The sequence below is a fragment of the Mytilus californianus genome, unplaced genomic scaffold (genome assembly GCF_021869535.1).
Source record: "Mytilus californianus isolate M0D057914Y unplaced genomic scaffold, xbMytCali1.0.p SCAF_3, whole genome shotgun sequence".
NCBI lineage: Eukaryota > Metazoa > Mollusca > Bivalvia > Mytilida > Mytilidae > Mytilus > Mytilus californianus.
In genome coordinates this window covers 16,050,277-16,111,465 of record NW_026262679.1, presented here as the reverse complement: position 1 = coordinate 16,111,465, position 61,189 = coordinate 16,050,277, and the positions used below count along the sequence as shown (strand labels likewise).

The 61,189-nt window shown below is 32.7% G+C and overlaps 1 long non-coding RNA gene across 1 annotated transcript; it reads right to left on the bottom strand.

The window, feature by feature from the left end:
- Positions 1 to 20,893: 20,893 nt before the first annotated feature.
- Positions 20,894 to 39,827, bottom strand: LOC127734006 (uncharacterized). The gene is made up of 4 exons (XR_007997341.1): positions 39,717 to 39,827; positions 32,779 to 32,904; positions 32,438 to 32,532; positions 20,894 to 21,008 (listed from the first exon to the last, which is right to left on the bottom strand). It is a non-coding gene; the product is annotated as an uncharacterized LOC127734006 (long non-coding RNA).
- Between the last annotated feature and the right edge of the window lie 21,362 nt (positions 39,828 to 61,189).

The window sequence follows — 61,189 nt, the reverse complement described above, 5'->3', positions numbered from 1 at the left end:
TTTCTCAAACGCTAAAAACATAGTTTATACAAGGAACATCATATAAACAAGAGTGCACACACTGAAATGCCTCGCCTTCTTTACTAACCATTGATTTTATGTTGATAGTCCTAAATATAAAGCTTTACTACAAGTAACACATAGACTAACATGATCCAAGAAAATGAGGTCAGATAAACCAAACGAGAAATACATGTACACCTTACAATCATTCAAAAAACCAAACATAGTTGACCTATTACTTATAGTTTCTAAGAAACAGTCGTAACCAAGAAAACTTAACATTGACCAATGAACCATGAAAATGAGGTCAAGGTCAGATGAACCATGCCAGACAGACATGTACACCTTACAATCAATTTATGCATTAAATATAGTTGACCTATTGCTTATAGTATCTATAAAGAAACAAACTTAACCATGAAAACTTAACATTGACCAATGAACCATGAAAATGAGGTCAAGGTCAGATGATACCTTCCAGACAGACATATACACCTTACAATCCTTCCATACAACAAATATAGTTGATTTACTGCTTATAGTAAGTTGAAGAAAACAGACCAAAACACAAAAATGTAACACTGAGAAATGAACCGTGAAAATGAGGTCAAGGTCAAATAAAACCTGTGAGACTGACATATACATCATAAAATATTTCCATACACCATATATAGTTGACCTATTGCATATAGTATTAGAAAAAAAGACCAAAACTCAAAAACTTAACTTTGACCACTGAACCATGAAAATTAGGTCAAAGGTAAGATGACACCTACCAGTTGGACATGTACACCTTGCAATCATTCCATATACCAAATATAGTAGACCTACTGCTTATAGTATCTGATATATGGACTTGACCACAAAAACTTAACCTTGTTCACTGATCCATAAAATGAGGTCGAGGTCAAATAAAAATTGTCTGACGGGCATGAGGACTTTGCAAGGTATGCACATACTAGATATAATTATCCTATTACTCATAATAAGAAAGAAATTAACATTTCAAAAAATGTTGACTTTTTTTTCAAGTAGTCACTGAACCATGAAAATGAGGTCAAGGACAATGGACATATGACAGACAGAAACTTCGTAACATAAGTACAAAAGTACAAAAGTCGCAGGCTCGACGAAAATCTTATAAAGATTAAACAGAGAGTTGGGGTAAATGCCAAATAAGAGACTGCAACTATTTTCAATAGACGAATAAGGAAAAATAACAAGTGAAACTGCAAGCTACTGCTCACTGATGATACCCCTGCCCAAATATGCAAATGATGTAAGTGTTCAGTAAACAGGAAGTTGTTGAGTGATGAATCTGAAAACGCATCACACAGTGTAGCTGACTCATATAAACCCTGAAACCAAATTTCAGAAATCCTTGTAATGTAGTTCCTGAGATAAATGTGATGAAAATTTTCAACTACTTGGATGTCATGTGTAAAATGATGTAAGTGTTCGGTAAACAGGAAGTTGCTGAGTGATGAATCTGAAAACGCATCATAAGGTATAGCTGACTGATATAAATTATAAACCCTGAAACCAAATTTCAGAAATCCTTATGATGTAGTTCCCGAGAAAAATGCGACGAAAAATATTCATGGGACGGACTGACAGACAGTGGTAAAACAGTATACCCCCACTTTTTTAAAGCGGGGGTATAAATATCATAATAAAATCTGGTCACAACACAGATTGCAAAGATTTAAAAGCACACATAAAGTAAATTGAGAGATCATCACCAAAGACACAAAATAAAGTTATGTCATTACAATGATTTTACCTCCCCGTTGAAGTGGGTTTGAATTGTTTGGTTGCTTAATAAAATACAGACATGAAAAAATGGCAGAGTCGAGACTGACAAAAGTACTTTTACTCTGCCACACAGTTGAATTCAGGGGGACTGAGACTTGTGTTATACATATGCATGGGACCCTCAGGGTTCAAAGAAAATTGAAATTGAAAAAAATATTAGAGCTCTGAAAAATGTATAAAATACAAATAGTAAATAGCACCTAATGCTTTGGATAAAAAATTTAGTATAATAGCCATGTGAAAACAAAATATGGCTTGCATAAATTATTTGCTGTAAATTAACTTGGTTAAATTTCTAAAGATGCCACATTCAAATCAATATAAATTTTGATTTACAGATTAATAAATCTTAAAAGATTTAGTAACATATCTAGAAATAATATATGCAATTGCTAAGTTTGAATTTGTTCCCCTATTTAATTAATCCTATGAATTAATGCTCTATCTGGTATAAAAAAAGATTTTTTTTTTTAAATTAGAGTTACTTCCCCTACAACGCATATGTAATTTTATTTGAGATCAATAAAATATTATGCCTACAAAATATTTCTTGAATATCTCACTTGAACTCAAACAATCTAATCATTAAAGTCATTATAAATTATGTATGAGGTGCATTATTTAAATTTATCATAGAAACCTAACAATAATAATATGCAATATATCAGAATAGAGATAATTAAAGTGTTCTTATTGTCAGCATAGACTATTGAATCTGCCATTTGTTAATTTGTTATTATATAAGGCATTTAAGGATCGAAACATTTATTTTATTTCAATTTTAGCACATCTTTTCTGATATCCCTAATTATTCACCTTCCAAAGGTTATCCAAATGCCCTTGCCTTACTAAATGTTTTGATATTTCATGTAAATGAGATAGGAATATACCCTGCTTTGTACAAGACAGATGCACAGTCAGATTTTGAATGTGCTAGCTCACAAGGTAACTGTTCTCAGGAGGACTTATTACTCTACTCTACCCTGACACATTTTACTGACTCTGAACTAACCATATATTGCTCTTGCTCATAGAAAGGGCATAGTTGGAAAAGAAACAGCAATTATCATTTTTGAAGTATTTGGTTCTACCCATCCATGATTAAACCAACAACCTCCATCCATGGAGGCAAGGACAATACCACAATACCAGTGAAGTAGTGTCTGATCCAAAGTAAGAAAAGTCCTTTAAAATCTATGTACAACAACAATCTAGAACAACTTGTATATATACGGCAGAGTAGATGTATTGTGTTGAGATTACATGGTCAAAGTTTATTTCTTTCAATCAAACATAACTCAAGAAATAATAATAGCAATCAAATATGATTTATCTGGCAATGGCTAAATTATAGAGGAATATCATAACATTATTTCAACATAATGAGAAAAAAAAATGTGAAGCATTACACATCGGAAATTCAGAAATTGGTGTGACATTTTTATTATTGTGAAAATTGCAGTCGGAGAAGTTTCGCAAAAATATAAAACTCAAATTTTCAATTTTCATAGCATTTCTGTGGGCAGCGATTCCTAAAACAACAACTATTGATCTCACATTTTTGTCTATTGTTCAACAATTCGTGCGCTAAACAAGTTTCTTTTATTTCCGTGTAACACTGTCAGTAACCCACAATTGTAAATGCTATATCCCTCACTCCAAGCATGTAGGATGTACATCTATGCTCTAGGTTAACAAATTGATGGAAAGAGAGACACACAAAATAATTACCAAGTAGCTATTGTTTTTAATTTTCATCCATAGAGTTTTTCAATATGGTAATCTGTCCAAATTGTCAAAGGCATTTCCCAAAAAATCCAACAATGCACTCTGAGTTAATTGTATCTCATGTCTAAATTTTCAAAAAAAAACATTTTGCAAGTGTCAGCTGTTTTGGTCTATGATCAACGAATGGCCATGTCATGTGTTATTTCTTCCTTATTTTTCTACTGAGCTAAACATCTGTGACTTAATGAAGGTTCCTGCTACATAATAAACCATGTGATCACTACAAAAGTCCAGGATGTTAGTACAAAAGTTATGTTGGTGGAGTTCTGGTCTATTCAAAACTTCAAAAAATAGTTACTAATAAATTGCCAGCACTAAACTGTTAGCCTATAAACATTTATCAATATGTATGTCAATCTCAAGGCAGACCCTGACAGCAGTCAAAATAGGAAAATAATTTTACTTATTTTGGAAACACTTAAACTAAGTGTTAAATAAATATAAATATTCATGTTAATTCTCATAAATTAAACAGAAAAATACTATACTCACAGTACTAATAGGAGTTAATCTGATTTTAAGTCTCTAAAATTGGTCCTTCCTGCTTCTACTTCTTCCTATGTTTACTCATCACACATCTCAACATATTATAAGTCTTGAAAGACCTTTTTTATTTACTTTTCAAATTAAAATTTATCAGAAAATTTAAATGATTCTTTGCATATCTTTGAAACATTGTTCAATCATTGAGAAGTTTGTAATATATTAACAAACATATATTAATCAATATTTACATGTGACTTGGTGCTTATGGTAAACATGTAAATTAGAATATAGATTGTTGGCCCACAATATCTTTACAATGTCAATCACATAGGTCTACCCCAAAGTTTCAAAAAGGACAACTCTGAATATCAATTAGCTCTTGCGTAATAATAAATGCTTCTTCTTGAGTATGGAATTAACTTGCATGGCCCACTTGAATTGAAGATTTTATTATATAAAGAGTATACAAATGTCATACAATTTGCTTCCAAAGCAAATCTAACCATAAATTTATCTACTGACAAGAAAACTTTATTATACCACCACTGTCAATACCTTTACAAATCAAATATCATTCATCCTTAGTAATCAATCTGGTTAAAAAGAAAGGTAACTAAATCAAAGAGGCAGCAATTCTTCACAAGTCAATAATCTTAGAGGTCATTAAATCCCCAACAATTATACACAAACATCCAATTGGTATGACACACTCTTGTTCATGTTGTAGATCAGGAATTCAACAGAGATGAGTCAAGATCTTAAGCAAGAGTCCTTAAAAGAAAAACAACTAAAAAGCTTCGATATCTAATCATGATGGTCTTGATATGGGACAAGAAAGTAAACTTTTGTAATGGGTATCACTAGGTAAGAGAGTAATCTCCCCTTTAATCACAGTCAGTGGAAGCAGAAAGTACAAGGTGTCATACTAAAATATGATCACTTCATTTATGTTATTTAAAAGTTAAGATGATGCAAAACTAATGAAAGAACCTTAGTGAGTGCGCTCACATACCCCACGTCCCCACATTGTCATTGGAGAAATAAAATAAGTGTAAGAAAAAAAAATTGTATTAGAAAAAAAAATTGAATCGTAATTTCCTGTCAATATGCACATCTACATAGTATGTCCTTATTATCTACACAGTTTCATGAAATTCTGTTGTTCGGTTTGAGAGGAGTTGCGATGACAAAAGGTTGCAGTAGTATATTGGGCAAATAAGTTCAAAGGGGCGTAACTCCTGGAAAAAAAATTGAATCGTATTTCCTGTCGATATGCACATCTACGTAGTATGTCCTTATTATCTGAAAAGGTTTCATGAAATTCTGTTGTGTGGTTTGAGAGGAGTTGCGATGACAAAAGGTTGCAGTAGTATATTGGGCAAATAAGTTCAAAGGGGCGTAACTCCTGGAAAAAAAATTGAATCGTAATTTCCTGTCGATATGCACATCTACGTAGTATGTCCTTATTATCTGAAAAGGTTTCATGAAATTCTGTTGTGTGGTTTGAGAGGAGTTGTGATGACAAACTATTGCAGTAGTACATTAAAGTAAATAAGTTCAAAGGGGCGTAACTCCTAGAAAAATAATTGAATCGTAATTTCCTGTCGATATGCATAACTACATAGTATGTCCTTATTATCTAAAAAGGTTTCGTGAAATTCTGTTGTGTGGTTTGAGAGGAGTTGCGATGACAAGAAACAGGACTGACGGACTGAGGGATGGACGGACAGACAGACAGACGGACGGACAGACGGACGGGTCAAAAACATTATACCCTCCGCAACTCGTTGCGTGGGGTATAACAAGAATATGTGTTCATTCAACATCAAACCCTGTTCATGTCATGGAAAAAAAGTATAACAGAAATACCCAACTCCAAGGCAAATTCAAAAAGGGGGAAAACATATAACTGATAAAATCAAACGTTCTCAACCAATGGAAAGAGTGGAAAACAACTGTCACATTCCTGACTTGGTTCAGGCATTTTCCGAGTAAGATGATGTAACATACAGGAGCAGGAAACGATTAAACCTTTAAGAAATCAAAGAGGAATAGAAGTTCCTTTATACTATAAGTTTCAAATGGAAGAGATATTACAGTATTTAGGCCCAACATTATGACGGGTAATATTTGTTCAAACTGGAACAGGTATTATAGAATTGTTTATAACAAAGATTAAAGAGGAACTTCTGTTAGGTGGAAGAAATATATCTTAACACTCATACAGGCACTATCCAATTTCCATGTTCTAGGAACTGCAAAATCTGCATAAAATCCTATTTTGGCATAACAAATTTTTAAATACCGTAGTAAAGATGAATGTCTGAATAAAAATAAGTTATGATAAGGTCACTTTTTGGCCCTTGAAATTGAAAATGAAAAATTATTATAAAACTATTAAATAACATCCTGAAATCAGATGTCCACAAGACATTAGTCTGTCAGATTATGATATCAGTATTAATACTTCATATTTATATTGAACATATAGTGTCTTACGTATACTTGTGTCAGGGCTTCACATCTAACAAAAATAGCCTCAATTTAAGATCTTGTTATTAAAATTTAGATAAGAGCCAGGTAAAATATCTTTTTTGGTCCTTGGTTCATAACTAGTTTTACCAAAAACTTATGTGTAAAGTGGCTCCTTTAAACTTTAAACTAATATATAAGCCAATATAGAGCTAAAATATATTACTTGTAGATTTTTCAATGTCTTATATTTCCATTTTTATGTCAGACAATATGAAGTTGTAAACAATATTCCTAGTTTGTATCATATACAAATGCCTAAATTTATGTTCACAGGGTATAACATTGATTTACAAATAAGGTGCAGTTTTACTTAAGAATATTATGCCTAAATTCTGGTTGACTAGGCGTAATCATTTGCATATTGCGCTATGCTTTTCTGTTCGCCAGGCATATGCATTGAAATATTATGCCTAATTTTATGATTGGTTTATGACTAAGTTACGCTTGGTTCATGCCTTCTTTACGCTTGGACATGCATTCCCTTCAGGGCAATAGCCTACTGGAGGCAAATAAGGCAAATGCCTCACTTTAGAAATGACGATCTGACATGAGAAACATCATTTTTCTGCCAAATTTGGTTAACATTAACATGGTTTGATAACATTTCCATGTAACATGAGTAAAAACTAGGTATAATAGACAGTCCTGGGGAAAAGAGACAGTATCAATATTGGATGTAGGAATCTTCACAAAACAATAATGCTTGCCTACAAATATTTATAGCCTAAATTTTTTCTTATATCAAAACTTTTTCTTTCTCTGTCAGTGACCGGTGATCAGTCTGTTGTGAGATATCTTATTGTTTAAAGGAATCTAAAAACATTAGACTGTATTTGATGATAGACTTTGTGGACTAGCTATACTCTATGAAAATAGAAATGACTTTGAAATTGAAAGGGAAATGAGCGTGTCACCGTAGAATCAACAGGCTTTTGATGAATAGAGATTTACTTCCAGAGTGACAATCATCTATTTGTTGTAACTAAAAGATAGTAGTTGATAATCACATCATTTCTGTTATTTTTTTTTTTATTATTTTTTTTTAAATTCACAAACAATTCCCTTAGTGTCCTGTCAGGAAAATGCAAGTTTACAGTTCAGTATAACGGAAAAAAATTCCCCCAGACCCCCTTTACCTCAATTCCGCTCAGTGCGCTACAGCTGCACCCTTAGATATTGCAATGACACCAGGTTAAGATTTTTATTTTAAGCCTGGTTTTATTCCATTTGATTTCCAGGCATCACATTTTGTAAAAGAAACTTATTCCTTCATTGTCCAATCCTCTTGTCATCTTCCATTCACATATTTTTTTTAAAACAACCAACAAATGTACCTGTATATCAAATTGGACGTAAATATTATGCCATGGTAAAGCAAAACTAGCTCTGATAAATATAAACAAACAACTGTATTTCAACATATAGCCTCCAATGATGATCATGACAGAGCTAAACAATACCACCAAGAGAGCCTAAGTAAAACACCTATAAACAAAGCTAAAAATCTATTTAATAATCATGATAATCAATTATCAAAAAACAAGATGTCATTTCAATATCTTCATCAGTTTTCATGCTTGTCTAATTTGAAACTTTTCGGATCCAGATCTTCTTTTCCTTACCTTGAAGGTGTTGACCTATTCAGAACTTTTGAAAATAATTGCCCCATTTCCTATTGATTAAAGTTGCATTAAGTGTTTAATTTGTAAACATAAGTATTGACTTAAAGCCAATAATCACTTGTGTATTTTGTAACCGATTCCTTTTAAATAATCAGAAGATTTGTTATCAATAAAGTAGGTGATAAAATTAGTGCATATGATATGACATTACAGGTATGTATAGGATTTGAATATTTAAGAAATGATCATTGGTAACTTGACCTGACTTCTGAAGAAGAGAATGCCAAAAATATTAAAACAGAACTCTTTGAAAGTTCACCACAATCAAAAACTAAAGAAAAACATAGCAGGAGGTTACTTGAGAGACCCATCTACTTAAGCAATAATGCAAAGAGTTTAATGACATTTAGACCAAGGAAATTGTAAGCTTGATTTTACTTCTGTTAGTTGCTCTTACTTGACCGAGTACCAGAATGTCCTACCACAGAGTAGGTAACCTTTTGAAAATTATATATTCTGGCGTCAAATGTCGGTACATTTTTTATGTCATATGAAAATAGTCTCTTGTAGTTCTGATTTTTAGTTGAGGAGAAAAATGGGACAAATATTTCATACAAGGCCACTATGTATAAGAATATACAAGTATTTGGTTAACAGGAAGTTAATGAGTGCTGAATCTGATAATGCATCACACAGTATAGTATGTTCACATGAAGCTTGATACCATATTTCAGGAAGATCTGATTTGTAGTTCATGAGAAAATGCCACCAACATTTTATTGGACAGAAAAATGTAAACAGGGTATTTCACACCTCCTTGGAGGCATAAAAAGAAACTTTAGTGGGAAGGCTGCATATATTGCAGGATACTCCCAAAATATCATATACCTTATTCATGAAAATCCCCACCTGGTTTCACATAATATCTTACAACTAAAACTGTCAGTGATCATAAGTCATGATCATTTCAGTATCCTTAAGATCAAATTTAATTTAAGAGATTTTGTGAAACAAAGGCTGGGTGACTAAATAATACAAGAGTGCACACGCAGAAATGTCTAGCCTACTTTACTTATGCTTGAATTTATGTTAAAAGTCTGTAATATGAAGGTTTTACTACAAGTATCACATAAACTTAACATTATCAATGATCCATGAAAATGAGGTCTAGGTCAGATGCATAATGCCAGACAGATATGTACACATTACAATCATTCCATACTCTTAATATATATTACTTATAGAACCTGGAAAACAGACAAAGCCACAAAAACTTGACATTGACCAATGAACCATAAAAATGAGGTCAAGGTCATATAAAACCTGCCAGACAGACATGTACACCTTACAAATATTCCATACACAAAATAAAGTAGTCCTATTGCTTACAGTATCTCAGAAATAAACCAAACCACAAAAACTTCACATTGTCCAATAAACCATGAACATGAGGTGAAGGTCAGATGAAACCTGCCAGTCAGACATGTTTACCTTACAATCATTGCATACACTAATTATAGTTTACCTATTACTTATAGTATCTGAGATATGGACTTGACCATGAAAACTTAATCTTTATCACTGATCCATGAAATTAGGTTGAGGACTGACAGACATGTAGACCTTGAAAGGAACCCATATATACCAAACATAGCTATCCTATTCCTCATAATAAGTGAGTATTTTACATGACAAAAAAACTATGTTTTTTTCTCAAGCAATCACTGAACCATGAAAATGAGGTCAAGGACAATGGACATAAGACAGACGGAAACTTTCTAATATAACTGCATACAAGGTATGAACCATGCAGGTCTTCCCTCTGAAATATAATCTTTATACAAATAGTTTACTCCCTCGCCACTGGATTGTAATACCTATGTCTATGTCTTGCATTCTGAGTCAATACAAAAATGACTCTACCTATATAATTTTGAGTTTCCAAGATCTGAATATTAAATTAGGCATTTTTGTCCAAAATTTGGTAATGATTGGATAATATGAACATTATGAGTCCATTGCACCAAGATCTAAAAGGCTAAAAAATACTGTTGCAACCACTCTTCCATTTAATTGAAATTTATCTGTTAAAAATAAACTTTAACCTACATTCTGTCGATACTGTTTACTTATATTTTGTCATTGCACAAGGTCATGCTTTCCTCAGAATGTTTATGATGTCTTTCCACTAAATCTGTTGGATGTGTACTGATTTGATATTCTAGTCTAGGAGAATCATACATGTCCAAGACATACCAAGATGTCGATATCGTCGATATCGACAATGTCGACACAATATCGAATCGATATCGATGAACTTATCCACTCATATCATAACCAGGTCTAGATTTTGATTACGACACAAATGACAAAACCTGATGTCGATATCGTCGATATCGACAATGTCGACTCGATATTGGTGATTACTTACAATAATGAATAAAAATAAGACATTACATGCTGATTAAATTAAGACCTAAGATTGATATAGGGATATATGATGGCTGAATTGTAATATATTTATTTTTTTAAAAGACAATCAGGTGGTCACTTCTCCAAAGTAATGTATCCTTTAAAACACATTAATGTATTCTTCAAAAAAAAAAAACCAAAATTTTTGCTTGTATTACATTGACAATGACTGACATGGTAATTTAGGTGTTAACTAAGTGAGATATGGTTGCATACAAAGATCTAAAAATGCAGATATAGTACAACCATGACTTGCTATGTAAAATTCAAATCCATAAGATGTGAAGTGGTTCCCATTTCAAACAGAGAAAACATGGTTAATCTATTAGTTGAAATTATATTTTAACTTTATTTGAATAGTTTCGAGTACTCGTTTGTTGAATTTTATGTATTGATGCTATACCACCGTCCTAGATTTAAGGGAAATTTTAATGCTCAAGTTTAACCTCCCCACATCCTTACTGTGATTGACTCATCTCGGGAGCTCTTTGATTAAGTGGTTGTCGTCCGTTGCTGTCGGTCATATTTGATTTTTATTTAACATTTATACATAAATCAGGATGTTTGTTTTCCCTTTTTAAATATTTGACATTTTGTCATGCCGGTATTATTGTTAATCTTTGTTGTGAAGACTGTAAGGTGACGTATAGTTGTTAACATCCTCATTCTTTTTGTGTTTAGTGGTCTGTTGTCTCATTGCAAAATCATGCATCATCCCCTTATCTTAATATGTAATTAAGGTGCGTATACTAAACTAAATGAAATAAACAGAGAAACAAATTATGAAGAAAATGTTGATATGGAATTGATATCGTCGACATATTTAAACAGACAAACCAGGAGAAACTAAATTGTCTATATAGATAATTGTAGCAGATAAACATTTGTAACATGTGTTGATATCGACTCGATGTCGTCAATATCGACATCTTAAACAGACGAACCAGGAAAAACTAAATTGTCTTTACAGATAACTGTAGGAGATAAACATTTGTAACATATGTTTTTCGATATCGACACGATGTCGTCGATATCATCGATATCGACATCTTAGATAGGCGATCGGGGAGAAACTATAATTGTTTATATACATAACTGTAAAACAGATAGACATTTGGAACATAATGTGTCGATATCGCCGATATCGACATCTTAAAACAGACGAACCAGGAGAAACTAAATTGTCTATATAGATCATCGTAGTAGATAATCATTTGAAACATAATGCGTCGATTCGACTTGATATCATCGATGTCGTCGATATCGACATCTTTATTAGACGAACCAGGAGAAACTAAATTGTTTATATATAAAAGTGTAGCAGACAAACATTTGGATCATTATTTGTCGATATCGAGACTACATTGTGTCTTGGACATACCTCAGGAGAATATCATTTATTTATTATTTGTAATTGGCTTAGAATTAGCTTTCAGTAACTGCAAGTACTCTTATTTCAGTGCTTTGTGTCTATTGCTTTTATGTTAGTTGTTTTTGTTCCTCGCACAGATCTTTTGAGTAAAGCCAATTACTACTGGTTTTTACAGTTTGTTCTTTAATAAATGTTGTGCTGTTATACCACTGTCCCAGGTTAGGGGAGGGTTTAGCACTCACAAACATGTTAAACCTCGCCACATTCTTTATGTGCCTGTCCCAAGTCAGGAGTCTTCAGTTCAGTGGTTGTAGTTGGTTCACGTCGGTTATATTTGTTTTTTTCATAAATTGTTTTGTTATAAATAAGGCCGTTAGTTTTCTTGTTTCAATTGTTTCACATTTTGGCAATCATTTTTTATACTCAACTGTACTATAATGAACCATTACTTTAAGTCCAAATATATCAGTCAAAATACTAGCTTTATTTCTATACAATTCACAAGTCAACTAACTAAAATTTCATTCATTCATTGAGGACATTAAAAATTTTAATTACCACTGGGTTGTATTAAATTTGTCAAAATGTAAACACCATCCATTAATTTTAACACTGGACTGATTAAATCATTCATTGTATGAACTCAAATGACCTCAAAAAACACCTTCAGACTTTGGTATGCAGACAATATTGTATTGAAAAAATACTTAATTTTAGTATATCATTAAAGAGGAATTAAAGTTGAGAACTACTTAATGTTAGGCTGTATAAACTTTTCTTTAAACGATCAAGATCCTTATAAAGTGTTCAGACCATTTGTTAGAGACAAATTTAACTTTCTGCTTTCAAGTAATTTTATATGTGGTTGCTATTTTAGGTTACATTATCTATGTTGTATTTGCTGCCTTTTAAACTTGTTAAAAACTTGTCACAATGTATCAGGCATGTTCAATCATACCTTGTCAATAATTATGTACAGAAAGCTAAAATTGAATTTTAGAGGCTTATATTTAAGTGATTTTTAAGAGCACATTCAAATATCAATCTTATTTTTGACACACAAAAAGTACAATATTCTTAACAAAGGTAATAAAATGCTCCCCTGGGTGCAGCTTGATGCAACCGCAGAGGTCGAATCCTGAACAGTTGGGGCAAGTATGGACACAACATTCAAGCTTGATACAGCACTGAATTTGGATTGTAATTAAATATTTGACACAGCATAGGTTTCTGACACAGAATGAATGTGGTCTAAGAACTTAAAAAATTTTTAATTTACCTATTCAAACCATATCATTATTATTTGCTTTTATATATAAATCAGAAATAACCAATTTAAAATGGAAAATTCTAAAGAAAAAAAAGCAAAAAAAAATCACCCACCCCAAATTTTTTGAACCCCCTTATGATTCATCACCCCCAAGATCAATCCCAGCCTTCCCTTTGTGGTATAGTACCTTGCAGTACAATTTCAGAGAGATCCATACACTTGAACACAAGTTATTGTCTGGAAACTAGAAAAATGCTTGGTTTTTTACCCCTTTTTGGTCCCAAATTCCTAAACGTTTAGGGCAATTACCCCCAAACTCAAACCCAGCTTTCCCTTTGTGAAAGGGAACCTTGTAGTACAATTTCATATAGACCCATACACTTGCACACAAGTTATTGTCCTGAAACTTGAAAAATGCTTGTTTTTTTTACCCTTTTTGGCCCCTAATTCTTAAAATTTTGAGGCAATTACCCCCAAAATCAATCCCAGCCTTCCCTTTGTGGTATGGTACCTTGCAGTACAATTTCAGAGAGATCCATACACTTGAACACAAGTTATTGTCTGGAAACTAGAAAAATGCTTATTTTTGGCCCCTTTTTGGCCCCTTATTCCTAAACGTTTTGGGCAATTACCCCCAAACTCAATTCCAGCTTTCCCTTTGTGATATGGAACCTTGTAGTACAATTTCATAAAGATCGATACACTTACACACAAGTTATTGTCATGAAACTAGAAAAATGCTTGTTTTTGCCCCTTTTTTGGCCCCTCATTCCTAAAATTTGGAGGCAATTACCCCCAAAATCAATCCCAGCATTCCCTTTGTGATATGGAATCTTGTGGTACAATGTCAGAGAGATCCATACACTAACACACAAGTTATGTCTGGAAGTTACAAAAATGCTTATTTTTGGCCCCTTTTTGGCCCCTTTTTCCTTAACTGTTGGTACCATAACCCCCAAAATCAATCCCAACCTTCCTTTTGTGGTATTAAACCTTATGGTAAAATTTCATAGAGATCCATTCACTTAAACTAAAGTTAGAGTGCGAAAACCAATGTGTCTTCGGACGACGACGACGACGCCAACGTCATACCAATATACGACCGCACAATTTTTTTGTGGTCGTATTAAAATGAAATGAGTATGAAAATGATATATTCCAATGTAGCAAAAATTTTGTGCTGAACATCATGTAGAATTTCTCTATACCACGTCAAATGATGTTTTATTCCCAATTAAAAAAGAAAAACATATATATACATAATTTCTGTAAAACAGAATTTTTCCAATAAACAACTTTGTCATGAACCCATGATAGGCTTGTCTGCCTTTATTTAGTATGACCATTATTCCAGAATGTAAAAAAATGTAAGGGAAGGTCTGTTTTATTTGTTGAACCTGGTACTATTATACTAATATATTATGTCCCAGGTTGAACAATCCTTGTAAATTTTCAAAAGATAAAGTGAAGGTAACCTTTAATTTGTACGAGGTAAATACATATATATGTGCATACTTTTTGATTTGAAAAAAGGCCTAGAAATCATCAATGTCATTTTGGAAAATCAACAAATTTTAAGAAAATTTGTATTGAATTGACTTATTTAATGAAAACATCAATGAAAGAAAATTGATTCATCATTAGAAAAGCAAAAAGTTGCCAGATTTTTATTGAAATAAGGGTGTACGATATATAAGAAATTGTCATTCTCCTTTAAATTTTGACAGAAAGTGTGATCTGCATTCTTAAAACATTTTAAAAACATGAGAATACCTTCATGACAGTATTTTTCATAATGCCAGTCATATATAAACTCCTCTCAGTGAAGAAGTTAGAAATAATTTATTTGCAATGTGCAGAGAGAAAAGCCTTTGCTTTGCCACCAATAATTTTTACCAATGCACAGCCCCTTTAAGCTTAAGTCTGTATAATATTGGGAGACATAATAAACATTGATATATAAAAGCAAACCTTCAGTTTACAGATCTCTCTGCAACAGATCTTGCCTTTCTTCCTTATTTAATGTCTTGTAGTTCACCACAAACAACTTCTACTTCTTCATAACAACTCTGAAACAATGAAATATAGTTACTACTGGATTGTGTGCATGTAATCTTATGGTTATTTTCCCTTGTATTTTATTTGATATCCTCTTAAAATCTAACTTTAAAAATTTATAAGCAATTCATTAAAATATGGCTGTGGCTGGTCTAAAATGAGAAGGAAGAGTTAAGTTTTTCCTCATCAATATTTTTGTATTTCAATAGATCATAAAGGATTTTACCATTCATTAAATTTATATTTCTGTCACCCTTTTATGTCATATGGACATGTATTTGCAAACACAATATTGTTAATTTGGAGTGTTAACTCTTATAAAACAAGAGTGCACATGCTGAAATGTCTCGCCTGCTTTACTGACCATTGATTTTATGTCGAATTTCTTAAAGATAAAGGTTTTACTACAAGTATCACACAAACTTAACATTTTTAAAAATCTATTACAATGAGGTCAAGGTCAGATAAATCCTGTCAGACAGACATGTTCACCTTACAATTATTCGTTACATGAAAAGGAGTTGACCTATTCAGATGCAGATCCAGGATTTTGATAAAGAGGGGACTGCCGGCAAAGTTTGAAGTGGAACAGGTAAAAAGTAAGGATTAACCATAAATGAAGCTCCATAAGGGGCCCTCCTAAATCAACCTCTATTATTGCTTATGGTAATTGAAAAAGCAGACCAAAACACAAAAACTTAACATTCACTAATGAACCATTAAAATGAGGTCAAGGTCAGATTATACCTACCAGACAGACATGTACACCTTACAATCATTCCATACAACAAATATTGTTGACCTACTGCTTATAGTATTTGAACAACAGGCAAAAACCACACATTGACCAATGAACCAAGAAAATGAGGTCAAGGTCACATTATACCTGCCAAACATATATGAACACCTTACAATTATTCAATACACCAAATATAGTTTACCTACTATTTATAGTACTTGAAAAACAGACCAAAACAGAAAAACTTAACATTGACCAATCATGGGGTCAAGGTCAGATGATACCTGCCAGACTGAAATGTACCCTTTACAACCATTCTATACATCACATATAGTTGACCTACTGATTATAGTATCTGAGTTACAGACCTTATCAAGTAACTTTAACCTTGATCACTGATCTATGAAATTAGGTCAAGGTCAGGTGAATCCTGTCTGAAGGACATGTAGAAGTTGCAAGGAACCCATATATACCTAATATAGTTATCCTATTACTCATAATAAGTGAGAAATTCTCATGAAAAAAAAACAATATTTTTTTTCAAACAGTCGCTGAACGATGAAAATGAGGTCAAGGACAATGGACATGTGACAGACAGAAACGTAGTAACATAATGTATCTGCAAACAAGGTATGAAGCATCCACCTGTCTTTTACCTTCTGAAATATAAAGCTTTATACAAATAGTTTACAGCCGCTGCTGGATAGAAATCCTTATGTCTCACATACTGCGACATACGAGACAAAAAACATATCAATAGTCTGTATCCACTGCCCTGCCAACCTTCGTCTATTTCAAGTTTTCAACCCCCTACTTGTGTTTCAAATACAATATGTACTGAGATCACTTGAATTCCCTACCCAATTTACATTTACCCTGCAGAATACAACAGAGTGGTCAAAAGTTTATCTTTATGTACTGCTGCCTAAGACAAGAAATCAAGACATCATTTCTAACTATCCAAGGAAACACAATAATACTGAAGTATGTCTGATATAATTAATGATTTTTACATAATCTGTTTACTATACTTGTTATAATTTCTCAATTTTTAAAAACAAGTTCACAAGATATAACATGGTTAATCAATTGACTATATCTAAAATATTTTATCCTACCCTATGTTGTCCAAATACATTAGTGAGGGACACATAGATTTATCACTCTTTATGTGAAAGCTATATTATTTCAATAGGTATAATATGGTCTTTTCATGAGTGTTTTTCAACTTATTAGATTTTAGTAAGAATTATAATGCAGTAAACCATATATCATTTATAATACTGATCCATTAGTATACTCCTTCATGGATATATTTCAATTAAAGATAAAAAAGAAAGATATACAACCATCAGACAAATTCAAAGATCCTGTATTTTGAAAGTAATAAATTTTAAAACATTTAAATTATAAATCTTAATCATTCTATTAATTCTAACTTTCATTGAAATTGTGGACAAAGTCATTTTAAAGTACTATTCAAACCTGATTTAGCAAAGTGTTATATATATATATATATATATCAATACTAAAAATGTTTGTTAATCTCAATCCATCTTTGCAGCATACTGTGACCTTTTCTCAGAGGTTAATATTCCTTTACTGCATGAGTGTGCATTATATGTAAATGGACAAACTTGAACCTCAATCTATAATATTTATGTGTGGTAAGAATTTCTAATTTCATTCCAAAAGGATAAGGTATAAAGGCCACTTTTTTGGCCCATTTAAAGTAATACGAATCTATCAAATAATATCCTTCAGATATTTTCTCCACATAAAAGTCTGGCAGACATTAGTTGTAATATAATATATTTTTTTTAAGAAAAAATTCCAAAAATCTGTCCAAATAGTTTTTTTTATCTTGGTTAATTTATATGTTTCAGAGTTTAGTGTGGGGCCCATTTCGCTGAACTAGTATACATTATTGTTTAGGGACCAACTGAAGCCCACCTCCGGGTAGGGGATTTTCTCGCCCTATTGGTGGCCTTGGGCTGTTTTCTGCTCTTTTGTCGGGTTGTTGTCTCAATGACACATTCCCTGTTTCCATTCTCTATTCTATCAATAGAAATCTTGACATTAATTTTCAGATATGATCCACAGTCTTACCTAAAAACATATTTTGCTACAAAATGTCTGATACAGAGATGACATAGGTGTAAACTTTGTAAACCTCCAAAGTGGGAGATACCCCTCTGACAAAACCATACCTGTCAACTCAACCGATTTTTGTAGGTCACACCTGGGAATTTAAGGGCTCCCCAAAGAATTTTCAATACCCACCCTTGTCATCAAATAACCTTGGATTTCGGCATGTGACCTGTCATGACCTGCATTTTTCAGAAGTTGACAGGTATGCAAAACTGTTTCTCAGAAGTGATCCACACGTGTAAAGGAGTAGGCCCAGTAAGACCCTTTTTTGGCCCCAAAATATAGCAGTTTTACAAAATTGTTTAAATGTAAATTTTTAGCTATTAATTGGAAAGAAGAAATACTTCTGTTAAATGAATATGGGCAGTTTTTGACAATACAATGCACATGTAACGGGTACTAGCATCATTAAGTCATGCTAAATTATTGAAATCTTCGAAATTTTAGCATTTTGGTTAATTTTTAGACGGTTTCCGCCTGAAATGGAAGTGGCCGCATTTGTGTTCATTCTTAATATTTAAATGTAAGTTGTATTTGATGATAATACATAACATATATAAAGATTGAGAATGAACACGGATGCGGCCACTTTCATTTTTGACAAAAACCATCTGAAAAGTGACATATTATGGCATATTTGATAGATTTTTCATATTTAAGCTTGAATTTGAGCATCTTTAATGACTAAATCAGTTCAAATCTTTCACATAAACTAATTGAATCGACTGAGGTAGACACTTAAGTGTTTAAAAAGTGTCCAAAATCTTTCATCAGATGAATCTGAATTTTGAGGCCAAAATCGGCCCTTACCGGACCTACTCCTTTAGGCAAACGTTATTTTAGCTCTCAGGTATTATTCCAGATCTGATTTATTTGTAAAAACGTGGCATTTGTCATCTATCATGACTCTTATTCTGAGAAAGTTCTGCTTTTACAGGATGAATTCTGAGATATTTTTTTCGCATATATTATACAGCCTATTGAAATGACTGAAATATTAATTTTAATACCGTACTTAAAATAACCCTCACAAAAAAGAAAACATTTCAACATTCTGACTACGGTATCTTTTTTCTCTCTTTTCTGTACCACAATCTTACAATGCAATTCAAGGAATCCTGCCTTTTGGGGAAAATGATAAGAAAGAATTGTCTCTTGCACAGGCATAGCACACAGATCTGGAGAATCTGGAATTAATAACCAAATGAATACATGGATCATCCCATCAAAATCAGGCGAATAAGTGAGTACAATTATCTAGTTGGGTATTCAAGCAGTCACTGTACCATGAAAATGAGGTCAATGACTGTGAATGGATATATGACAGACAGAAACTTCATAACATAATGTATCTGTATACAAGGTATGAAGCATCCAGGTCTTCTACCTTCTGAAATACAAAGCTTTATATAAATAGTTTACACCTTCTTCTTATTGTCATCCCTCATAATGTCTCGTATTCTGTGAATTTCTTAGCAGGCGAGACAAAAACACATAACAGTCACATACAATGCTTACTCGAAGCGTAGTACCCGGATTCAGTTTACAGAGACTTGGACAAAAACTGAATTGTAATAACTTAAACACTGGAATCATTGGTTTGCTGGATAATGATTTTGTTTTATCTAAGAGATCATTCAGCCTAGCTAGATATGTCAGAAAATTACAAAGCATCAAGGCATTGGCATAACAAATTCTTGACTTAAACAAAATATGCCAAATACAGACTTGCATTTATTATACATGTAACATGTATTATTGATTCTCATCAATGGATTTAACAAAACGATAACTCCAATCTATAGTACCTTACACCATTCAAAGACCATAAAACTTATAAATTCCAATATCATATCTAAAACTAATCGATTAATCTACTAGTCCCAGATTTTAAAAAATACTAAAAAAGTAATAAAGGTCAACAATTTGAAATAAAGTTATTCAGCTTTACTACTGAACCAAATCCACTATACATATGACAAAAATAAAATTAGAACCTGAATATTTATATCTTGATGCTTCAACTGAAGAGGGTTACACAAGTTTTATCTTCAATCTTTCTGTTATCAATTATTTTTTTACATTAAGCAAGCTGACATATTTAGATATTACAAAGTACAACAGTTTTCTAATACCAACAAATTAACTTACCTGTTGAGAAAAACAGCTGATCATTAGAAATCAACATCACTGAGAGTTTACCTGTAACCATTTACAAACACATCACCTATAATTCATGGTCACAATGATTTGTAACTATACATTTATTATCAGTTCAGCTACCCAGCAAGTCTTAATATTATCACTATAGTAAACTATCTCACTAAATCTTTATATTATTATCCTTATTATAGACTTTAGTAGAAATCTATATGATATAAATATTGGTGTAATATTATCAATAACCACCTACAAGAAATCATGTTATCCACTATACCGATCGTTGGATTAGAGTATCCATTTAAAAATGGTCATTTACGACCAAGGAGAAAATCTCTACTCGATTAAAAACTGATATTTATGTTGACTATTTATTATAAGACTTATGATCAATAGCAAGCGTTCAGGTGTATAATTTTACCTTTTCTTTCATTCTATCTGTAATTCAATCAAAATTGTCTATATCTAAAATTAACCATTCTCTATTGTAGAAACTTCATTGTTAATTCTTAGTACCCTTTACTACTCAGGAGTAACCTTAACCCAAAAAATAAAAATAAGCAAATTAAAAATAAGCTTTGTAACACAAGAAAACATTCATAATTTGGTAAACAATATATACCTCTTTATTACATTAATAACAATCTATATTTTTAAAATTTTAAATGTACTTCTTTATTGTGATTTCAATCTGGTATTTTGTACAATTTGAATGATTAAACTGAATACTGTTAGATATAGACCAAAACTCTTATTCTGCATGTTTTTATCAAACCTTTGAGGAGTAGGTTTACTAAGTGTTATAATTGGCCCTTAAATTCCATGAAACTTAACATTAGTAACAACAGAAAACATTGTATGAAAAAATCTGTGAAAATATCTGACAAATACAAAATCAACAAGCTCTGAGCATTGCAACAGTAACCTTATAACTTCATAAATGTGCACTTATGCTGAAAATCACAATTTTGACTATTTTTTGGCAAACTTTGATAATTGCTGCTTCAGAAGACATTCATGCCAGGACAACAATAATTATTTGGTAAGATGTTGTATCTCACCCATATACATCCATATACATCTTTTTATAACAAAGTAGTATTAGTTCACGAAGGGTTAAAATTGGTCCTAAGCTTTTGATGATATTGATGATCAGGCCAAAATACTACAAATTTCACATAGAAATAGTTGTGATATTACTATCAATACAAAAAAAACTTCATATTGGCACATCACATTAAAAATGACGAAGTAGTGACTTCATAGGTACTGTAAATTCATAAATTATTGAGTGCATTTATTAATGCGAATTTTGCAGAATGGACAAAAATGCGAGATTAATTATTGCGATTTGTGGAAAAGTTGCATACAGATATAAGAATGCGAGTTGTTATTATTGCGATTCTCACCCAGTCGCATTATTCGCAATATTAAAAACCTCGCAATAATTTCTGAATTCACAGTATGCATTATTTGTGTTGTAACGTCAGTTTTTGTCAAATTTTCAATAATTCTAAACAGTTTTTAGCATAATTTACTTTGGCCTCCACCCATGATCCAGAAAGTTTTTGTGTCTAGGTATCCAATATCATAATAGTCAACTTTTGGTTACAGAACATTTTGGATCCTAAATTGTAGCCAAGAGTTTCCTCAAGCTAATAGTCAGAAAAAAGTGCAAAATCATCGTATTTTCACAATGAATCCTAAAGTGCTGATTTTGAAGCCAAGAATATACTCTTATGAAGAGATTTATTTTAACAAAGAACTAAGGCTTTTGAAATAGATTCATTTAGAACCAAATTATGGCTTTTTAGATCAAATGGAATAGCAATTGTTGTTACGAAGGAAATGATACCTTAAAATGCATTTAAACATGAAATCATGACTAAAACCTATTAAAGTTTCACATTCTCGAAGCTGTTAGCATTGTCTTAAACATACAGTAGACAACAAAATGTGTCTAGTATATCTAAATTAAATTAGACTTAATTTAATTTGCATATATTGAGATTGTAAATAGTGGTTTTTATATCGAATCACAAAGTCTATTTTTGAGGGCCAAAGGAGATGGGATCAGGCCACTTTTTTGGCCCCTTGAATTTGAAAATCAAAATGTATAATAAATCTACAAAGCTATGATGATGAGACATATGTCTGTCAGATTTCAGTATTTTTATTTTTGAATTTTAGTGCAAAATTGCATAAACTGACAAAATAATAGCCTCATTTTGAGATCTTGTCAATAACATTTAGATATGAGCACCAGCTTAACCAAAAAAGATATTTTACTACAAGATTCATTTTACACAGATGCAAACTGTGTAAAATAACTTTTGGGGTAAGGCTGTTGCTCATATTTGGTTTGTCCAAAACTATATGTTCAGTCATCATTTTAGGTCAAATGTCAATTTGAACATGAGTTATGACACATGACAAGAAGAGCTCCAGATTAGAATTTATAATTTGGGGTTTTTACCCACCATTATTTATGAAATTGAGTGAAATATTTTTTTCATATACATCATCAATTCAAATTCACCCCTCAGACAAAGAACAAATTAGGTTTTACACCACCAAGCTCCTTAATATTTTGGGTTTTCACCACCAAGCTCCTTTATATTTTGGGTTTTCACCACCAAGCTCCTTAATATTTTGGGTTTTCACCACCAAGCTCATTAATATTTTGGGTTTTCACCACCAAGCTCCTTAATATTTTGGGTTTTCACCACCAAGCTCCTTAATATTTTGGGTTTTCACCACCAAGCTCCTTAATATTTTGGGTTTTCACCACCAAGCTCCTTAATATTTTGGGTTTTACACCACCAAGCTCCTTAATATTTTGGGTTTTCACCACCAAGCTCCTTAATATTTTGGGTTTTACACCACAACTGGATGTATTGGTTTTATTTATCATTGATTTATTGATAGGAGACATCTTATTAATTATGTCACAAATCAAAATGGTCAACAACTGTTATCTTGAATAAATTTCATACAAGAATATATATATGCTATTTTTTTATTTTATTATTATACTCTGATGAGCAAGTCATTTTATAGTCTGGTTTGTTTAAACATTCATGTCAGTTTTGTATTTGAAAGACCAACTGGTACTATAGATAACATTACATAGTGATTGAAGACCAAAGCAGAAACTGATCCAAAGTGAACAAGGTAAACACAGAAGAAGCGACTGTCATATTCACATGTACATGTACTGAACAAAAAATATATTTCAGGCGACAACAATTAATCTGTTAGGGTAAATTATACACTCAACAGCAGCTAGATGGATTGAGAACACATAGTTTTGACGTGTTATTGGGATCTCCTTTATAAATAAGAAGATGTGGTATGAGCGCCAATGAGACAACTCTCCATCCAAGTCACAATTTGTAAAAGTAAACCATTTTAGGTCAAAGTATGGCCTTCAACACAGAGACTTGGCTCACACCGAACAGCAAGCTATAAAGGGCCCCAAAATGACTAGTGTAAAAAAATTCAAACAGGAAAACCAACAGTCTAATCTATATAAAAAACGAGAAACGAGAAACACCTATGAACCCCACTAACAACCAACAACCACTGAACAACAGGCTCCTGACTTAAGACAGGTGCATAAAAATGCAGCGGGTTTAAACGTTTTAACAAGCGCCAACATTCACTCTAACCTGCAACAGTAGTGTAGCATTACAACACAAAAAGAATTGGGTTTTTCAACACCTTAATTGACAAATGGATTGTTGTTTAGATTGTTTTTATTGCGTAATCACTCAAATGTGCAGCTTATCTGGAGCTCTGAACAAATGGTCGAGGGACGCAGTTATCGTCGTTCGATTTTCGTCGTCTAAAAATAGAGTCCCTAGTCTGGACAGTGTATAACTTGCAAATTTTTTTCATATACCTTCCAAATATATTGCTTCATATTTTATGCAAAAAATAGTAAGTAGGGGGGGAAATAACATTTAAAAAAAAATTGGGGGCATGAATTTTTAGGTAAAGTAGTGATTTGGTCCATTTTGAAAAGGTTAAAAATTAGTATGTCTGAAGCTGTCAAACTGAATTACAGACCCCCTTAGTATAAAATTGTTCATATTCTGAGGTAGAGCTGATAGACTTTTCTATAATTTTGATATAATTTGTCCCAAAAGTAGTTCACTACACTGTAAAAATCTTTTTAGGATAGAGCAGGTGCGATTTTTTTTATTTGTGTTTTTTTTCCAAAAGAAATGAACTACTAATAAACTGTGTTCTCGGGCCAAATGACCTTTCTGCACTGAAGTGTCCAGATTATATTAACCTGTTCATTCATCAATAAAATTAGCATAATTTTGAAAGGCTTGAATGGAGTGTAAACAATTATTTGGATGTTTAAGATAAATTATGTGATTTTGATGGTCCTTTCAATTCAGTTGACAGTTTTGATTTTCCACTCTCTACACTAAATGTACACTTCCAAACAATATTATCAAACAAAAGTTTTCCTATTTATTTAAATAATGGAAAAACAAAGGATATTGGGTATCCATCCAGGACAAAAAATCAGTACATGCACAGCAAAAATCACACAGAAAGCAAAGGAAATGTGCTTTTATCGCTGTTCTTCATATGAAAGTCACAGTGAGGCCTTCAACACGGAGCAAAAAAATTCTCACAACACTGCAAGTTTTAGTCGGCCCCTATATATAGCACCTGTTTGAGTGGAATTCTTTGCAAAATAATTCTGGTAGACTTTGTAAGATGTATCAATACCAAGTCGGCAATAAAGTGTAATGACAGGTTAAGTAAATTAAGAAATTATTGCCTGCATTTATTATTGCAATTTTTAAAGAATGGACACCAATGCCAGAATAATTATTGTGATTTCAGAAAAATCTGCATACATATATATGCACCAGATATCATAATGCGAGTTCTTATTATTGCGATACATACCCAGTCGCATTATTCGCATTAATAAAAACCTCGCAATAATTTCTGAATTTACAGTAGTTAACTTAGTTAAGACCCTTCTTAATTCCATTTAATTGATATTTATTCATCAACACTTAACATTATCTTGATGATTTTTTTTTTCGTTAAAAGATCAAGAATTCTCTAAAAATACTGGCAAAATTTACTCGAAGGAACAGACTTCAAATAAATCAAACATAAACAGCTATAACTGTCTTTTCCTAGATTTGGATATTTCAGTTTTACATGGGAAACTCTACACAAAAATTAATGACTAAAGAGACGATTTTTCATTCCATTCCTGCTTCTGATCTGTACAAGTACAAAAATATAAGGCAAAATATGTCAAAACGAATTCCTGCATAAACCACATGCATGTGTTAACTGAACACTAATATAAACTTATATATATGCTAATTTTTTTAAATTATCAGATCAAATATAACTTATTATAAAAAAACATAAATAAATCCCTACATGTATGTTCATGAAAAAGGAGGTTCCTATAATAATACTTCAAAAGTTACTGCAATATCTTTATGGAAAAATTTTAAAAGTACAAAAAGTAAATTCAATGTAAAAAGTAATTGAAATTTAACAGCTTATTTACATTAACTTAGGTATAAATCCAAGGATTGCAATTTTATTTAAATTTTTACTAGTCTCGAAGTAAATACACTGAAATTTAAATTAATATTATAAAGGACTACTTTATTAATTTCATGGTATGTGACATATAAATTTATTATAAGATAGCTTTGTTACCATGTCCTGTTTATTTGTATTAGGTTAGAACTGAACCTTCATTCATCTTTTTTGTACTTTTTAATTTTCCTCATTTTACTATTTTATTCTGAACCTACTTTTTGAAACCTACAAATAAAATACAAATACCTAAAAAAAAAAGTAAACCCAACAAATCTATGAATGTAAGGATTCTGAGAAATGAGAACAACAATGGCTTTAAAACATCTTAATGGATAATATTTTTACTGAAATTTTAGTTAACTGTCATGCTGCACTGTGTCAAAACATATGCCTATAAAGCTGCAGTGTAACAAAATACGCAGTAAAAAACGAATAATTGAAAATATAAAAACTTAAATAGTACAATCATCTGTCTGAAACACAGTTTAAAAGTTAAAACTTAAATCACTCAAGCATGAAAAGTAGGTCATGGAGAGAGACTTCAAACATGTAAATATCGAATAGATGTGTTGCACTATGTAAAAGTATTCCAGTGGTAAAATCTTGATATATCATCAATCATTGTTTTTAATGATTTTCTTGGAGATAACCCAGGTTCATATTCATATGATGAAGACATAATCTTTCAATCAGTTTAATTGAGGTCTGGAGCTGGCTTGTTGGTGGCTGAGTGGTCTAAGTAGTTGAACTACTGTATCACTAGCTTGTCAACAATGAGGTTGTTAGTTTGAATCCCGCACAGGGCAGGTGCACTCGACTCAAATCTTAATTGACTAGGATTGTCAGTTTTCCTACCGAAGGTCATGGTTCTCTCTGGCTTCCTCCACTAATAAAAACTGACTGCCAGGAAACAGCACAAATTAGTGTTGAAAGTGGCATTAAACACCCATCAATCAATCAATCAGAGAAGTTTGGAGGTATATTTATTAAAAAGTGACCATTTTTGCAGTCATATGATGATACATTGCTGCCATTGTCATACTAGATAGTGAACATTGTCATTGATTTGTATACATTTGGTTCCATGTAAAAAAAAATTGTAAGGGGTTCCAATTACTGCTGTCAATGTAAAAGTGTAATGTCGTCAAAAAAAATAAGTCCATCTATCAGAAAAATACTGAAAATGAAAAAAATATATATTCAAAAGTTTGCTTCAGACATTATCTGTTAATCATAAAAAAAACTAATCTGCCAAAGTTTCATAAATTTCTATGAAGGCTTGATAAAGTAATTGATGTGTAACAAACTTTAACCACAACCTGTATCTATTTGTTAAATGTCTATTTATCAGTTAAACGTGGAAAAACGAAAAATAAATATTTCCCAAATTTTGCTCTGAATACTGTATTTTGGTCATAAATAAGATTCTGTCCAAATTTCCTAAAATTCCATGAAGGTTTGACAAAGTTATTGATGACTGAAAAACTTTAACATCCATTTATCAGTAAGATACGGAAAAATTTTGCCATATTTTATGAAATTTGGACAGAAGCTTGTTTATGACCAAAAGACAGTATCCAGGGCAAAAATTCCTGGATACTGACTTTTGGTCAAAAACAAGCTTCTGTCCAAATTTCATAAAAATCCATGAAGGTTTGACAAAGTTATTGATGATTGAAAAACTTTAACCTCAGACTAAATCTGAATGTTAACTGTAAAAAACTAAGTCCATTTATCAGTAAAATACAGAAAAATGAAATTAAATATTTCCAAAATTTTGCTCTGTATGATGTTTATGGTCAATAAACAAGCTTCTGTCCAAATTTCCTAAAATTCCATGAAAGTTTGACAAAGTTATTGATGTCTAAAAAATCTTTAACCACAGACTGAACCTACATGTTGATGCCGTCGACGGCTATTTATTTTGCGACATAAACGTTGCAGGCTCGACAATCAAAGCACTGTAAGCGCTGTAGGCAGTTAACCAAAAACCAAGGCAAACGTAATTATGAAAACTGTGGCAATGTTGCTTCAATTTTTTTTTAAGATTTGAAAGAACAAACATTAAACATTCGTATATTGTACATTTATGTTCATTAAATGAATTGATTATTAAGGCAAATTAATTAATATTTCATCAAGGTTTTCAAAAGCAACTCGTATATCAATGTAAATGACTCACATCTTCACCCCCAAGTGCATGATGTTACTCCAAGTTTGGAATAAAATGACAGGTGATTATAAAACAGTTGGTCAATTATTCTCGGGCTTTACACTGGTTGAAAGATTTATATGTTTTCTTTAAAATGGGCCATAAATGAAAATTATTATAGGCCCAGAAATAATTTAATAAACAATTAAAGTAAATTCAATAATCTAGACTCATTTTTTTGATAAAAAAAAATTTATAATTAACAAGAAATAATTGTAACAAGATGCCGTTACGGTCGAAGTCTCCCAAACAAAGCCCCCATAATTCGTCATTCCCATGGTCTCCTGACATTGGGCAAAGTCCAGTTCATATTGGTTTGGTCTAGTAAAGTGATATGCATATGTGACACCAAGGAGATTGACCCTGTATGTCATTCAAATCTTTTTGAAATGATGAACAGGAATAAATATGGTTTAGGTGTGGGTATCTCGACCGTTTACAAGTTCTCAAACAGGAGGGGGTGGGTGACCCCAGGGACTCACCCTATATTTCATTTGATTTGTTATATTGTCCCATACATGAATACATATGGTTTAGAGGTGGAGATCTCGACCATTTCCAAGTTCTCAAACAGGAGGGGGTGGGGTGACCCCCGGGACTCTCCCTATATTTCATTTGATTTGTTATATTGTCCCATACAAGAATACATATGGTTTAGGGGTGGGGATCTCGACCATTTCAAAGTTCTCAAACAGGAGGGGGTGGGGTGACCCCAGGGACTCCCCAAATATTTCATTTGATTTGTTATATTGTCCCAAACATGAATATATATGGTTTAGGGGTGGGGATCTTGACTGTTTACAAGTTCTCAAACAAGAGGGGGTGGGGTGTCCCCATGGACTCCCCCTATATTTGATTTGATTTGTGTTATTGTCCCATACATGAATATATATGGTTTAGGGGTGGGGATGTCGACCATTTCCAAGTTCTCAAACAGGAGGGGTGTGGTGACCCGAGGAACTCCCCATATATTTCATTTGATTTGTGATATTGTCCCATACCTGAATATATATGGTTTAGGGGTGGGGATCTTGACTGTTTACAAGTTCTCAAACAGGAGGGGCGTGGTTGTCCCCAGGTACTCCCCCTATATTTCATTTGATTTGTTTTATTGTCCCATACATGAATATATATGGTTTAGGGGTGGGGATCTCAACCATTTCCAAGTTCTCAAACAGGAGGGGTTGGGGTGACCCCAGGGACTCCCAATATATTTCATTTGATTTGTTATATTGTCCTATACATGAATATATATGGTTTAGGGGTGGGGATCTCGACCGTTTACAAGTTCTCAAACAGGAGGGGGTGGGGTGACCCCAGGGACTCACTCTATATTTCATTTTTGATTGGTTTTATTGTCCCATACATGAATATATATATTTAGAGGTGGGGATCTTGACCATTTCCAAGTTCTCAAACAGGAGGGGTGGGACGACACTGGGGACTCCCCCAAATTATTTTCATTGATTTCTTTTATTGTCCCATTCAAGTATATATATATTGTTTAGGGGTGGGGATCGCGACGGTTTACAAGATAAAAGTACATTTTCAAATTGAAGGGGGTAAGGATGACCCCCAGGGACTCACCTTATATTTTGGTTGATTTTTTGTATTGTCCTGTTCTCATTACTGAAGACTGCATGTGTCTATCACCTACTGTTTTCGAGAAAAAGTCATTTGAAAATTAAAAAAAATAAAATCCCATAGGGTTCTATAGTAAACCCCTCCCTTCTTCAGGCCCCTCCAAATACCCCTAAATAGACCCCAATGCACAAACAAAAGATAAATGGCTCCGCTAGACATGTTAGTCTAATATTTTATGAAACCCTAAGTAAATCTGACAAACGGTCAAAGTTGTCTTCTTAGACGGTTTGAGTGGATTCGGTCCGACTTGTCTCGGGGACGAGTTGTCCACATTACTTAAAACATCCCATCAACGTCGATTTCTGCATCTGTTTTCCTGACCTCGTTTCATTCATCGTTTCATTCATAAATAACAACAACCTTATTTGGCAAGATAAGTTAGAAATTACCACCCATTTATATAACTTTATTTCCTCTATCATAGAGATTTGTTGTACATGATCAATATTCCTGCGCATTTTGCCATTTGGGAAATATAAACGACTTGTAATTACCGATTTTTGGCAATGAAATATTTCATACAATTGTTCTTTGACATCGTAGCCTAAAGCACAGGGGATAATAAACTACGTACGGATTTCTATTGAGCACTACTTCCTATGTGCAACTTCAAAAGTTTTGGGTAGTTCGACGATCATTTAAGGTTTTTCTGGTCATATTTTTTGTATTCCAGAAATAAAAGTATTAAAAAAATGTCCAATTAGTTATAAATAACATAATAGCCAGCTAGATAATAACATTGGCACGTATTTCAGCATTTATTGGGTAGAACACAAATCTAGGGTGCTCGCATAAGGCAGCTTAACTGCCTAAAAATCATTTCAGTGTCCATCCCCCAAAACTTTAACATAGTGATATTAATGCTCCAGATATAACAAGTCAAATTGAAATAAACTCTCTTAAAATATAATTGTATATATCTGTAAAACTTTATTTCTTTTTTCCCTTTAAATTCCTTGTATTTATCAATGCCTTCAATTTTTAATTAGATTTGTGGTAAATGAAATAGTCTAAGAGTCCATAAGAGACATCAGTACATTTTTTTCTTTATGAATATTAGGTATATAACATAGTATACATGTATATAATTTTCATTTCTTCAAACTGGTTATTTATTTCTGCATTCTTTTAATTTCTTTATATAAATAAATTTTTAAAAATAAATTAAAAAATCTTTCTTCGTGACCAATTCAGGAGAGATAACTCTAAAATATAAATGAATACTAAACTGTTTTGAATCCCATTCACATATAAAAATGATAGATGTTCAGAAATAAACAGTCTGGAGGTCATTATTTGGTCCAATACAATGTAATTACAATAGGCATGAGTGCACACGCTGAAAAATCTTGACTGCTTTACTAATTATTGAATTTATGTTGAAAGTGTGTTATATGAAGATTTTACTACAAGTATCACATAAACTGAACATTATCAATGATCAATGAATATGAGGTCAAGGTCAGATAAACCATGCGAGACGAACATGTACACCTTTCATTCCATACACCAAATACATTTGCTTATAGTACCTGGAAAACAGACAAATGAACCGTAAAAATGAGGTTACGGTCAGATGAAATCTGCCAGTTGGACATGTACACCTTACAATCATTCCATACACCAAATAAAGAGGCCTATTGCTTTAAGTATCTGAGAAATAGACAAAACCACAAAAACTAAACATTGTCCACTATATAACATGAAAATGAGGTCAAGGTCAGATGAAACCTGCCAGGCAGACATGAAAACCTTTCAATCATTTCTTACACCAAATATAGTTGGCCTATTGCTTATAGTATCTGAGATACAGACTTGACCATGTAAACTTAAGCGTGATCACTAATCCATAAAATGTGGTCAAGGTCAGGTGAACCCTGTCTGAGACTGTAGACCTTGCAAGGATTGATTTGATTGATTGGTGTTTAACGCCACTTTTAACACTATTGTGCTATTTCGTGGGGGTCAGTTTTTATTGGTGGAGGAACCCCAAGTGCCCGGAGAGAACCAAGACATTCAGTAGGAAAACTGACAATCCTTGTCACTTAAGATTGCTGTGGAGCACACCTGCCACGTGAGGGATTTGATCTCACAACCTCAGTGTTGACAGATTGGTGATACAGTAGTTAGGTTACTTAGGCCACTCAGCCACGGAGGCCCCACCTTGCAAGAGGTCATATACCAAATATAGTTATCCTACAACTTTGTAACTGCATACAAGGTATGAAGCGAGCATCCAGGTCTTATATCTTTTGAAATATAAAGCTTCATACAAATAGTTTACACCATCGTAATCTCCGTCACACATTCTGGGAAGGCGAGACAAAAAATGACTGTGTGATGTGACATGTCCTATCTGTGATTCTGCATTGCCTAAAGGCCAATAACCTTTTGAGGTCATCAATAGTGAGAGGACAACAATGCTAGAAATATTTGGTCTAGTCATGCTTTCATTGCACAGTTAAGAACATAGTAACATTTAATAGAGACTGCTTTGTCAAATGTTTACCTTTTCTTTGGCTTCCAACTCTCAGGTTCTAACCAAGTCAGCAGAATTTTTCTTCAATTAGGAATTTAGTGTGGATGTCAGATATTCAGTTGAACCTAATAAATTCAAAAAACTTTATATTTATGCTAATTTAAAGCTTGTCACATGGTGTGTGGACTTTTCTATCATTGAAGACAAAATGTGACCTATAAATATCTATTTTTGGTGATCTTATGCACATTCACTCAGAGGTTTTACAACATATAACTCCTTTTTTTCCTAATTCCAATGTTAAATGTTATAAAGTCATATCTCATTGGTCTCATCATCATAGCAACCATAAACTTCATAAATGTATAAACCTGTTTCATGACGTCACCAGTTTGAGTTTCTCCAGTTGATTACAGTTCTTTATAGCTATTTTGTGTATTTTTCATATCATGGCAGAAAACACTCCAATGGATTGTGAAAACCTCTGGTCTTTCCACCTGAAAGGATACATATTACAAATGAATTTAACACTCGTACACCTGTATACAGACGAACTGTCCAACTGTTAGAATATAGATCCTTCAAACTTTCAATTTTCTGCATTTAGAAGATTTTTATCCTGCTGTTGTCAGGAATTAATTCATTGTTTTAAACAGTATTTGAATTATAAACTATTATACGATATATGTTTTAATTAGTTTATTTATTATACATTTTGTCCTCTTGTCATTTATATTATACTATGTTTTGTTTGTTTTAGCAGGAACATATATATTGATTAGATATACTGTTCCCAGGTTTTAGTCACAAATCATATACGTTGATTTAGACCCCGTTTACACTAGCAAAAAAGATCGATCTTTGGTCTAATGTAAACGGGAAAGATCGATCTTCAATCGGACTTAAAAAGTCTACCTCCAGAGGTGGTTTTAAAAAGATCGATCTTATTTGAATCGATCTTTCTTCAAGTGTAAACGATTAGATCGATCGCGATCGATCTTTTTTCAGGTGAATGTTATATTTAGATATGAAAATAAATCTGCGCATGTTCGGCAGCAAAAACACACGTGTTTCAAAACGATGATTGGAATAAGAAATGTAAACATAGATCCCACTGTTTTCGGATTATCTTCTAAATCAATAAGTTCTATTTCTTTGCTGCAAATCCTCATCTTCAAACGTATTGACCGTTCGTTTTTTAGCGATAGTCTACACACGTCTTTGTTTAATGACTTGTGATGTATGAAGCAAAATAATAAGTATTTAATCCACACGAAATCCCAATGAGCAAACTATTTTCTACATCATTTTGCAGTGTGTGCGAGATGCAGAATTTCCTTTGATATTCTATTTTTAGGATTATTTGTTTACGAAATATAAGGTAATAATGTCAGACCGGTTCTTTTTATGTTGAAGGGTAAACGCACTGGATTAAATAAGATCGATCTTGATCGATCTTGCTTGTGCAAATGTAAACGCGAACTGGTCTTTATAAGATAGATTCAAATAAAGATCGATTCAATTTCGTATAAGTGTAAACGGGGTCTTACATGACAATATTAGGTTTGAATTGAATAAAGTATTCAAAAACAACTGATATGACTTTTTCCTGTTATGTCAACATTTATAAGGGGGCCATTGTTATAGTAATTAAACTTTTGACACCTGCTAGCCATATAATAGGTAATTTTGAGATAATCATTGCACATGTAAAAATCAAAAATTTTATAGAAAAAATATCTTGATTTACTGTATATGTTACAGTGAATTTGTATAATCTGGGATTTTGCATAATCACTAAAATCATTAGTGATTATATATAATCCCTGAAAATGGCCAGTAATTTTACATAATCACTGAAAATTTTAAGAATTATTTTACAAATTCCCTGATATGATTTCAGGGTTTATCAATAATTCAAAGATCTTTTGTTTGATGAAAATATATAAAATATGGACAAATAAATCATTTGTATTGATAACCCCTTTAATGTTAAAAAGGACAGTTTTCATTCCTAATGTCTATTTATCAAATCTTTAGTGAACAGTTTTTCCTATGATATGCCATTTTATTTTATTATACTTCACGTTAAAATGCCATATTTTGATTGGCTAATACGTGGGTGTTAATTTACTCTATTACCCTTCATGGAGACGCTTGATCAAGTGTGCCCTTTATTAAATACGACTCTATTCTATGGCAAATACCCTATCACCCTTCACGGAGACGCTTGATCAAGTGTGCGCTTTATTAAATATGGATGGTTGTTATGTACAAGACGTCATAGTTTATTACTTTGAATTTGAAATTTAATCGACAGTAATAACAGAACATTCAGTATAATAAATTAAATAACACATATCTGAGAGGGTGATAGAGCAGATTGTTACCCCTCGAAAAGACATTGTCAACCTTGGCTTCGCCTCAGTTGACAATGTTTTCTCGGGGTAACAATCTGCTCTATCACCCTCACAGATATGTGTTATTTATATAGTGTTGAACCACATTAACTCATAAACAAAAAAATATTTAAAATCAAAATTAATAATACCAACATTCTCAATGATGGTGATAACTCAGTACACATTTGCCAAACAGTGTCAAATGCATGTACTAAATGTACAAGCACAGTGCATGTAATATGCTGTTAAACAAATGGCGATGAAGGTTAATGAAAATCAGTTTTATGTTTTCTGTGTTTCAATGAACAAGGAATTCAAACTTATCAAACTAATTCAACTGAATGTACAGAAAAATAGACAGAACACATCCTTCTTTGATCAAACACAATTTTTGAGGAGGCCAACTTTGGCTGTAATGTTTTGATACTGATATTTGCCCAGATCCTACACTTTTTGAGGAGGCCAACTTTGGCTGTAATGTTTTGATACTGATATTTGCCCAGATCCTACACTTTTTGAGGAGGCCAACTTTGGCTGTAATGTTTTGATACTGATATTTGCCCAGATCCTACACTTTTTGAGGAGGCCAACTTTGGCTGTAATGTTTTGATACTGATATTTGCCCAGATCCTACACTTTTTGAGGAGGCCAACTTTGGCTGTAATGTTTTGATACTGATATTTGCCCAGATCCTACACTTTTTGAGGAGGCCACATTTGGCTGTAATGTTTTGATACTGATATTTGCCCAGATCCTACACTTTTTGAGGAGGCCAACTTTGGCTGTAATGTTTTGATACTGATATTTGCCCAGATCCTACACTTTTTGAGGAGGCCAACTTTGGCTGTAATGTTTTGATACTGATATTTGCCCAGATCCTACACTTTTTGAGGAGGCCAACTTTGGCTGTAATGTTTTGATACTGATATTTGCCCAGATCCTACACTTTTTGAGAAGGCCAACTTCGGCTGTAATGTTTTGATACTGATATTTGCCCAGATCCTACACTTTTTGAGGAGGCCAACTTTGGCTGTAATGTTTTGATACTGATATTTGCCCAGATCCTACATTTTTGAGGAGGCTAACTTTGGCTGTAATGTTTTTATACTGATATTTGCCCAGATCCTACACTTTTTGAGGAGGCCAACTTTGGCTGTAATGTTTTGATACTGATATTTGCCCAGATCCTACACTTTTTGAGGAGGCCACATTTGGCTGTAATGTTTTGATACTGAATTTGCCCAGATCCTACACTTTTTGAGGAGGCCAACTTTGGCTGTAATGTTTTGATACAGATATTTGCCCAGATCCTACACTTTTTGAGGAGGCCAACTTTGGCTGTAATGTTTTGATACAGATATTTGCCCAGATCCTACACTTTTTGAGGAGGCCAACTTTGGCTGTAATGTTTTGATACTGATATTTACCCAGATCCTACAGGAGGCCAACTTTGGCTGTAATGTTTTGATACAGATATATGCCCAGATCCTACACTTTTTGAGGAGGCCAACTTTGGCTGTAATGTTTTGATACAGATATTTGCCCAGATCCGACACTTTTTGAGGAGGCCAACTTTGGCTGTAATGTTTTGATACTGATATTTGCCCAGATCCTACACTTTTTGAGGAGGCTAACTTTGGCTGTAATGTTTTGATACTGATATTTGCCCAGATCCTACACTTTTTGAGGAGGCCAACTTTGGCTGTAATGTTTTGATACAGATATTTGCCCAGATCCTACTTTTTGAGGAGGCCAACTTTGGCTGTAATGTTTTGATACTGATATTTGCCCAGATCCTACACTTTTTGAGGAGGCCACATTTGGCTGTAATGTTTTGATACTGATATTTGCCCAGATCCTACACTTTTTGAGGAGGCCAACTTTGGCTGTAATGTTTTGATACTGATATTTGCCCAGATCCTACACTTTTTGAGGAGGCCAACTTTGGCTGTAATGTTTTGATACTGATATTTGCCCAGATCCTACACTTTTTGAGGAGGCCAACTTTGGCTGTAATGTTTTGATACTGATATTTGCCCAGATCCTACACTTTTTGAGGAGGCCACATTTGGCTGTAATGTTTTGATACTGATATTTGCCCAGATCCTACACTTTTTGAGGAGGCCAACTTTGGCTGTAATGTTTTGATACTGATATTTGCCCAGATCCTACACTTTTTGAGGAGGCCAACTTTGGCTGTAATGTTTTGATACTGATATTTGCCCAGATCCTACACTTTTTGAGGAGGCCAACTTCGGCTGTAATGTTTTGATACTGATATTTGCCCAGATCCTACACTTTTTGAGGAGGCCAACTTTGGCTGTAATGTTTTGATACAGATATTTGCCCAGATCCGACACTTTTTGCGGAGGCCAATTTGCCCAGATCCTACACTTTTTGAGGAGGCTAACTTTGGCTGTAATGTTTTGATACTGATATTTGCCCAGATCCTACACTTTTTGAGGAGGCCAACTTTGGCTGTAATGTTTTGATACAGATATTTGCCCAGATCCTACACTTTTTGAGGAGGCTAACTTTGGCTGTAATGTTTTGATACAGATATTTACCCAGATCCTACACTTTTTGAGGAGGCTAACTTTGACTGTAATGTTTTGATACTGATATTTGCCCAGATCCTACACTTTTTGAGGAGGCTAACTTTGGCTGTAATGTTTTGATATTTGCCCAGATCCTTCACAAGGAATCAATTAGAAGTGCCTGATTCACTTTTTTCACAACTTCAGATGTTTCTAATGATTATAAAAAGAAGATGTGGTATGATTGCCAATGAGACAACTCTCCACAATAGACAAAACAACACAGAAATTAACAACTATAGGTCATCATACAGCCTTCAACAATGAGCAAAGCCCATACTGCATAGTCAGCTATAAAGGCCCTGAAATGACAAATGTAAAACAATCCAAACGAGGAAACTAATGGCCTAATTGATGTACAAAATAATGAATGAAAAACAAATATGTAACACAGCAACAAAAGACAACCACTGAATTATCAAAAAATTCGTAAGGGTTCCGCGGAACCCAGTGTCTCGCCTACTTTTTCTGTTAATCGCAGGCTCAACAATAATGAGGAAGTAAATCAATAAAAATATTCCTCTTGATACTATCTTTTGATTGTAAGAAGCTTCTGTCCAAGTTTGGTAAAAATCCAGGATAGTTTATGAATCTAATAAATGTTTAAAAACTTTAAATGCAGATCGACTGAATGTAATGTTAACTGGAAGAAAACAAAATGTCCTTCTAGATACTAGCATTTGATCATAAACAAGCTTCTGTCCAAGTTTGGTACAAATCCAAAATAGTATAAGAAAGTTATTAAAATTTTAAAAACTTTAACCACAGAGTGAATGTGTTGTTTCCTGGCAGAAAATCTAAGTCCATTTAAAAGTAAAATACGGAAAAAATGGATTTATTTTTTTACAAAATTTCCTTCTAGATACTAGCTTTTGATCATAAACAAGCTTCTGTCCAAGTTTGGTACAAATCCAAAATAGTATAAGAAAGTTATTAAATTTTTTAAAACTTTCCCACAGAGTGAATGTAATATTTCCCGGCAGAAAAACTAAGTCCATTTATAAGTAAAATACGGAAAAAATGGAATTTTATTTTTACAAAATTTACTTCTGGATACTATCTTATGATCATAAACAAGCTTCTGTTCAAGTTTGGTAGAAATCTAGGATAGTTTAAGAAAGTTATCAAAATTTCAAAAACTTTAACCACAGAGTGAATATTTGTGGACGCCGCCGCCGACGACAACGACGACGGAATGTAGGATCGCTATGTCTCGCTTTTTCGACTAAAGTCGAAGGCTCGACAAAAATAGAGCAAAATTGCAATACATAGTTGTAGATGTATCCAAATTTACAATGTAGTTTGTAAAAATAAATGATTTTAATGTATTAGAATATTCTGCTTACCATTTTAATATTTATGTTGCTAAAGATGTTTAAATATGATTCTATATAAATTATTTAACTCTTATTCACTGTCTCTTCATTCCAGTTATTATGTATAATCCCTTACATTTTCTAGTAATTATGCATAATTCCTGACATTTTTCTAGTGATTATGCATAATTCCTGATATTTTTCTAGTGATTATGCATAATTCCTGACATTTTTCTAGTGATTATGCATAATTCCTGAAAATTTAAGTGATTATATTTAATCACTAAAGTTACCAGTGATTACACATAAACCCTAATTATACAAACTTACTGTAACATATACATGTCATGCAATTGTACAAGTTGAAATAATTAATATAGCAATTTTACATATACTTCGGTAGACGAGCGATCTTAGTAGTCCAACTACTGTATCACTAGCATGTCAACACTTAGGTTTCGAGTTCTATTCCTGTAGTGGCAGGTATGCTTGACTCCAATCTTAATTGACTAGGATTGTCAGTTTTCCTGCCAAAGGTCGTGTTCTCTCTCTCCAGGCACTCCTGCTTCCTCTGTCGATGTATATTTGTTCCGCCTAACAGAAGTTCCCCTGGACATATGACACCTACACCAAAAATAACTGCCTACCACAATAGCCAATTGTGCTGAAAGTGACATGTCTCTGACAACAAAGAGGGGGTAATCAATCAATCAATCAATTATATACCTAAAGTATGTAATCTCTTTAACCCTCAGAACTACATTGGTCATTATTCATATTCATTTAATAGTTAGTAAAACATACAAAGGCTGATTATACTGATTAAGCAAAAGCCAATAACAATACTCATGTATCATGTTAGATATGTGTACAATGTAGTTCATTTGACTGTTTGACATATGTGTTACGTCATCCGTTATGTAGATATGCCGGAATCGTTTATCACTCAGACAACCATTTTAGATTGCAGACATGTTTTAAAAGTTATACTTACCCTAAGTAACGCTCATTGTATAATTGCACTGTTTGTTTTTTTGATGAAAAAGTTAAGATGGAACGACTAACCCAAACTCATAACCAGAACCAGTGAGATCTTTGTGATGAAGAGCACGGAAGGAAAGGGGAGTGCAACTTATATTCGCGTCTTTTATTTTTCAAGCAGATATGGTGTACTCGATTCACTTTTCTCTATTTTGATTTTTTTTGTCTCTGTTGTGAGGAGGTGGACAGCTATTGAGGGAGGTGGGAGAGAAAAAAGGATTCTAAAAGTGGGAGGTGGGAGAAAGGCCCGGGAGAAAGGTACCCCCTGTCCACCCCTCTGTTGTGACCTGATAATACAATTTATCGTGATGATGTCAAAGCATTAGGATAATGCAAATAACGAAGAGGTCATATAATTATCATGTCATTGATAGTATGCAAAATCAGATTGTACTGTGTTATAATAGATCTAAATAGTGACCAAAAGTTAAGGTCTTTCCTTTTCCAAAATGGAAAGACTTAATTGTATTTCTTCTGAATATTATCAAGGTCTTTCTTTTCCCAAAAGGGAAAGACCTTACTGTATTCCAAAAGGAAAAGACCTAATACTGTATTTTTCTAATTAATACTATTCTTCCGCCAAAGACTTCTTGATAGGATTATGCCACTAAAACTCAGAAACCGTAAGTCGTAGACACCTAGGATCTTCAATGATTATCAATTTATGCGCCCTTGAAAATGCACCAAGGTCAAATTTTTAGGTTGACATTATACCTTATGGGATAATGTCAGAAACCATTATACTTACAGAAGTCTTGGATAGTGGAAACTGTTTGGGTCATCCAGGCGCAACTTTTCTACAATTCGATCGAAGAGATTTTATGTTTCTGTAAGGGGCATAACCACTGTTAACATCCTTTTTCCCATAGGAACATAAATTTTTGCCGTGGGAAAATGGATGTTCCAATGCAATGAGAAGTCATATCTTTATAAAACATGAAAAGAAATGCCCTCTATTGCGTGAATGAATAAATATCGCAATTACGGTCTTTGTAATCCTCAGCAAAATATGTTTTTATATCTGTAAATTGCTGATATATTTGATTGTGTTTTCTATATTTTTTTTGCATGTCTAATTGAAAGTATAAATGTCTATGTCTTAAGTGTTAAAGTGCAAATTAAGTAATAAACAATGGACCATAGTTTTGCATATATTTGGATTGTGGGATGACAATTGGAACATATCCGTCGTCATCTATGATATAGATATTCCATGACGGTCAACCAACTCGTGATGGCTGGTATCTTCATAATCCAAGGGCCAATCTTTAATTGGCATCTTGACACTGGATCATCCTTCGCAAATTCGAAAATCAAAAACAACAACCTATGTATAAACGTTGTATTCTTTGTACTGTCAGTACTTTGGTTCATCCTTCGCATATTAAAAAAAATTGAAGCTTTGATACCATCACATCGGTTAAGATTAATGAGTTGGTCTTTAAAGTTGAATATGCAGTCCAGTATTATTATTTTTGTTCGTCGGTAGTGAACCAGAAGAGGTCCATTTCTGGTGTTTTGCATTCGGAAGATCTTCCGTCTCTCCTCTATCTCTTCCTTTTAAATAGGTAGCTTAGACGGCAGAGGCACATGACAAACATACTAGCATCGTTTAGCCTACACCACATTAGGAATGCAAGACACGAGTTTAAAAGTCGTTTATATTTTTTATATACACACATAATCTAGTTTGGTCACTTTAAACTTATTTGATAAAAAAATGTCTTTTTTTACCAAACATTAGACAAACACGGACAGATTCTTATACAATTTAAGATTATTTCTGAAAATCAAATGGTCGGAGCTTTTAGTCCCATTTGTTTAGATAAATTAAGTTAGGAAAGAATAAAGACAAAATGCAAAAAACACACCGATTTATTCCAACCAATATTCTTTGTAAACCTTGTTTTTACACTCATATATAATTACAACAATTACAGTAGAGTCTTTCGAATGAGCTAACGTAACTTAATTTTTTTAAAAATCATCAGAAACTTCACTGGTTAAGGTAGATGGGGGTTTAAATTAAAATCCCTAGAGTGTTTTAATAATTTGACAAAATGTAGTTTATATTATGGCATTCTCAAATATATCATAAAACGTATGGTTTTAAGCTACAGATTGTGCGAAATGTCAGATTTTGTATAGGTAATTCATAGAAAACACAATTCTATGTGATAGAAAGAAACTAAACCATAGAATTTAAGATACAATATGAGAAGATAGCTCTTATAATGAGCTTTCAAAATATAAAAAGAAACAAGAGGCTCCCAAGAGCCTGAATCGCTCACCTGTTATTTGTTTGCTTAAATCTTTCATCAATTATTATTTTTGCTTTTTAATATATATTAATGAGTGGCTTAAAAATGCCATTTAAATGTTCTTTGTATCTGTCATATTTTCTTCAAAAGCAAAATAAATGCATTTTACCCATATGTTCCATTTTAGCCATAATGGCTTTGTTTCTTGACGTACAAGGAAATAAAATACAAAATTTATACTTGATTCATTAAGAAGATTTTTATAGTTAGAAAACAAACAAATTGTGTAAAATTGTCCTTATAGGGCAATAACTTCTTAAAGGGTCAATTGACAATTTTGGTCATATAAAACTTGTTTGTAGATCTTACTTCACTGAAAATTTTTGCTGTTTACAGTTTATCCTTATCTTCAATAATATTCAAGATAATAACCAAAAACTGCAAAATTTCCTCAAAATAACCAATTTAGTGGCAGCAACCCAACAATGGGTTTTTCGATTCGTCTGAAAATTTCAGGGCTGATAGATCTTGACCAATTGAACAATGTTTACCCAAATTCAGATTTGCTCTAAAAGCTTTAGTTTTTGAGATATAAGCCAAAAACTGCATTTGACCCCTATATTCTATTTTTAGCCATGGCGGCCATGTTTGTTGATGGATCAAAACTTCGGATACAATTTATAAACTAGATACCCTGAGGAACGTTCAGTTAAAGTTTGAAGGTATTTGGCCTAGTAGTTTCAGAGAAGAAGATTTTTGAAATAGTTTACGACAACGACAGAAGACGGACGACGACGGACGCCAAGTGATGGCATAAGCTCACATGGGGCCCTTCGGGCCGCGGTAAGCTAAAAATATGGTCAAAGGACTCGTTTTCTTGCTTCAAAATAGATAAATTCATAACACTTTCCAGTACAATAGCTATTTATTTGAGTTATCCCCCCTTATACGGCAAAGTTGAAAAAATTGAATTGAACAAAAAAAAAAATTCTGCATTTGTAATAAACAGTCGCAAAAATATGATTAAATAACACAAATAGATAAAAGTCTTAAAAAATGAATTACATTCTTCTCTCAAAATTTGCACATTTCATTAAAGATCCAGACCAATTGTTTTCTGCTATTTTACAATCAAAGAATGTAGAAGACACCCGAGTTACCTTTAGTCGTCTAACATAGGCCATGCATATTGAATCTATGTTTTTTTGCTTCTTCTTCAAAACATCTCCAGAAGAGGTCCAGATTCATTTTTATAGACTCTTCACCAGAAGATATTCTAGAGATGTACAGGAGAGATCATTGAAACACACTCCTGCTCCACATTTGGTGAAGGTGTTGATGATTATCTTATTCTTTTATGCAGATTTGGCAGAGTAGGTTAATTGTTTTTCATAACATTGTGCTCATTCTGCTGAACAGTTGGTCATAATCTTTATGGATGTGTCCCACCAGTAGAAAAGAAAGTTTAATCTATAACAAAAGTTTTATCAATTTAAAAAGACGAAACTTTACTTTGGCAGATATACCATGAAACATAAACAAATTTAAATATCAAACTTATAACTATCAGTCTGAAAGTTTGAAGAAATTAATCAATAGGTTAAATGTTTTGACACCAGTCATGATCAACTGTATATGCTGTGATGAATTGAACGGTGACATTTTGTATTCTCCCACTCTCAAATAAAGTCAAATTATTTTTTTTGCCATTTTTATAGCAATTCAAAAATTATTACCTATCACCTTTCGATTGGCAATTTACAGTAACGATATGGGTAGAAATCCTTAGAATCATTTTTACCTTATCAATGAAGTGGAATAAAGTCTTGTAAATATGCTTTATTTTATAACCTTGCACTTTCATGGCGCACATGACTGTGGTTTTCTGCAGCAGTTGGTCAAAATTTCTGACCAGTTGAACAGTTTGGTTTGATAAAACAAATTGCAATTTGGTCAGAATTTTTAATAAACTGTAATAGATAGAGACCAACAATTACATTTTAGTCACAGTAAAATGTTTTAGGCCTTAATTGCTGCAATGCAATGAACTGTGCGGCAATTTCAAATAGCATACCAATGTTTACCTTGCATATATTTTATCATTTGTTTTGCATTATTCATTTCCTATTTCCTTATATTTGTCTTTCATCCTACAATGTTGTTATCTATAATTGAAAAAGTTCAAGTTTGTTTTACAAAAGTTTGCCAAGTAACGACAAATTGACACGCGATAGCGCCGTTACAAACAGGTATGCGATAGCGTTACAAACAGGCATGCGATAGCGTTACAAACAGGCATGCGATAGCGTTACAAACAGGCACGCGATAGCGTTACAAACAGGCATGCGATAGCGTTACAAACAGGCACGCGATAGCGTTACAAACAGCATGCGATAGCGTTACAAACAGGCACGCGATAGCGTTACAAACAGGCATGCAATAGCGTTACAAACAGGCTTGCGATAGCGTTACAAACAGGCATGCGATAGCGTTATCAACAGGCATGCGATAGCGTTACAAACAGGCATGCGATAGCGTTACAAACAGGCATTCGATAGCGTTATCAACAGGCATAAGATTGTGTTACAAACAGGCATGCGAAATACAAGGAAGCAGTGATTTTTTTATATTAGTCTCTTGAGCACCATTTCGGAAATTATGAAATTTATATTTATCTAATGCTATTATTATACTGGTAATACATCAAATTGACTATTGCGATTATGTACAGCTCGGTACAGCTTCTGGTTAGTGACGTCACCAGGGAAGAAAGAAATATGTTTTTCAAACTTTGCTAAACAATAAAATGTTCATTGTATGAATATTAGTGAATATAATCCCACGTAGAATATATATTGAACTCGCAACCTATAGTTCAATATATTAAGCTTCTCCGGATAATTTTCACCAATTATCATGTAATAGCTCTATATTATTATTTTCAGTATTACTAGTAGCCCACTTAACTTCATACCCTTCATATTGTACCACACCACTAACATTTATTTTGATTGTTCATATCCTGGATAGGCATAAAATATTTACCAATTGAATTTTTAGCAAACAAAATTCAATCTTTCAAATGGGACCTCCAATTTCTTCATTCTTAAATATGCTTTGTGGGTTTTGATTAATTTATATGGTTTAGCAGAAAAAATAAATATTGAGTTGTATGTGTTCCAGAATACATGATATAGAAACATAATATAGTATGGTCCATAAAATAACATTCTAGCAAAAGTTCAGTTATTCAACATGAAGTACATAGAGTCAGAGACTCTCAGACTGACATGAATACATTCATAATAGTGTTTAGTTTTTTATATTGTAAATTATTGTTTTTGGCTCTCTTGTGAGTCATACCTCTTTGACATGGTGAAGGACTTTAAGTAAGCAGTTCAATGTGACATTTGAATTAGGATGGAACCGGTCAGTCCAAGTTAAGTCCAGTCCAAAACCAAGCCATAATGCACCAGTAACACATCTTGATGCACCTCAGCATAAGTTGTGTTAGACTGAAAAGAAATTCCACTTTAAAGTCGGAAACTAGTTATGGTGTCTTTCACATCTGATGACAAGTACAAAAGCCTGCATGTATCGCTCACCAGGATCTTTATGCATCTTCAACATTGGCGACTGTCTACTTCGTAGACCAGAATATAATTTATGACTACAAACTATTTTCAGTTGATCTTGTATAACTTATATTTTCTGTCTGTTCTCATTTCCTCTTATCAGATATACTGTTTGACCAAAACACGAAAAATGGGTAAAATCAACATTTCAAGTACCACTTCTCCTGATTGACGAAGTTCACTAACAATTTAGTCTGTATTGACCAATTTGTAGAGCTTGTCTTATCCTATAAGGACTCCTCGACTGACGGTTTCTGTATTGTTGATTAATTTGAAGATCTTGTCTTACTAATCGTTTTTGCTGCTTAAAGTTTATGATAGTTGTTATGATAAAAGGCAAAAACTCAAAAAATGGTAATTTCAGGGCAATGGCATCTAAAAGGATTTCGGCCATATTTGATTGCTTTGCAGATCTTGTTTTGTTATAAAAACATCATTTAAAGGCAATAGCTCCTATAAGATGGTTGATTGTTGTTTGCTTAACGTCCAGTGGCAAATATTTCATACATGTTCAGGACGAGAACAAATTAACAATAGATACAATAAGTAGGTTTTGTAATAGAGGCCGAAAGTCGGGGAAATTTAGACTGCCACTGAAAAATGAGAGTATATTGAATAGGGACAGAAATTTAGCCTTGCAACAGGCAACCTACGGACCCCTCAAAGAGTTGTTGCAAGGGTTTTTAACGTGCAGAGGCATCAGCTTTAACGTCCATATTCTTACCGGACCTTCTATAAGAAGTTGTCTGACCATTTTTGTCAAATTGGACAGTAGGTCAATCTTTACATTCTGAACATTGTTTGCCGATCTGTTTCCTCTATCTATAATAGTCACAAAACTTACATGTAACCCCTTTGCTCTATTTCTGGCCTTGATGTCCGTTTTGGTTGGCAGGTGGGATCATTGGACACTTTTTTGTTTAACCAGACACCCTTAATGACGAAGACGGACGAAGGACTTCAAGTGATGAGAATAGCTCACTTGACCCCTTGTTATTTTCTATCAAAAACCAAGTAAACTCTTATTTAACCTATACCAATGTTCAATGAAATACTAGCGTATAAGATTCATCAAAATTTTGTAACAAAAGCCGTTTGTCTTCTACTTATGAGTCTGAATATATCTTTGTCTTCTACTTATAAGTCTGAATATATCTTTGTCTTCTACTTATGAGTCTACATATATCTTTGTCTTCTACTTATGAGTCTACATATATCTTTGTCTTCTACTTATGAGTCTGCATATATCTTTGTCTTCTACTTATGAGTCTACATATATCTTTGTCTTCTACTTATGAGTCTACATATATCTTTGTCTTCTACTTATAAGTCTGCATATATCTTTGTCTTCTACTTATGAGTCTACATATATCTTTGTCTTCTACTTATGAGTCTGCATATATCTTTGTCTTCTACTTATGAGTCTACATATCTCTTTGTCTTCTACTTATGAGTCTACATATCTCTTTGTCTTCTACTTATGAGTCTACATATCTCTTTGTCTTCTACTTATGAGTCTACATATATCTTTGGTATCTTCCGCCTCTCCTCTACTAGTATGTTTCCACAGTCACTTTTGAAAATCATTTGTTATTTTTGTAACTACAATTGTACAAAACAAATTGAGGGAGACCGTCCTTTTTCAGATATAAGCACTGTGCAAAAAATAATTGAATCGTTGACTTGTCATACAACACAAGTGCCGAGGGACAGATAGGCAGTGAGACTGATTACTATAGGGCTTTACCAACTTCGTGGTGGGCCCTTATTACCTCTCCCTGAATTTCTTTCTTCAGGACTGCACGTAAATGTATCTAGTTCACTTACGTTAGAATTGAATCAATATCATGGCTTGGAAGAGTTTAAGCTTGGTCCATATTATCAATAATAATTGACAAATAATGTTGAGAGCTTTTGCTCTGTGTTAATACTGTAAATATCTTAACATTGTATCCTGTTTAAACAGAATAATTTGTTTCATGTATACATATATGAACCTTTTTATTTACGTTAGAATTCAATCTAAAGGAACACGAATAGACAGCTAGTCGTCTACTTTTAAATCAAAATTTCCACTTTTGTAAGTGACAAAGTAGAACAAAAATACCAAACTCCAAGGTGAATTAAAAAAAGGGATAGTCCATAAAAACTGACAAAATTAATCGTTATCAACCAACGTTGAACTTTGTATTGACCATTATCTGTAAGGGAAAAAACCTTGTATGTAAATATCCTTTATTTGAACACATTTACAAGTACTTTAATCAAAAAATTAATGATCCATTGCGGGTTAAAATACTTACAAATCCTTTATAATAGAAATGCTATTATTAAAATATTAAGGCAGACTTTTATTTATATTTTTTTTTCTAATTTAAAATATAAAAGGTAAATTACCCTGTTGGTAACAATTGTTGCCTTAAGATACCTTGAGCAAATGCATTTTTTTAAAGAATTTAAAATTACTCCTTATTTATTTTTGTTTTGCCCTTATGACTATCAGCTTTCAGTTTTTCACGTCACTGAATAATTAAATGAGGATAAGCTGCTAAATTATTACATTTCGAGTCTAAGATTGGTACTGATACACGTTTTATGACCATTAATTGCATAAAACATTGTTTTTTAAATAGTGTTAAAATTGCATATATAAAAATAAGAAGATGTGGTATAATTGCCAATGAGACAATTCTCCAACAGAGACCAAATGACACAGAAGTTAACAACTATAGGTCACCGTACGGCATTCATCAATAATTAAAACCTATACCGCATAGTCAGCTATAAAAGGCCCCGAAATGACATATGTAAAACAATTCAAACTAGAAAACTAACGGCCTAATTTATGTAAAAAAATGAACGAAATACAAAATATGATATACAGCAACAAACGACAACCACGCGCGTTATTCAGTGTGCACCACATTTTTGATGTTATTACTTCATAGACAGAAAAAATATTACAGTCATTCCTTAAATAAAACAAAATCATGTAATTAAGACAAAAGTATCAATTAGTATACACATCCATCATCCAATGGATTTAGTGTTAAGACGTCATTAACAGTAAGAAAAAAACATGACCTTGTGCAATGCCAAAATACAGGTATCGACAGATTGTAGAACCATGTATGTGCATATGTATATAACAATAATATTAGTTTGGTTTTAATTTACTGATAACAAAATCAATATTTATACCAAAAAAACAATATTGAATGATCCAATTACAGTGTTGAATTGGTAACCTTTTAGAATAATTAAGTTTATTTAGAGGATCGTTTCTAAATTTCCGGGCTCGGTAACCAACATCTCCGTAAAAATTAGGATGTGCTATCCCTTTTAAAATAAGTTTTCTAAAGGTACACCAAAACTTACAATCCAAATCTTTGTATCTATGGAAGAATTTAGTAAAGGTTTTAAGTAATTTGTGGTGACTTAATAGTTTACCAGAAATACATAGATTACGTTCATTGAAACCCAAAACGTCACTACAGCCACGGTCATTGCGAACGAATGATATATAAACACCGTAAGATGGTGCCAAAGGAACATAACCATCCAAAAAAGGAAAATTAACAATAGAGAAAGAAAAATCGTCCGTTTTGTCGTAAATTTTAGTGTAGAGTTTCCTGTGTAAAACAGAAATATCTAAAATCTAGGACAGGACAGTTATTACCGTTTATGTTTGATTTATTCCTTTGGGTAAATTTCGTCAGTATATTTAGAAAATTCTTAATTATTTAACGAAAAAATATATCAAGATAACGATAAGTGTTGTTGAATTTATCAATGAAATGTTATTTAGACGGGTCTTTACTAAGTTTGGTCATAAACTATGATTCATAACAGTACAAGATCAAGTCTTTTAAAGGGTCGCAATTGGTGCCCATAGGAATACCTACAACCTGTCGATACACTTTATTGCCGAAACGTACATTTTATCAAGGAAAAAATTAACCGCTTCAATCATCTCATCATACCTCCAGTAAGTATTTCTAGAATATTTACCTTTCTCATTAGAGAAGATTTTTTTTTATCTCCCCTTACGTTTTCCAGATTTGTATATCTATGGTGATTTTGGATTCCTTCAATATATATCACAAGAAAAATCAGGTCTTGTCTGATTGGTCCATTATAATTAAATCTATTGAAGTTAGTTTTGGAAAACTGTGCTAAATAATTATCTCTATCTTTGTGCAATTTTTTTGAATAAAGGTGAATTTAAATCATAAAAATCCGATAAACAGATGGAGGACCAGAATAAAGACTGGTAATAACTGCTATAAGATGTTGAAAAAATGTATAATTATCCAAACTACAAGTTTATAAATAGATTCATTTATGCTAGTCATAATAATCGATTACTTTTAAAATTTGGCCAATTAGCCAATACACCCATTTATAATTTTACCTACAATTGCAATGCAAAATGGACTTCTCTCTTCATTAGCTTCTTTCTGTTCTTTAGTCAGCGTTGTCATTAGAGCTTCTTCGAACAAAACTGTATACCCACAGCATATGTACAAAGTACAGTACAATGAAGTTAAGTCTGCACCATGACATGAACATTAATCATGATTCTCGTGCTTTACTCAAACATACTAACAATTCATAGTATAATTGCAAAACCGGAAGTAAGTGTCTGAAAATCATGATAAAATATCATCCCTGCCAATCTGCTGCTTAAATATGAAGTGATTCTTGTAATCGGAAACAAGGGAAAACCCTCTCAAAGTATCGTCAAACAGGCATTAGGCTCCTGACCGATGCGAAAAGTGCTTTCTACTTTTTGATAATCAAGTATTAATTAATTGTCATTTGCCAATCAAAGCATGGGATAAACTCATCATAGATAACAGGATTAAAATGTCGTACGCCAGACGCGCGTTTCATCTACAAAAGACTCATCAGTGACGCTCCAATAAAAAACAGTTCAAAAGGTCAAATCAAGAACGAAGTTGAAGAGCATTGACGACCCCAAATTCCGAAAGTTTTTGCCAAAATACAGCTAAGGTAATCCATTCCTGAGGTAGAAGATCCTTAGCATTTCGAAAAATTCAAAGTTTTGTAAACAGTTAATTTATAGTTATGACCATATCAATGATAATTCATGTCAACACAGAAGTGCGGACTACTGGGCTGGTGATACACTCATGAAGGAAACCTCCAGCAGCAAGGGCATCAACCCAGTGGTTGTAAATAAACTCATCATAGATAACAGGACTCAAATTTTGTACACCAGACGCGTGTTTCATCTACAAAAGACTCATCAGTGACGCTTGAATTAAAAAAAAGTAAAAAGGCAAAATACATGTAGGTACAAAGTTGAAGAGCATTGATGACCCAAAATTCCGACAGGGTTTTGCCAAAATGCAAAATACCTGTTTGGCCATTTTATTATTTTATTATTTTTCATAGTCAATAAAAAACGCATGGTTGAACTAACAAACAAGCCAACTTACCCAATAGGTAAGCTGTAACTGATAATTGTACTAAATATGTCTCTGCTATAACCACAATCCCTAAGACTCTGATACTAGAACTAAATATGTCTCTGCTATAACCACAACCACTAAGTCTCTGATACTAGAAATAAATATGTCTCTGCTATAACCACAATCACTAAGTCTTTGATACTAGAACTAAATATGACTCTTCTATAAAAATCACTAAGTCTCTGATACTAGAACTAAATATGTCTCTACTCCATGAAGATTTACAAATTTATCATGTCAAAAAAGTTTAATCCCAGACTGTCTGTAAATGATAACTGTAAACAAACTAAGCTCATCTATCAGAAAAATACTGAAAATGAAAAAAATATATATATATTTTCAAAAGTTTGCTTAAGAAATTATCTCTTGATCATAAAAAAAAAGCTTCTATTTGTTAAATGTAAAAAAAAGACTAAGTCCATTTATCAGTAATAAATAAATATTTTCAAAACTTTGCCCTGGATACTGTATTTTGGTCAGAACTTAAGCTTCTGTTAAAATTTCCTAAAATTCCATGAAGGCTTGATGACTGAAAAACTTAAACCTCCGACTAAAATTTCCATTTATCAGTAAAATACGGAAAAATGAAAAATAGATATTTTCAAAATTTTGCCCTGGATACTGTATTTTGGTCATAAACAAGCTTTTGTCCAAATTTCATAAAATTCCATGTAGGTTTCACAAATTGATGTCTAAAAAAACTTTAACCACAGACTGAACCTAGATGTTGACGCCGATCGCTATGTCTTGCTTTCGCGAAATAAATCTCGCAGGCTCGACAAATAAGAGGCAGATGATAACAAAGGGAGAATCATAACTCGTAAGTCGAAGAGAGATCCACAAAATCATGACAAAACACCGAAAAGACAAACAACGGTCTACAAATCGCTACATAAAAAACTAAAGCAGGCCATTGTCATGATCGTTTCTTCAAATATTTCAATTATTCTAAAAACATGTAAGGCATGAAACTTTTAAAAAGACTTCTTTAAACAGAGAAAAAGCTATATCCATGCAAATATTGACACTATACCTTTTTGCAGTCTCGTTCACGAAGCTTATCACAACGTATTTTATTTATCATAAACGTCAATTTCCTAGAAACTAAAGATTAAAAACGACATATCTTTATAAAAAAAATTAGAAAAGAGGACAAATATTTGAAATCAATTTTACAGCTTTATTTTATCGAATACCTACAACCGGATCGATTAACTTTATTGCCGAAATGTACAAAAGTGTTATCAAGGAGAACATTTACAGTTTGAATCACCTAATCACATTTCCAGTATAAAGTATATCTAGCATATAATACCTTTTTTTCATTATAGAAAATTTTAAATGAGTTGCAGCAAATGAGGACCATCTAACTAAGCTTTCTTTTTGGCTTAGTTATGCTGTTGTTAAATCATGGCGTCTGGTATATTTTTTTTAAGAATTAACTGAAATTGAGGGTCATAATTCATTAATTGTATGTATCACATTGTGTTATATAGGACATTTAGGCCAAAACAAAACAATTGATTGTTGATGGCTTAACGTCTAGTGGCAAACATGACTTGTCATGAATACTATAAGTCAGGACGATAATTCATAGGTTCTGTAAAGTAAGTAGACTCGGACGATGAATGGGAAATTTCGACTGCCACAGGAAGAGGAGAGTACGTTGGATAGATACTTTTAATTCCTTGACAAATAAAGCATACGCCAAACGAAGACAGGGTAAACGATTTGATGCAATGCTCAAAGAACAATAGCTGGCTCCTTAAAACACTTTAGCTAACACTATGTGTCCTTCGTCGATCCGGCAAGCTTAATGGTTTGTATATTTCTGGCATTATTTATGGGTTAGTGAACTTAGGAGAAATGTAGAGCAGGCTCTCTTCAAACAAATATAAGCTGGATGGATTGATATCAATAAAAACATGACCACCAGAGAAATTCTTTCAGAACTATTGACCAATTTTCATTTTTGCTCTTGAAACATAAAAGCAAACATTTTAAACTTGTAAGAATTGAGAGTATCTACAGCTGGCTTCTCTTCGATTGCAGGAAGGAATGAGAAAAGAAGAGTGTTACTAGATGTTAGATGGCAATTCTTTGGCACTGATAAATTTATAATATATACCTCTCTAAAATTCTCCGTTAATAAATCTAGAAATCTTTAAGAAACTAATGTTCCGACTCCCCCAAGTAAAGTTGACCGTTTATGAATTTGGCTTATTTTATTTTTATGTCTTTGGTCATACATAGCTCCTAACGTTTCCTTCGTATGTATACATCTCTTGCTTTCACATGTTTGGGATTGAGTGTTCATGGTAAAGGTAAAACCAGAAAATTGCTTCGGACGCACGAAATTTACAAAGTGTTATTTTTGTTAACTATCATTGGGTTGATACCTGTACCACTGCTGATAGACTGTAAGTCCCCGAGGGTGCAAACAGCTCAGTAGTCAGTGAAATTCCCCGTTGGTAAATTAAGGAACTGCTAGGAAACGCCCTCAAGCAAAGTTGACCTTAGGATAATTTGGCTATTTATATATATATATATATAGGGTCCTAGAGTGTCTGTATATTTATACATCCCAGGCTATCACATATGTATATATATAGGGCCCTAGAGTGTCTGTGTATTTATACATCCTTGGCTATGCGTGTCTGTGTATTTATACATCCCTCTTATCTCTTATTCTTCTACTTATGAGTCTGCATATATCTTTGTTTTCTACTTATGAGTCTACATATATCTTTGTCCTTTACTTAAGAATCTGAATATATCTTTGTCTTCTACTTATGAGTCTACATATATCTTTATCTTCAATTATGAGTCTACATATATCTTTGTCTTCTACTTATGAGTCTACATATATCTTTGTCTTCAATTATGAGTCTACATATATCTTTGTCTTCTACTTATGAGTCTGCATATATCCTTGTCTTCTACTTATGAGTCTGCATACATATATCTTTGTCTTCTACTTATGAGTCTGCATATATCCTTGTCTTCTACTTATGAGTCTGCATATATATATATTTGTGTTCTACTTATGAGTCTGCATATATCTTTGTCTTCTACTTATGAATCTACATATCTCTTTGTCTTCTACTTATGAGTCTACATATCTCTTTGTCTTCTTCTTATGAGTCTACATATCTCTTAGTCTTCTACTTATGAGTCTGCATATATCTTTGTTTTCTACTTATGAGTCTGCATAAATCTTTGTCTTCTTCTTATGAGTCTACATATATCTTTGTCTTCTACTTATGAGTCTACATATATCTTTGTCTTCTACTTATGAGTCTGCATATATCTTTGTCTTCTACTTATGTGTCTGCATGTATCTTTGTCTTCTACTTAGGAGTCTACATATCTCTTTGTCTTCTACTTATGAGTCTACATATCTCTTTGTCTTCTTCTTATGAGTCTACATATCTCTTAGTCTTCTACTTATGAGTCTGCATATATCTTTGTTTTCTACTTATGAGTCTGCATAAATCTTTGTCTTCAATTATGAGTCTACATATATCTTTGTCTTCTAATTATGAGTCTGCATATATCCTTGTCTTCTACTTATAAATCTGCATATATCTTTGTCTTCTACTTATGAGTCTCCATATATCTTTGTCTTCTACTTATGAATCTACATATCTCTTTGCCTTCTACTTATGAGTCTACATATCTCTTTGTCTTCTACTTATGAGTCTACATATATCTTTGTCTTCTACTTATGAGTCTGCATACATCTTTGTCTTCAATTATGAGTCTACATATATCTTTGTCTTCTACTTATGAGTCTGAATACATCTTTGTCTTCAATTATGAGTCTACATATATCTTTGTCTTCTACTTATGAGTCTGCATACATATATCTTTGTCTTCTACTTATGAGTCAGCATATATCTTTGTCTTCTACTTATGTGTCTGCATGTATCTTTGTCTTCTACTTAGGAGTCTACATATCTCTTTGTCTTCTACTTATGAGTCTACATATCTCTTTGTTTGTCTTCTACTTATGAGTCTGCATATATTTTTGTCTTCTACTTATGAGTCTACATATACCTTTGCCTTCTACTTAAGATTCTGCATACATCTTTGTCTTCAATTATGAGTCTACATATATCTTTGTCTTCTACTTATGAGTCTGCATAAAGCCTTGTCTTCTACTTATGAGTCTGCATACATATATCTTTGTCTTCTACTTATGAGTCTGCATATATCTTTGTCTTCTTCTTATGAGTCTACATATCTCTTTGTCTTCTACTTATGAGTCTACATATATCTTTGGTATCTTCCGCCTCTCCTCTAAAAGTAGGTTTTTACAGTCACTTTTGAAAATCATTTGTTATTTTTTGTAACTACAATTTCACAAAAAATAGAGTGAGGACCGTCCTTTTTCAGATATAAGCACTGTGCAAAAAATAATTAAATCGTTGACTTGTCATTCAACACAAGTGCCGAGGGACAGATAGGCAGTGAGACTGATTACTATAGTGCTTTACCAACTTCGTGGTGGGCCCTTATTACAGCTCCCTGAATTTCTTTCTTAAGGACTGCACGTAAATGTATCTAGTTCACTTACGTTAGAATTGAATCAGTATCATGGCTTGTAAGAGTTTAAGCTTGGTCCATATTATCAATAATAAGTGACAAATAATGTTGAGAGCTTTTGCTCTGTGTTAATACTGTAAATATCTTAACATTTACGTTAGAATTCAATCTAAAGGAACACGAAAAGACAGCTAGTCGTCTACTTTTAAATCAACATTCCCAATTTTGTAAGTTACAAAGTAGAACAAAAATACCAAACTCCAAGGTGAATTAAAAAAAGGGAAAGTCCATAAAAACTGACAAAATTAAACGTTATCAACCAACGTTGAACTTTGTATTGACCATTATCTGTAAGGGAAAAACCTTGTATGTAAATATCCTTTATTTGAACACATTTACAAGTACTTTAATCAAAAAATTAATGATCCATTGCGGGTTAAAATACTAACAAATCCTTTATAATAGAAATGCTATTATTAAAATATTAAGGCAGACTTTTATTTATATTTTTTTTCTAATTTAAAATATAAAAGGTAAATTACCCTGTTGGTAACAATTGTTGCTTTATGATACCTTCAGCAAATGCATTTTTTTACAGAATTTAAAATTACTCCTTATTTGTTTGTTTATTTGTTTGTTTATTTGTTATTTTTTTTTTGCCCTTATAACTATCAGCTGTCAGTTTTTCACGTCACTGACTAATTAAATGAGGATAAGCTGCGAAGCCATTACATTTCGAGTCTAAGATTGGTACTGATACACGTTTAATGACCATTAATTGCATAAAACTTTTTTTTTAAATAGTGTTAAAATTGCATATATAAAAATAAGAAGGTGTGGTATAATTGCCAATGAGACAACTCTCCAACAGAGACCAAATGACACAGAAGTTAACAACTATAAGTCACCGTACGGCTTTCATCAATAGGTAAACCCATACCTCATAGTCAGCTATAAAAGGCCCCGAAATGACAAATGTAAAACAATTCAAACTAGAAAACTAACGGCCTAATTTATGTAAAAAAATTAACGAAATACAAAATATGATATACAACAACAAACGACAACCACTGTCAGAATTACAGGCTCCTGACTTGGGACAGGCACATGTAGAATGTGGCGGGGTTAAACATGTTAGCGGGACAGTGGTGTAACAGTACAACCTAGAATATAATGATATAAAAATCAGTTTGAAAAGGGCTTAACTCATCAGATCGTTACAAGGCAGAAAAACAAGTAACAAAGACACAGACCGGACGTGGCAGGGTTTATATATACATCCCTACAACAAAAAAGACACTAAGTACAGATCTGAGAGTACTCGCAGTTATTGACAGCTAGTTCAAAGCCAGTAACAACCAATAAAACAAAATAATGTATCTAAGACTAAACAGTCGGAAAGCAAGCCCTTAGAAACGACCGTTGTTGCTACTTTCTTAAGACAACAATGGGACTGATATTAAAACCCGCCATTCTGAAATTGAGTTAATTTCGCGGAAAAAATAATTTGGCGCCAATTTGGAATTTTTTCTTTTTTCTGTTTCTTACTTGCCATTAGGGTCAGACATAGATTTCTTTCGATTTTTCAAGCATGGGTCTTATTATCAAAGAAAATAATACTTAAACATGTTATAAATTGTCCGTCTTTTAAAAATAACGTAATGCCTTTGATCGTCGTTTAAGAATTATGCAAAATTGTCTGTTATTTTTTTCTTCTTTTTTTTCCAGATAAACAAAGAATATACAAACTATATAAAAAATTAATAATAAGTATCTCAAAGTTAAACAAAAATCAAGTCTAACGTTCTATCACCCCTTAGGAAACCCCGTTCGAACTAAATTCCAAACGAAAGACATTTTTTGACATTGTAGTTTTTTTTATCTTACACATCGATGTCAACTTGCATCTTTACACAATGTACACACATTTAGTGTGTTTGTTTGAAAAAGCAATGACGAGTTCAGCTGTGAATATTTGACTGGATTAATTATTCTCTTTAAGTCAGTGAATTGTTTGACTTAACTAAAACAAGGTAAGCAAATCGTATACTGTCTTTACACAACCTTAACCAAAACTCATTCATCGTTTATAATATTATAAAAAAAATTGTGATGATCATGAAGTAATCCTGCAAAACTGCCAAAGGCAAAGGTAAATGAATCTCTTTCAGACTAGCATTTTAATCACTCTTATTTAAAGCATGTTCATACTGACATGAAGTGTGACTTACTTATGACTTGTGATCTAAAACATAATATTGTTGACTTTGCACTCAGAATCTGCTCTGAAATACTTTTATATAAATATAAAAATGCATAATTGTTAAAAAAAAATTAAATAGAAGAAGAAAAATATAATACCCAGTCTTTTTTGTTCTTATCTATTTCCAAGTTCATGATTAGAACCATTTATTTATTGGTTTAGTGTTTTTTTTTATAATTTGAGTCCATTCATTAGAATCTGCATGGAATCAGTGAGACAAAATTTATTGTTATATTTAGTTTGTTCATACAAGAATTACAAACTAATTTCCTTTTATTTCAAATAATGAAGAATTTACATTCAGAATACTTTCATTATGGTCTCGTTTAAGTTTAAATGAAAAAGGTAGGATCAGGTATCAGTATAGTCCAAATAATTATGACGTCTTGAAAGGCTATTATATTTTTTTCTTTGACGTCGTCGATGTAAGGCGTCAAAGAAAAAAATATAATAGCCTTTCAAGACGTCATAATTATTTGGACTAGTATCAGTAATGAAAAGGAGTTCCTGTATTTGATCATTTTAATCCTGTCTTGATCCATTATTCATGAATATTTTGGCTACCCCTTGTATGATTAAAGTAGAAATTTATTTCTGTGTTGAAATAATTTGGTTACAGCAGTATAAATACTTAGCAAAATATAAATATTAAATTAACTCTTGGAATAATAATATTATGTCACATATGTTCACTGAGACTGAGTTCTGAAAAGTGATAAAATGTGTTTCGCTAATTTTTTTGCACATGTCTTTAGTATCAAAATATATTCAATAAAATTATTTTAATAATATCCTCATGTAAATGACAGCTTATGGTGCTTAATATAATAATAGTTTGATCATGAGAGTGTCAAACAAAGGGACGTAACTCGTAAATTACTATATATCGGCCTCGCTTCGTCAGAAATATCGACACATCGAAGTGGCACATTTGCGTATTACAGCGTATTAAGTGGCACAAATTTGACATATCATAGTCAAAGTTATGTTACATAACATAATTTAAATTCAGCATAGCTTCCCGAGAAGTTAAGAAAGAAAATTACGATTTTAATTTCCAGTGACCGATTTTTTTGGTCAACACCTAGACTTTGAAGACACATTTTGAGAGAAAAAATTAGTTTAATCCATAATTGAGTGGATCAATATATTTCTTGTATACTCAAGAATGTTCACTTAAAAGCAAATTAGTTTTAATTCATGCAAAAAACTACAAATTCCAAAAAACGGGCTTCACTTTTTTTGGTAAAAAAATGCCCTTATATGGTAATCACATGACTTCCATTGTTGCTTTAAGAAATGGGGTCAAACCGGGGTCAGCTTTCCGACTGTAAAGTATCAATTAGTACACATCCATCATCCAATGGATTTAGTTTAAAGACGTCATTAACAGTAAGAGAAAAACATGACCTTGTGCAAAGCCAAAATACAGATATCGACAGATTGTAGAACCGTGAATGTGCATATGTATATGTATATTTATAGATTATCGTTGGTTATCTCAAGGAGATTGATTTTCTCGCTTGAGCCGGTACGGCAAAAAGCGAGAAAAGCAATCGAGTTGAGATGACCAATGATAATCTGTTTATCGCTATTTTTACCTATGAAGACGTTGTTAATTTCCTTGACAATGGCACGTGTGCCCTGAGTTTCTAGCAATAATTTTCATATCACTCGTCTCCGTTTTCATATCACTCGACTCCGCTGAGAACGGATATTATCAGTCAGCAAGATCAAAGGAAAAATTCGTAAAATAGAGATAAAACAATAATATTAGTTTGGTTTTAATTTACTGATAACAAAATCAATATTTATACCAAAAAACAATATTGAAAGATCCAATTACAGTGTTGAATTGGTAACCTTTAAGAATAATTAAGTTTATTTAAAAGATCGATTAGTTTACACGGATCGTATCTAAATTTCTGGGCTCGGTAACCAACATCTCCGTAAAAATTAGGATGTGCTCTCCCGTTTAAAATAAGTTTTCTAAAGGTACACCAAAACTTACAATCCAAATCTTTGTATCTATGGAAGAATTTGTGGTAACGAAATCCCTGACTTAATAGTTTACCAGAAATACATAGATTACGTTCGTTGAAACCCCAAATGTCACTACAGCCACGGTCATAGCGAACGAATGATATATAAATACCGTAAGATGGTGCCAAAGGAACATAACCATCCAAAAAAGGAAAATTAACAATAGAGAAAGAAAAATCGTCCCTTTTGTCGTAAATTTTAGTGTAGAGTTTCCTGTGTAAAACAGAAATATCTAAAATCTAGGACAGGACAGTTATTACCGTTTATGTTTGATTTATTCAACGTAAGTTCCTTAGGGTAAATTTCGTCAGTATATTTAGAAAATTCTTGATTATTTAACGAAAAAATATATCAAGATAACGATAAGTGTTGTTGAATTTATCAATGAAATGTAATTTAGACGGGTCTTTACTAAGTTTGGTCATAAACTGTGATTCATAACAGTACAAGATCAAAGTCTATTAAAGAGTCGCAATTGGTGCCCATATGAATACCTACAACCTGTCGATACACTTTATTGCCGAAACGTACATGTTATCAAGGAGAAAATTAACCGCTTCAATCATCTCACCATACCTCCAGTAAGTATTTCTAGAATATTTACCTTTCTCATTAGAGAAAAATTTTTCTATGGTTATTTTGGATTCCTTCAATATATCACAAGAAAAATCAGGTCTTGTCTGATTGGTCCATTATAATTAAATCTATTGAAGTTCGTTTTGGAAAACTGTGCTAAATAATGATCTCTATCTTTGTACAATTTTTTGAATAAAGGTGAATGTAAATCATAAAAATCCGGTAAGCAGATTGAGGACCAGAATAAAGACTGGTAATAACTGCGATAAGATGTTGAAAAAATGTATAATTATCCAAACTACAAGTTTATAAATAGATTCATTTATGCTAGTCATGATAACCGATTACTTTTAAAATTTGGCCAATTAGCCAATACACCCAGTTATAATTTTACCTACAGTTGCAATGCAAAATGGACTTCTCTCTTCATTAGCTTCTGTCTGTTCTTTAGTCAGCGTTGTCATTAGAGCTTCTTCGAACAAAACTGTATACCCACAGCATATGTACAAATTACAATGAAGTTAAGTCTTCACCATGACATGAACATTACTCATGATTCTCGTGTTTTACTCAAACATACTAACAATTCATAGTATAATTGG